Source organism: Nymphaea colorata, chromosome 8, assembly GCF_008831285.2.
Source record: "Nymphaea colorata isolate Beijing-Zhang1983 chromosome 8, ASM883128v2, whole genome shotgun sequence".
NCBI classification, from domain to species: domain Eukaryota; kingdom Viridiplantae; phylum Streptophyta; class Magnoliopsida; order Nymphaeales; family Nymphaeaceae; genus Nymphaea; species Nymphaea colorata.
The window spans coordinates 4123031-4194933 of record NC_045145.1 but is presented as its reverse complement, the minus strand read 5'-3'; the positions used below and the strand labels follow the sequence as shown (position 1 = coordinate 4194933).

Here is a 71903-nt window from a genome sequence, read left to right as displayed (position 1 = left end):
AAGAGAACTTCAGCAACTTCTGGTGAAGGTAAACTATAACAAACAAAAAAAAGATAGAATGAGAGACATATCCAAAACTCTCCCTCTCGTCCTATAGGAAATCAGTTGAATGTTAGAAGGAGGCCAATCGTTATGGGAATTATTTGGTCGTAAATAAAAAAACTCGAAGATTTTCTCAAAAAGAACAACATTGCCAATGACTATCTAAAAAAAACCTCACCAATAAAAACCCAAGAGCGATATTTGTCGCTATGCTCTAAACCTTGTTTGAGCTTTAAAAGATCATTTCTCATTAGCTTTAAAATGAATTTATCTAATTAGGGATATTGGGTTTTGCCAACAGCTTTCTCCATCGACAAGAGTGTTGGGTTTTGCTGATCGACGGCTTCCACTATCCGCAACTCAACCGCCGACGGCTTAGAAGCCGTCAGGAAAATTGCCGTTAGAAAAAGAAATACTGTTGCCTCATATTTTCTCTCTTGTAATTCCCAGTCTCTCCTATCTCCTGCAATTTTTTGCTTGCTTCATTTTTCATATTTTTGTAAATGGTTCGCTTTTATTTGACTACAATTTGCGTAGCATATTAAGACTGTTAGGCCCCTGTAAGCCTGCAACATTGTTACTGTTCAGCGCTTTTGGTCTAGAATTTGTGATAGATTCATGAACACTATGTTACTAAGATACATAATTTTCAACAATTTTTGAAGCAGTTTCATGGGACAGTAACAATTTGTTACTTTTGTCAAACATTTGTCAAACAGCCTCTTAGCGTGTGAAAGTGACATTTATTCATTGGTTGAAGCAAATTAAAGGCTCAATAGTTTAACTTGATTAGTCTTGATTTCCTGCCTCCCTCTTTATGGTGTGCACAAATCCATTGAGATTAGCAAAGGAAGCACCACCCTCCATCACCGCCCTCTTTCCCTTCTCTTTCATGTCACTAACTCTCTCTCTGATTCCTTCATCATTCATCAAATCCTCTATTTTCTTTCTGATTTCTTCTTTCCCAACCACACCATCGTCATCCCTCACTAACTTCAAGCCCACCTTCCACAGATCAACTATGCAAGTCTGGTTTAGAAACTGATCAGCAAAGTAAGGCCAGCCCAACATGGGGACCCCATTGAACAACCCTTCCATGGTTGAGTTCCAGCCACAGTGAGTCAGGAAACATGCGACCGACGGATGGGAGAGTACTTCCTTTTGTGGAGCCCATTCCACAACGAGTGCCCGCCTTGCAACTCGATCCATGAATCCTTCCGAATATACAGCTGCATTATTCTCCATAATGGTAGGTCTAGAGACCCAGAGGAATGGTCGTCCAGTGAGCTCGAGCCCAAGTGCAAGCTCGCCCAGTTGGTGCTTGCTGAGTATCGTGGTGCTTCCCAGTGAGACATAGATGACGGAGCAAGCCGGTTGTCGATCGAGCCAGTTGATGCAGCTAAAGTCTTCAGCCCAGAACGAAGATGGCTGGCGCCCGGAATTGCTGGTTGAGAGAAGAGGACCGATTGGGAGTGCATTGTTGATGAGCTTGAGAAATGGCGATTCAAGCTCTGGAAATGAGTTGCAGAGGATGTGATCTATTCCTTTCATGTGCTCGACGCACATCTGTAGGTATTTGAAGAAAACCTCCTGTTGGTTGGTGTCTCCAAAGGGCACCCAGAACAGATGCGCTGGGTTGAAGGCTGGTAACCCTTCAGAAAGTTGGATTAATTTGCCTTCTTGTATAAACCCTATTACCATGCCAGCCAAATTATTATTTCTTTTAGTAATAGATGAAATTCATTTCATTTCAAGATTAAAGCAAAATATAATATAATTTCTTTTCCAAAAAAACAGTAGGTAGTGTCATGGGCCAACCGTTTCTCTGTATGTGAGGCTGTCATTCAATCTAAATAAATGTGAAAATAACTTGAAAACAAAGTGTGTGTAACCACGGGTGTGGATGAGAGAACACAGTGGTGGAGTCAAAAAAGCATTAAAGTTTTTAAATTTTGACACAGGACAAAATATTATTTTTTAAATTTTTTTTTATAAGACAAATAAAATTAAAAAAAAATACATGTAATTTTTTATAAAATTGAGGTGTGGTTAGGACCCATGCCGCCTCCCCTTTGGCTCCGTCTGTGAGAGAACAGTCAATCGATGGTGCGTAACATGATTAATTTTATTTTGGACATGGAGTGGTGTGCACACAACCCAATCTCAACATGTATACGCAACCCAATCTCAAGATGTATATGCGCATAAGAGATGAGAAGGTCACAGTTTTAAGTGTTCACTATTTATTTTTAGAAATTTGCATTTAAGGATTATCTTTTGGTTCTAATATTTGTATTCGTTGTTTCCCATTTTCTTAATATGGCCTTTATTTTAATTTGTTCGGAATTGCTAAAAAGGTCGATCCTGTTTCTCAGCATTTACATGATTTTGTGAATTTTTAATTTACTGGAAACAGAAAATCACGTTCTACACAAACAATATTAATCTTTAAAGCTGTAAATTACTTATGTGAACAAAACTACAATTGTAAAACTCCCGGTTTCCCATTGCTTGATTTTGTGACACAAAAGTCACGAAAATGTGAAATCCTCGTCATCCTGGACATATTCTGACAAAAAGATACACTATGGGAAGATCTCAAATATTCACAAGGTTATTCCGAACTACGAGACTTTGGATCATCTGATTGCTAGTGGATTCAAACCTTCCAGGTCGATGTATTGAAAAGTTGATGGAGATAGGGATTGCAATAATTGGATCAGATACCCAATCAATCTATTTTGAAAAATTCGGATATGAAAAATGTTTTAATATTGGATTAAGAAAGTGGTGTGGATTTTAATTTAAAAAATTCTATCCCATAGGACACTGATATTGTCAATTCTTAAGAGTATTTCTTGAAAACTGAAGGTGAGGCCTAGATTCTTCAATAAGGAAAAGGCACCCAACACAATTGTACATTTGGAGAGCCATAGGACCACACATTAATTATCAATTTTATTTAATATATGACTTATAACTCCTTCAAGGTCATACCCTCATGCTTTTAAGTTTTTAGTTTGCTTAGGGACTTGACTATAGTATATCATTCAACTCGAGCATTGCATTTGTCGCCATATACATGCTTAAAAGAATAACAGACCAAAATGTGACAACATTCATGAATTCGAACTTCAAATCCCTTGTCAAGTTTTGGTGGATTCAGGTTAGCAGATTGATCATATGGCTCCGTTCACATCCTACTAGTGCATGGTTTGGGCTTTATATCCTATGAGACACACATTACTTATCATTTGCTTTTACCTTTTCCTCTGCTACATTCAGGAACAAAGACTTAGATTGTTCAACAACCAAGAGAGTCGATCACCAAAACTAGACCATACAAATGTGCAGATAACGTTTTTTAAGTACTGAATATTCCAAGGTATAAAGTACTAATTCCTTAAGTTGTCAAGCAAAAAATTAAGTTGGTCTTTCAAAATTCCCTTCACGAACTTGCACAAATATCTCATCGTATGCAATTAACCCGTTACCACTCAATACCAAGAGCATGCAAACATGGAGCAAAAGTGCAATAAAATACATATCTGAAACAGGAGCCCTACCATTTAGATCAATGACTCCGGCATCGATCAGCGTTGGAATCTTGAAGAGGATGAACAACATCCAGGCTGAGGCTGGCCAGAAGGCAGCTCTAGGGATGTTGAGCTTCTTGGCAACATCCAGGAGAAATCCCATAGTCCCATCAACGATGACAAACGTAATCTTGTGCTCCTCCTTCTCATTGATGTTCAGTATGAGCTCCTCTATGAAACTAGGGGTGTTGTACTGCAGGAGGGGAAACATCTTTGAAAGGATGAAGCGCTCCTCGTCGTTAACTGCGCCGTCGGGGATGGTCACCAACCGGATTCTCCCACTGTAATTGCTACGGAAGTTTTCTGGCAGCGCCGCCAAGACATACTTGTGTATAAATTCCGTGTTCACAAAGGTAACGAGAACACCTTGATCAGCTAGTTGGTGTGAGAGCTCCATCAGAGGTGCAACATGGCCTTGGGCGCACAAGCGGACGACGAGGGCATGGGGGATAACCATTCTCTCTTTTTTTTTCTCTTTCTCTTTCTCTTTCTTTCTCTCTCTCTCTCTCTTTCTCTTTCTTTCTCTCTCTCGCTAAATATAAGAATGAAGCCTAAAAGAGCATAACGCCATAGCTGGTAGGCCACTGACCGCACATTAAATCCTATGAAAGATACCTTTTGTTCCTCAGTCAATAAGGAGAGGCGAAGTACCAAGTTGAAGGTATCTGTTCACCTTCCTGTTGAAGGTATCTGTTCACCTTCCTGAATATGAAAATGCTGTTGCTATAAGAAATAAACCATGTTCACACAACACTTTAAATTTGTTAATGCTGCCTAATGGCTTCGAAGATCTCTCCTGTCATATGTTCTCTGTCATATGTTCTGAGTCTTCTAAAACTGGAGACCTTTTCATGTAAAAGGAGGGTAACATCAACATCCTTACCAAGCGAACCTGGTTATACGTGTCATACTATGCATGTTTTTTCGTGCACAGTATCGTTAATAATTAAATTACCCTTAGTTCACACTAAAAAAGAAAGGTGCTCCCGGCATTTGTAACTTTCTCTCCTTATCAATCATTCAATTTCCATTTTTCAGATGGCATTGTGTGATTATTGGTACAGTACAGTTGTTTAATCACTCCTATTCATGTCTGGTCCACATAATTATTTCCTATTGTCCGGCCCACTGTACGTAATGTTGAAGCTCTCTTTGTCTCTCTCTCAAATTATCTTTCAAAAGCCTATATTTTGAAAATAAACACATTTTTTCCAGTAGCTTCCATCTATTCACTTTTGCACATAGGCCGTAACTTCACTAATACATTAATTATCAACCAATGTTTGTCATTATTATTGTTCTTTATCTAACCATAAAAGTTCCAAAAATGGTTTTATGAAACTACACACATTTTTTGGATATAGAGGGTGGCACCCCAAAGAGGCCGAAGTCCCTCCCCTTTTTCCTAGATTTTGATAAGAAGCAGAACACCCATTAACTAAGCATCGTGCACCAACTATTTGTAGTCCAATAAAGCAGCACCTATGAAAATCGAACTAACAACTGATCTTTCACCGCACTATCTGTCCAACCAGCTACACTATCCTTGGAAAAAAAAGTTTTAACTTGAAAATAAAATAAACCAAAGAAAGTGTTTTTTTAATCTTTGAAGTTCAGATTTCAAGAGTTGCAGTAACTGTCAGCTCAATTAGAACATTATCTAAGAAAAACTTATTACTTGTGTGAGAAAGATCGGGAATATCTTTTTTTGCCTTTACACCTCACTATAGTCCCCTAAAATTACTTTAAAAAAAATTATGAACCATGAGGATCAAATTTTCATGAAATAATAGAAATACACTTAAATTTTGATTTCTTTCATATTGCATACAGAACGTTGGGAACAGAATAGTACTTCTCCCATCGTATAATCGGTTGTCATCAAATTCAAGGTTGTCACTGTTGGTTTTGCAGCAGTACCATGGCCATAATGCAAACTCTGGAGGTATGTATTTGGTGAATATTTAACATTATTTATCATATTAAAACATGAAAGCATACATTGTACCAGACCCTTAGACATTTTAACCATAAAAATAAAGAAATGGTTTGATGAAGGTCTCTTAGGAGGATTTGAGTTGGTGGAAGTGGCCTTGGAGAAAGGAGTGTCGCCCTAGGTCTAAATGGTTTGTTCAATTGGCAGCTTGGGGCAGGCTTCCCACGCTTGACAAATGGAAGGTCCATGGTACTCTTTTGGTGAACAGAAGTTTCTTGTGTTGTAAGGATGAAGAAACATTAAGTCATATTAATTTTTGATGCAGAATGGCGATTAAAATTTAGAAAGTTTTTGTGGGAAAATTTTGGAAGAAAGAATTCCTCACCACCTAGTAGAATACTGAAGCCTCCACTCAACCCCTCTTCCCCTTAGGCTACAAAGTCTGCTTTCAGTGTCTTGGGCTGCAGCCCTATGCTTCGACTTGTGCATCTGTAACCACCCCCCACCCTTTGCAACATAGAACTTTGACATCCCGGAGATTTGAAATGGAGACTGCCTATAGCCTCCACCCCATCTGTTGCGCCAATCCCTTGGGGTTTGCAGGAAAGAATTCCTCATTTTGGTGTTTCAAATAAAGAATTAGTTGTGTGGCTTGCTTGCAGGTTTAAGCAAAGTTGGCTCGCTAAGTGTTGGTGCACTTCTTTCACCTTGTGGTGTTGTTCTTGTGGACCTTCAGAAATAAGTATATGTTGGAGATGGGTTTAAGGAACCTGAAAACTAAAGTCACCAAGTACTGGAACTGGTGCTTGGGTTTGTTTGTTAGTAGATGTAAAGATCACCCTTGAGAGAAGATTGGACTGCATATTTGGGCTAACTTGGGCATTCTTGTGGATGAATGACTTAATATAAGCGATGGAGAGGCATGCTTTCAACTAGTGCCTGTCTGGATAAATAGATGTTTGTTGTTAATCCTTAGGGGCCATTTGGCAGCAAGGACACCTTGTGATTGTCCCATGGATTTGCCCAATATTAGCGAGGTTCATGGACTACTATAACTATTGTTCCATGAACATACCTCAATCTTTAGGTTAGATTCATTGGACACTCACAAATTGTTCATGCTGCCAAAATGACCTCTGACGGTTAGAGTTGAAGGAACATAGGTTCAGTCAGTCCCCAATGTCTATGAGCTGGATAGAAGCATTACTCATCCTTAACTTTGGTGTTTAGATCAGAATATGAGATCTCATGGTCATTTTGTTTCCTCAATAGACTTGGTAGTGATCAGAGCCACAAATATTGTTAGTGGGTTTAAGTAATGTTTTATCAAGTATTTTGGCAAAGTTGAAATTCCCAAAAAAAAAAGGCAATTTTTTTAGAAAAGAAAAAATCCTAAAAGTTAAGAAAGTAAAATAAATGAAAAAATAACAAAACTTAAAAAATACCTTGATTCTATGATACCAGAAAAGTTGTAATGCCCTAAAAATTAGCCCTACCTTTTTTTTTTATCTTGATGACTTTACACAAAGCTTACATGATTAACGTATAGCACACTCGATCTCTCCTAAATAGATATAGGTTCTACATGACGGATATTGAGGTCACAAGGGCTAATCAGATAGGTGCCTGCGTCATTATCAAATGGCTCGATATATCTTAAAAAGATAATGGCTATAAGAGTCTTATCTTGGAGTCTCGAAGTACATAAGGAACATCACATGCTTTTGAAATTAAAATAAACTTTTAATATTTACAGTGTAGGCCCTAAGATACACTGAACCAGTTCTTGAGCCGTAGGCATCAACTTAGTGATAGGAGGAGAGGCCAAAACAAGTCTCCTTTCTTTCCCGCCCCTGGTGTCTTTGGATGCTTCAGGACTTGCATGGGAAATAGGACAACCATCAACTAAAGTACAACACAAACCACCATTTGAAAAGGTCGTTATCTAGCTTTTCATATATTGACATCCACATGGTTCTAAGTGGACAAGAGAAAAAAGATAGATAACTAATTAAAATTTTCAATTTCTAGTGGTGGAGCAAGACATATTTGATTGAGGGGCACCCAGCCATTTATATAGGTGAGTAAATGGTAACTCTAGTTATTCGAAGTCACTCAGCCATCTAACAAAGTCATCCGTCTGATGCAGATGAATGATTGAGAGAAAAACATAAAGAAAAAAGTGAGAATGAATAGTAGATAATGAAAATTCTCTTCACCTTTTTCTTCTGCAAAAGGTGTACTGCAAGGCAGTTATACATTCATCGAACTAATGTTTGACCTACCTTTTGCCACGTATTCTTGTATTCTAACGTGCTGGAAAGGTCACACCAAGTGAGCTCAGGAAAAACGAAACCTGAACTAATAAAACAAGGTGTGCACACTTGTTTTTACCTAACTGCAGCTGATGAGTTGATCTTTGGACAAACCAAATGGCACAACAAACGTGTCATAAAAATGAACCATGACATTATTAAACCACACCTAGAAACCTACGGTGCATTGCTAGTCAACCATGCAGGTCAGTGGAACGTGTCATAAAAATGAACCATGACATTATTAAACAACACCTACAAACCTACAGAGCATAGCTAGTCAACCATGCAGGTCAGTAAAAGTCCAGTTGTCAGTTCAATTCTTGTGAGTACTACTACTACTCCATTAAATAGTAAACAGTAGACACACTGCACTCCAGTGGGCAAATATCTTGCCTCCCATCCACATCCCGAAGCAGCTATGGACCCAAGGACATGGAAAAAGGGGTGGTTTCAACATCTCCTTCTGAAGCGATGACTGCCCGGAGAGACATGCCTCTCCTCAAATTGACAAAAACCTATGAGATATGAAACTCAATACTGCTCCACAAAAGCCACAATATCAGAACTCATTACGGTGGTCGCCTGATCATCTTGCCCTGATGATCAATCAGATCAAAGATCTTATATCATAATTTGGTTTCGGTCAAATTATCAAAGTTCTTGATGCTTCAGAGGTTTTCTCATTATCCTTAATTGAAAAAAAAAAAGACTTGTGCATCTAAATCAGCCTTACACATTCCGAAGCTTTAACATCAGCTTTGCACCTTGGGTATTTGATGAGGTCAAATTTGTAGAATCATAGAATTAAAATTCTCATTTTCAATGAAATGAAAATTACATTATCAAACAAAGGATTTTGATTCCGGAATTGTAGGTTTATCTTTGAATAAAAAATCTGGAACTGTGATTCTAGCCTAGGGAATGGGATTATTGTTCTAGAATTTTAAAATTTGTTCATCTCTCTTTAGGGCACGTCATGAAGGTTTCAATTTCAGTTCTAGAATTTTAATTATTGTTTTATCAAACATGTCATTTTTAATTTTAAAATCAAAATTCCATACTACAAACACAAAAAGAAACTACAATTGAAATTTTCATTCGAGTTCTAGTTTGAGGTGAAATTTTGATTCCAAAATTTTAATGATATAATCAAAATTCAAGGCCGTCAAACTCTCCACAAAATCAAAATGGTTAATTATGGGTTCTAATTAGATCAATGTTTTCCTTATTCATTATGTGCCATAGGAGCAACACACAACCTTTAATACTGAATTAGTACAATTCACTCTTAAGGTCTTCCAATCAATCGTGAAAATTATGTAACCGCTCTCATGAATTTTATCAATTTTTTAATGTTTACTTAGTGGAAACCATATACTGCATAAAATATGTAAGACCATACCTTTGTACCTCCGAAGTTCTGACTTGCTTGAGGGCATGGGATAATTTCTAAAATTATTTAATATTCTTATATAACAAGAATATTTAACATCAGCTAACTAGCTATGTTGCAGGTGCAGAGGATTAAATCAAGTTGACATGTATTTAGCTAGTTGAATCCCATATACTACCACCACAACCTCCTTTGATGAGCATGGACATGGCGGGAGTCCTTATAGTGGTGATGATTGTGGTTCGAGCAACAGAGAAAAAGGCAATTATCAACATGAATGTGAATCATCCTTTACCAACTCTCATAATTCTAAACATGTGAGAGACGAAGTCCCCCTTCTTTCCCTTTACTTTTAAGGTCCACAGCTGCATCGATACTAGGCAGCGAAATCACTGTATGTTTCAACTTACACATAGGATCCATTTTCCTTAAGGTATAAGCCGCATAACCATGTGTCAAACTGGAGACACACCTACCACGCGCCCCCGAGCCCGCCCATTTGTACTGTATATGTCCCTTGGGGCAGTTTTCAACTATTATTCAAATTAATATTTAATGGCACCAGCAAAATTCCATGTACCTGAACAGATTTTGAATAGATTAAAAATCCCAAAAAGGTGCGTAGTTGCTTGTACAGTAATATTTATCTAGCTACTACGGCCGCCTCTATGCATGTAGGTTTTAGTCTACTGACCTTGTTCACAAATATGACCTTGATAAGTTCTGACAAGCACTCACTGCGTGTATTTAATATATTTGTCAACTAATTTCAAATGAACTTTCATTTTAAAAAGCTATTGAAGAATCCTCCATTGTGGAGGGACAATCCCATCATTTAGGTTCTACTTCAAAAAATCCATATGGACCAGTAAAAATAATTTCTTTTGATTGTAGTTGGCAACCGTTGGTTAGCTTAGTTTAATTCTAAGGTTGGAGCCTATGAACTTGACTCTGGTGCAATCGTGATCATGAAAATCCCGATTTACCTCCAAATTAATTAGCTTACCATTACAAGGGGGGAGATGCCTGGAAGGTGCCGAAGCCCCTCCCCCACCCCTGAGATCCATGGCAGCTTCAGAACCTGAGTGGTCTAGTGGTACACATATCAACTAAAGTATCCTAATGCCACTGTTTGCAGTCTAGAAGAGTAGCTATTAGCTATCATTACAAGGAAAATAGTTATCAGTTAGGTGTCACGCTCATCAATAAATATATACGAAAGTTGCCGACAAAATTTTGAGCTAGATATCCTAAAATACCTCCTAATTAGTGTAGTCAGGGGCGGAGCGAGAAATTTTTAATGAGGGGGGCGGAATTAAAATTTCTAAATTTTGACACGGGCAGGAATATTACTTTTCAAAATTTTTAAAAAAATTTACATGTAATTTTTTTTTTTAAAAAAAATTGAGGTGGGCCTAGTGCCCATGCTGGCCCCCCTTGGCTCTACCCCTGAGTATACTCTTTCACTATAATTGAAATTGTTATAATACTTCAACAAGGAGGTTTTATAAGTACATTGTAAAGCTTTCCAAAATCGTAAAGTCCTCCTCATATTGCTGTCCGTCCACCTCTTCAGCATTGATTTTGTTCTTGCATCTTTGTTGTTAACCAATTCATGGAAAAAAATTTTGGAGTTTGTATCGCTACCTGCAGTGCAACCATTCGAAGCGCCGCTATATGTTTTCCTTTAAATTAGTTTTTTCGTTGTTGAACATCGTTTCACCTTTCTTCTTTTCATTAAAAGAACACCATCAACTGCTGTTCCTTGGTGGGTCTTTATTTCAAACTACTGAAACCTAAAATATAGAAACAAACGAGAATGAATAGCAACACCGAGGAGGAAATTAATAAATAAATATAGCATTGAGCAACTAAATTTTGGCACCCCAGATGGCTTAGTCAATTGTCGTAGGACATCGGTGGGGATATCAACAGATTGGATTCAAATGGAATATACACTTAGTTGTATTTTCTTTTTCAGATATTCACATATCTTATTTAAATTTGTATTCAAATATGAGCAAAGAAAAGTCTTATTTGAATTTAATCGGAACTCCCATTTCAAAATTCGAATCTGAATATGAATTTTGAATTGAATTTGGCCGATTTTCAAAAGGCAAGAGCATTAGATATAAGATATTTATTTAAAATTAAATTTGATCCAAATCACATCACATATTTATGTACATCCGAGTCCAATTGGATGTCATTTCTTAAACCTGAATCTGAATCGGATTTGATTTCTTAATTAGACATGAATTTTTTTTGTATCCGATTTTTTCATAATGCTTCGGTCAAATATCCTATCCAGATGGACTCATTGGTGGTCAGAGACGAGTACAGTTGGGTCATGTCCAAACTTTCAAACACAAGTATGGTAAAATAAATAGAAATATATATGGGAAAAACTCACCTTTGGGTCAACTACCAACGTGGTGGCACTCTATTTGTTTGAACCGTTGGTGGCATCCTACCTCAGGAAATGGCTTGAGAAGGCCATGGAAGAGAGAAAGTTACTTGTGCCATGCCATGCGCATTAAAGGAGAATGACATTTTGGTAATTTATTAAAAAAATCCTCTATAGTTTTTTTACTTTTCTCTATTTTCAATTTTGTCTTTACAAAAAGTTTTCTTTTTTAGTATGAACTAAGGGCATTTTAGTTATTATATACTGATACATGAAAATTCATGCACTAGTATATCGCATATAACCAGGTTCGGCTATGGAAACATCAGCTTGAGAAGAAGCGAGAGAAACAGAGGGAGAGGAGAGAGAAGTCGGAGGAGAGTGTGCCTTAAAACCATTTATAAAGATATTTAAGTTCCACCCAAGGATTTTCCCTGTTTTTGGGAATACTACTAGATTAAAAAAAAAAATGTTAATGTCACCTTGTTTTTCAAGTAAATATTTATAAATGAGGTTCCTGACAATTTTGCAAAATCTAGTTCTTATGTTTCGTGAGTAAGTAGTTTGGTATGGGTTTTCGCCTAAACCACCATCTACCAAACATGTCGATATTTTTTAAAGGGGGAGTCAAAGAGTATTTTTGAAATTTGTATGGCAGCCGAATAATATTTTTTCCAAGTTTTTAAATGTGCTAAGTTAAAAAACTTTAAAAAATATAAGCATAATTTTGTTTCCAACATATAAGGAGGGAACATGGCCGCTGCCGACCACCCTTCCCTTACATCATAGGGAACATGGCATCATGCTCAAAACTCTCTTCCTGCCCATCCATAGGTCGTGTAAATTATAATAAGGGTTTAAACATTGTTTTTTGTAAATTTAGCTTCCCTTTAATCTAAAAAAATAAGTCTCTATATATATATAGAGAACGCTTATTTCGTTGAAATTTCACTGACAGGGATTATGATGGGCCTTCTCGCTTGGACTTGGAATATTAAGAACATGGCAATGCTATTCACACAGCCACTTTCAATAAATGATTGTACGTCTTGTTAGGTAAGAGTACTGCTAAAATCGTAAATGTTAACCTGTGATTAGTGTATGGTCCAAGCTATTGCGCTCTTCAAGCAATATAAGAAGTTGCATGCGAAGCTGGTGCATGGCATACATATATATATATAGTTTCTTACTGATAAATGATCTTGATATTTCACCTCAACATGGTTAAGTACTCACGAAAGTATTCTAACACATTTACAATTCACTTGACATAAATGTGATTACACATCATTTTACAGAAATTTTTAGAGCCTGTATAACAATACCAATTCCCATTATGAAACCCCTGTTCAAAAATCAGCTCCATATTGATGTGTGCCTCGATCTGTCCGATGGGAACCTGAAAGATGGGTGGTGTCACAAAGTTTTCTCCATGAGGCACTAAATATATAATGAACACCTGCGTCCAGGTTCATGAAGCAGTGACCGTGGAGTCTCACGGCGCCGCCCGTATAACTAAACCCAAGTCCACCCAAATTCAACTACCAAATTAAAGTTTCAGAGTAGGCTCCGTGAGGCCTATGCCCCATGAAAACCCAGGTATATCCACCCCTGACCTGAAAACATTGACTGAAAAAATCATAATGCTTTGAGTAAAGCCTAAATCCTTTCTTAAACAAGGGATAACATTATTCGACAGGTAGAGTCAAGGCAACCCAATATATCTTCATTTTTCCTATACACAATATATATATATATATATATATATATAGTGAGAGAGAGAGAGAGGGAGAGAGAAGAGACAACAATAAACCAAGCTGTAGGAACCACTTCTAATTATCAGTCTATAGATCTACAAATAAATCGATTGTAATGCTTACCACATGGAATCAGACAATAAAGAGAGCAAACACGTAAAACTCATGCAATATAAAGCGTAAACACACAATCGGTCACAATATGAGGAACAGTGGACGCCTGAGGAGTGATACCGCCCTGCAAGGGCGCTTCTCGATGAATACGTTGTGGGGCAACTTTGTCATGTTTCAAAACAATAGTGATGAGCTCAGTGTGACCATTCGAATAGTGGATTTCTTTAGCAGCTGTTTGGTAACGTTGTTACTATTCCATTTACTTGTCCAAGAAAATTGGGACATATTTATTAAACATTGTGTTACAGTATTCCATGATTTCACTCTAATTGTCAAGGCAAGTTCATGAGATAGTAGCACATTGTTACTATTGTCAAACAAACACTCAATGGCACAACGTATCTCGTGTTAGGTAGGGGTACTTTTCAAACTATTGCACTTTTCAAGCAATATAAGAAGTTGCATGCGAAGCTGGTGCATGACATATATATATATATATATATATATATATATATATATATATATATATATATATATATATATAATTCCTCCGGTGGCAGAGTAGGAGCCTTGTGGAGATTGAGTTGTGTGCACAATTCTGTGCAAGCAACAAGTTTGCACCAAAGGGGGTGGGGGCAGTTTTGAAATTTTTTATAAAGTAATGGCCGTTTAAGACTTTTTCACTTTTTTACAATCAAGAATTTTGGTCATTGCGCACTGTTTTGCACAAGGGTGTGCACAAATTTTTTTGTGTGCCAGTATGCTTAGTAACCAAAATGCCTTTGGTTAAGAAAAAAAAAACTTTTGTAGGGACAAAAAAAATCAAAACAAGTTTTAAAAACTTTTGGAAGGATGGTAATAACCTATGCAGTTCAAAGATGTTTGAATTGTTCGGGCGGATCTTGTTCTCAGACATTTTGTCGCAGAAGTTGTTGATCATTTTTTGTTGATCTCAAGGGATAAAGGATGGATCTGATTTGCTTAGATGGAAAATTATGAATGCCAGTGTGCAATGAAGGTCTGAAACATGGGGGAGAATATCTTATTGTTTGCGATTATCTATAACCTACAAAAATAATTGATTACTATTTTTTGCAAGGATCTTGTGGCTCATTACTTAAAATTGTCTTTTTCTGCCGGTTTTTTGTGGATTTATCATGTATCTGTTATGATATTCAATGTGTATTCTTGATCCATCTTTTCCTTATCCTTGTTGAATTTTGCTTTTATTATAGAGTGCTTTCTATGTTATGTCGCTAACAAGGGAAGACAGTTCTAACATTTTACCAGAGGATCACTTCCATTTAAACCAACATGGGTATTTTGGTTATTTCCAGCCCCGAACACATGGTCCCTTGTTAGGGGCCATAATATATTACCTGCTCCAGTGAATTAAAAAGCAAACAAGAGATCACAACATTTCTTTCTTTATTCTCCTTGATTATCGATATTTCCTTTTTATAACTTCTCTTTGCTTCATTATAAGAATTATTTCTTTTCTGAAACTAGCAGGTATGCGCCTGACTTTTAGAAATTTGCAAGGAATAAAACAATTACAAATGAACAAACTAGAGAATTACTGAATCAACAGAACTTCGGCAACTTCTGATGAAGGTAAACTATAACAAACAGAAAAAAGATCGAATGAGAGACATCCAAAACTCTCCCCCTCGTCCTATCTTGAATAGAACCATTTCAGCCACTTTCTCCTATTGGAAATCAGTTGAATGTTAAAAGGAGGCCAATTGTTATGGGAAATTGGGAATTATTGGTTGCAAAGAATCTTAGGTGATCTTCAAGCAAGAAGTTTTTAGGATACAACCATAGTCACAAACAATATCTTGGAGTTTTAAACGGTCAGGTTTTTCTCTGGTATAATGTGGCGAGCTGGAAAAAAATAAGAAAAAAAACAGAAAATATAGTAAACTTTCTAAAATTTAAAAACCTAAAAATAGAGGGAAAATAAAATAAGTGAGAAACTAATAACACAAACATCAAAAGATAAGTAGATTTGCAATAAATAAAAAATAAAAAATGAAAAAGCTGTTTGACATTAAAAAAAACTCAAAAAAGAATAAAAAGACTCAAAAAACGTGAAAAAATGCCTTAAAAACATGTTTAAAACGCTTTTTTGTCTTTTTAAAGTTTTTTTCAGAAACATGCAATTTTCAAGTTTTAAATGGCTAATTAATTTATCGCATTTTTTCCAAATGAACGTGTTTTCTGTGACTATGGATATAACATATCTAAGTTGAAACTCAAGAATATACGTCAAACACTCCCTACTGCCACAGGTTCAGGCAGATATTTCTTATTTTCATCTTTGTTTCAAACGAATAATTGCAACATAAGGACATATCATCGCTTATATAGATAAGGGAACCAACTTATGTAGTGTTTACATGCATGCTTCATAGATGTTATATCACCAATTTATTGATGAAGGCCTTAACGTATTCAATAGTATCGTGCTTCATCGACAATATTTAGCTATAGCCCATTGTTTTGATGCATTAAAAGGTAGCAGGATAATCGGCAAAAGGCCTACTTCCTATCGAGACTTAACCACAACTAGCATGAGTTTGTTTTCTCTAAAGTTCCATAGCCACGAATATCACGATATTAACTAGAAATCAAATAAAACGATAAAAACGGGAAACTATTGCGATATATTGAAAAAGGTTAAAAGTGAATTTATCACATTTTTTTCATGATTTTTCATTTATTTTTTATTTCATTTTCTGTTTTTATTTTTTGCAACTTGTGTTTCATTGTTTTATTTCCTCTTGTTTGAGGCATTTCACTTAACCTCTTAAATGCAATACAATACTTATTAGTTTTTCCGTTTTTATTTTTACCTAATAGTTTGATTTTGTTATTTTTTTAAAAAACTCTCAGAGTTTTCAAAAACAACAACTTTTGCCGATGACCGTACGAGAAAACCTCACCAATAAAAACCCGAAAACGATATTTGTAGTTATGCTCTAGACTTTGTTTGAGCTTTAAAAGATCATTTCTCATTAACTTTAAAATAAATATACCTAATTAGGTATATTGGGCTTTGCCAACAGCTTTCACCATCGACAAGCAGTAGCGGAGCTTCAAGGCATGTTTTGGCAGTTGCCCATGCCAGGATTGGATCGCGCCCCACCGTTTTCCTCTGCCTCCAGCCCTCTTTCTGTTATGCTCCAGCCTCCAAGCGAGGTTACTGCAAGCATCTCGTTCAGGGATTTACGAGAATTCTAAGCCAACACCGAAATCACTGGCGGCAGGCCGCGGGGTAAATGTCCGAGGGTCTGGCATTTAATCGCTTCCGTCTCCTCTGCTGCTCCTGACTCCTGCTTTTTTGTTTCTTTTCTTAACTATTAGTGGAAAATTAAGAAGAAGCGGTGAATCTGATAGCAGTAGCACTTAACGTATAGGATAATGAATTTCAGTTTTCAAATTTGTCTAATTTATGAAGGATTTTTGTTTGGCGATCTAATCGCACTTGAGGAATGAGGAGATCAAAGCTTCACCAAACATCCCTCAATGTTTGTTTATTTTTACATTAATATCTTTAAATATTTGCTTTGTTCTATATGTGAGTGCCCCTTAGTATGTGAAAATCTATGAATGGGTGCACCCCCGACAAAACTTTTCTGGCTCCGCCACTGTCGACAAGAGTGTTCGGTTTCGCCGATCGACGGCTTCCACTTTCCGCAACTCAACTGCCGATGGCTTCTCTTGTTGCTTCAGATTTTCTCTCTTGCAATTCTCATTCTCAACTATATCCTGCATTTTTTTGCTTGCTTCATTTTTTATATTTTTGTCAATGGTTCGCTTTTGTTTGACTACAATTTGCGTAGCATATTAAGACTGTTCGGCACTTGTAAGAGAGATTGTTACTATTCAGTGATTTTGATACGAAATTTATGATATATTCATTAAACACGATGGTACCCGGATAAATAATTTATGTAGACAATTTTTGAGGCAGTTTCACGATACAGTGACAATTTATTACAGTTGCCAAACACCCTCTAACCTTGAAAGTGACATTTATTCATTGGTTGAACCAAATTAAAGGCTCGATAGTTTAACTTGAACAGTTTTAATTTCCTGCCTCCCTCTTTATGATGTGCACAAATCCTTTGAGATTATCAAAGGAAGCACCACCCTCCATCACCGCCCTCTTTCCCTTCTCTTTCATGTCACCAACTCTCTCCCTGATTCCTTCATCATTCATCAAATCCTCTATTTTCTTTTTGATTTCTTCTTTACCAACAACACCGTCCTCATCGTTCACTAACTTCAAGCCACTTCCACAGATCAACTATGCAGGTCTGGTTAGAAACTGATCAGCAAGTAAGGCCAACCCAACCCCATTGAACAGCGCTTCCATGGTTGAGTTCCAGCCGCAGTGAGTCAGGAAACATGCGACCGACGGATGGGAGAGTACTTCCTTTTGTGGAGCCCATTCCACAACGAGTGCGCGCCTTGCGACTCGATCCATGAATCCTTCCGGATATACAGCTGCATTATTCTCCATAATGGTAGGTCTAGAGACCCAGAGGAATGGTCGTCCAGTGAGCTCGAGCCCAAGTGCAAGCTCGCCCAGTTGGTGCTTGCTGAGTATCGTGGTGCTTCCCAGTGAGACATAGATGACGGAGCAAGCCGGTTGTCGATCGAGCCAGTTGATGCAGCTAAAGTCTTCAGCCCAGAACGAAGATGGCTGGCGCCCGGAATTGCCGGTTGAGAGAAGAGGACCGATTGGGAGTGCATTGTTGATGAGCTTGAGAAATGGCGATTCAAGCTCTGAAAATGAGTTGCAGAGGATGTGATCTATCCCTTTCATGGGCTCGATGCACTTCTGTAGGTGCTTGAAGAAATTCTCCTGTTCCTTGGTGTCTCTAAAGGGCACCCAGAACAGATGCGCTGGGTTGAAGGCTGGTAACCCTTCAGAAAGTTGGAATAATTTGCTATCTTTTGGAAACCCTATTCCCATGCCAGCGAAAATATTGTTGCTTTTAGTAATAGGTGAAATTCATTTCATTTCAAGATTAAAGCAAAATATAATTTAATTTATTTCCCCAAAAAAAACAGTAGGTAGTGTCATGGGCCAACTGTTCCTCAGTGCTAAGGCTGTCATTCAATTTATTTAAATGTAACATGATTTGGTCCTAATATTCTTATTCACTGTTTCCCATTTTCTTAATATGGCCTTTATTTTCATTTGTTCAGAACCGCTAAAAAAGTGGATCCCGTTTCTCAGCATTTACATGATTTTCTGAAGTTTTAATTTACTGGAAACAGAAAATCACGTTCTACACAAACACAAACATTGTTGCATGCATATGATTCTAGATATCGTTTACAAAGTTGAATATTAATCTTTAAAACTGTAAATTACTTATGTGAACAAAACTATAGTTGTAAAACTCCCCATTTCCGATTGCTTGAGTTTTTGATACAAAAATCACGAAAATATGAAATCCTGGTCATCTTGGACATATTCTGACAAAAAGATACACTATGGGAAGATCTCAAATATTCACAAGGTTTTTCTAACTACGAGACTACAGGGATATCAATAATTGGATCAGATACCTGATCAATCTATTTTGAAAAAATCAGATATGAAAAATTTTTTAATATTCGATTAAGAATTGGTGTGGATTACATTTAAATAATTATATCTGGTAGGACACTGATATTATAAATTGTTAAGAGTGTGTTCTTGAAAACTGAAGGTGTGGCCTAGATCGTCCAATAAGGAAGGCACCATCACAATTGTACATTTGAAGAGTCATACCCAGACAGCAGATTGATCAGATGGCTCGACTCACATCATACAAGCGATTTGTGTTAGGTTTGGGCTCTATGCCCTATGAGACACACATTCTCATCATTTGTGTTGGCCTTTTCCTCTATTACATTTCAAGAACAAAGACTTAATTGTTCAACAACCAAGAGAGTCGACCTCAAAACTATACAGATGTGCAAAATGACGTTTTTTATGAACTGAATATTTGACTATCTAAAGTACTAATTCCTTAAGTTGTCTACCAAAAATTAAGTTGGTTTTTCAAAATTCACTTCACGAACTTGCACAAATATCTCATCGTACGCAATTAACCCCTTACACCTCAATGCCAAGAGTATGCAAACAAGGAGAAAAAGTGCATTAGAATACATATCTGGAACAGGGGCCTTACCATTAGATCTATGACTTCGGCATCGATCAGCGTTGGCATCTTGAAGAGCATGAACAAATTCCAAGCTGAGGCTGGCCAGAAGGCAGCTCTAGGGATGTTGAGCTTCTTGGCAACATCTAGGAGAAATCCCATCGTCCCATCAACGATTACAAACGTAATCTTGTGCTCCTCCTTCTCATTGGTGCTCAGTATGAGCTCCTGTATGAAACTAGGGGTGTTGTACAGCAGGAGGGGAAACAGCTTTGAAAAGTTTAAGCGCTCCTCGTCGTTAACTGTGCCATCGGGGATGGTCACCAACCGGATTTTCCACTGTAATTGCTACGGAAGTTTTCCGGCAGCGCCGCCATGACATACTTGTGTACAGTTTCCGTGTACACAAAGGTAACGAGAACATCTTGATCAGCTAGATGGTGTGAGAGCTCCATGAGGGGTGCAACATGGCCTTGGGCACAAAAGGGGACAACGAGGGCATGGGGGATAGCCATTCTCTCTCTCTCTCTCTCTCTCTCTCTCCTCTCTCTCTCTCTCTCTTTTGCTCGCTAAATATAAGAATGAAGCCTAAAAGAGCATATAAAGTCATAGCTGGTAGGCCACGGACTGCACATTAAACCCTAGAAAGATACCTTTTGCTCATCGGTCAATAGGGTGCAGCAAAGTACCAAGTTGAAGGTATCCTGTTCACCGTTCTGGACATGAAAATGCACAGCTGTTTGATAATAGTAACAAGCTGTTGTTTGATAATAGCAACAAGCTGTTATTGTTGCATGTGTTTCCATAAAAAATAAACCATGTTCACACAACACTTTTTAAATTTGTTAATGCTGCCTAGTGGCTCCAAGATCTCTCCTGTCATATGTTCAGTCTTCTAAAAGTGGAGACCTTTTGATGTAAAAAGAGGGTAACATCACATCCTATCAAGCTGGTTACATGCGCCATACTATGCATGTTTTTTCGTGGACTAGTATGGTTAATAATTAGAATACCCTTAATTCACTCTAAAAAAGAAAACTTTTTGTAACGACAAAATTGAAAATGAAAAAACGTAACTTAATTCACTCTAAAAAAGAAAACTTTTTGTAACGACAAAATTGAAAATGAAAAAACGTAAAAAGATTATGGAGGACATATTTTAATAAATTACCAGAATGTCCTTCCCTCCTTTACTGAGAAAGGTGTTCCCGGCATTTGTAACTTTCTCTCTGTATCAATCATTCAATTTTCATTTTTCAGATAGCATTGTGTGATTATTGGTTCAGTACAGTTGTTTAATTACTCCTATTCATATATGGTCCACATAATTATTTCCTATTCATATATTGTTGAAGCTCTCTTTCTCTCTCTCTCAAATTATCTTTTAAAGCCTATATTGAAATAAACACATTTTTTTCAAATAATGCTTCCATTTATTCACTTTTGCACATAGGCCGTAACTTCACTAACACATTAATTATCAACCAATGTTTGTCATTCTTATTGTTCTTTATCTAACCATAAAAGTTCCAAAAATGGTTTAATGAAACTACACACATTTTTTGGATATAGAGGTGGCACCCCAAAGAGGCCGAAGTTCATCCCCTTTTTCCTAGATTTAGATAGGAAGCAGAACACCCACTAAGTAAACATCGTGCACCAACTATTTGCAGTCCAATAAAGCAGCACCTATGAAAATTGAACTAACAACTGACCTTTCACCGCTCTATCTATCCAACCAGCTACACTATCCTTGGAAAAAAAAGTTTGAACTTGAAAATAAAATAAACCAAAGAAAGTGTTTTTTGAATCTTTGAAGTTCAGATTTCAAGTTTGGCAGTAACTGTCTGCTCAATTAGAACATTGTCTAAGAAAAACGTATCACTTGTGTGAGAAAGATCCGGAATATCTTTTCTTGCCTTTACACCTCACTATAGGCCCCTAAAATTACTTTAAAACAAAATTATGAACCATGAGGATCAAGTTTTCATGAAATAATAAAAATACACTTAAATTTTGATTTCTTTCATATTGCATACAAACGATGGGAACAGAATAGTTCTTATCCCACGTATAATCGGTTGTCATCAAATTCAAGGTTGTCACCGTTGGTTTTGCGGCAGTACCATGGCCATAATGCAAACTCTGGAGGTATATGTTTGGTGAATATTTAACATTATTTATCATATTAAAACATGAAAGCATACATTGTACCAGACCCATAGATGTTAGACCCGTGAAGAATCATTTTAACCATAAAAATAAAGAAATGGTTTGATGAGGGGCTCTTAGGAGGATATGAGTTGGTGGAAGTGGGCTTGGAGAAAGGAGTGTCGCCCCAGGTCTTAATGGTTTATTCAATTGGCAGCTTGGGGCAGGCTTCCCACGCTTGGCAAATGGAGGTCCATGGTACTGTTTTGGTGAACAGAAGCTTCTTGTGTTGTAAGGATGAGGAAATGTAAAGTCATATTAACTTTTGATGCAGAATGGTGATTAAAATTTAGACAGTTTTGGTGGGCAAAATTTGGAAGAAAGAATTCCTCACCACCTGGTAAATATTGAAGCCTCCACCCAACCCCTCGTCCCCTTAGGGTATAAAGTCTGCTTTCAGTGTTTGGGGTTGCCGCCCTATGCTTAAACTTCCGCTCCCCCCCCCCCCTCCCTCCCTCTTCCAACATAGAAATTTGGCATCTATAGCCCCCACCCCATTTGTTGCGCCAATCCCTTTGGAGTTTGTAGGAAAGAATTCCTCATTTTGGTGTTTCTAATGAAGAATTAGTTGTGTGGCATGCTTGCAGGTTTAAGAAAAGTTGGCTCGCTAAGTGTTGGTGCACTTCTTTCACCTTGTGGTGTTGTTCTTATGGACCTTCAGAAATAGGTGTAAGTTGAAGATGGGTTTAGGTAACCTGAAAACTAAAGTCACCAAGTTCTGGAAATGGTGCTTGAGTTTGTTTGTTACTAGATGTAAAAGATCACCCTTGAGAGAAGATTGGACTGCATATTTGGGCTAACTTGGGCATTCTTGTGGATGAATGGCTTACTATGAGACGAGAGGCATGCTTTCAACTAGTGCCTGTCTTGATAAATAGATGTTTGTTGTTATCCCTTAGCAGCCATTTGGCAGTAAGGAAACCTTGTGACTGTCAACAAATTGTTCATGCTGCCAAAACGACCTCCGAGGGTTAGAGTTGAAGGAACATACGTTCAGTCTGTCCCCAATGTCTATGACTTTGGTGTTTAGATCAGAATTTGAGATCTCATGGCCATTTAGACTTGGTAGTGATCAGAGCCACAAATATTGTTAGTGGCTTTAAGTGATGTTTTATCAAGTATTTTGGTAAAATTGAAATTCTGAAAAAAAAGGCAATTTTTTTAGAGAAGAAAAAATCCTAAAAGTTAAGAAAGTAAAATAAATGAAAAAATAACAAAACTCAAAAATAGCTTGATTCTATGATACCAGAAAAGTTGTAATGCCCTAAAAATTAGCCCTACCTTTTCTTTTTGTCTTGGTGACTTTACACAAAGCTTACATGATTAACGTATAGCACACGCAATCTCTCCTAAATAGATATAGGTTCTACATGACGGATATTGAGGTCACAATTGCGTCATTATCAAATGGCTCGATATATCTTAAAAAGGTAATGGCTATAAGAGTCTTTTCTTGGAGTCTCGAAGTACATAAGGAACATCACAAGCTTTTGAAATTAAAATAAACTTTTAATATTTATAGTGTAGGCCCTAAGAGACACTGAACCAGTTTTTGAGTTGTAGGCATCTATTTAGCGATAGGAGGAGAGGCCAAAACCGCTCTCCTTCTTTCTACCCCTGGGGTCCTTGGATACTACAGGACTTGCATGGGAAATAAGACAACCATCAAGTAAAGTTCAACACAAACCACCATTTGAAAGAGGTTGTTATCTAGCTTTTCACATATTGACATCTGCATGGTTATAAGTGGACATGACAAAACACATAGATAGCTAACTAGAAATCTCATTTTTTGGTGTTGGAGCAAACCCAACCATTTATATATGTAAGTAAGCCATTTATATAGGTAAGTAAATGGTGACTCCAGTTATGCCTTCTAACAAAGTCATCCATCTGATGCAAATAGATGATTGAGAGAAAAACATAGAGAAAAAAGTAAGAATGAACAGTAAATAATGAAAATTTTCATCACCTTTTTCTTTTCATTTTTTCTATATATATATATGTATATATATAAAAGAAAAAGAACCTTTTTCATCATTGTTCTTCATTTATGGTGTACTGCAAGCCAGTTATACATGCATCAAAATAATGTTTGACCTACCTTTTGCCACACATTCTTGTATTCTAACGCTGGAAAGGTTACACCAAGTGGGCTTCTAAAAAACCTTTTGCCACATTCTTGTATTCTAACCCTGGAAAGGTTACACCAAGTGGGCTTCTAAAAAACAAAGCTTGACTCTTACTTTATGTCCTTTTTTGTGTGTGATTTGACAAGTGCCACCATTTTAGATGTGTAGTATCAACACCGTCATCATTGCCCTTCATTGATGGTGTACTACCTTTTGCCACATTGTCTGTGAAAGATTACACCAAGTGAGCTCCGAAAAAAGGAAAGCTGAACTAATAAAACAAGGCATGCACACATGTTTTTTACCTATATATATATGTAAAAGAAAAAAAGAAGACCTCGTCCCTCTTTTTGTGTGATTTGACAAGTGGCACTATTCTAGTTATGTAGTATCAACATCGTCGTCATTGTCCTTCATTGATGGTGTACTAAAAACGAAAGCTAACTAATAAAACAATGCGTGCACACATGTTTTTACCTAATTGCAGCTGATGAGTTGATCTTTGGACAAACCAATCGGCACAACAAACGCGTCACCAGTTCAATTCTTGTGAGTACTACTACTCCATTGAACTGTAAACAGTACACACATTGCACTCCAGTGGACAAATATCTTATCTCCCACCCACATCTCGAAGCAGCAATAGAACCAGAGGCGGAGGGAGGGGGGGCCGCCTGGGCCATGGCCCGGGTGAGCTTCAAGAAAAAAAAAATTACATTAAAAAATCAGTTTCTTTTACTCTGGCCCAACCCGCGGATGGTCTTGGCCCGACCCGCTCGCTCCCTCCTGTCTTTCGCCCCTTTCTCTCTCGCTCACTCCCTCTCTACCCTACCCTATCCTTTCGCCCCTCTCTCTCCCGCTTGCTCGGATGGTCCCCTCCTCTCTGGCCCACAACCGCAGCAGATAGCAAGGCACTCTCTCTCACACCCTCTCTCTCGCTGCCCTGGCCCACAATCACACATCTCGCTGGCTCCTCTTTCCCTGCCCTGGCCCACACCACAATCACAGTTTCGCTGCCCGCTGGCTCCCTCTCTCCTTGCCCTGGCCCACAACCACAGCACAGAGACTTGGCGGAGGTAATTTGGGTGCATTCTGTACCGCAACCTTTTGATTTTTGAAGAGAGTAGATGCACGGCATAGACTTCACGTTTTACATCATTACATGCCATTTTTATACTAGTTTTCTGATATAATTTGCAGCTTTACCAATTTTGAGGAGGCTGGAGAAGAAATTCAAGGAAGGGAAGCGATAGTGTTGTAATATCTGACGAATTTCTGTCTTAATTCTGTCCAGGTAGATATTGGTCGACCCAATTCTGTGAAGCCCTAGTTCTATTAACGTTGGTGTCTGTATAAGACCACTCGATAGTTGCTTGATCATATGGGCATATTCTTTTCATATAACTGGAAGTTGTGCTTTTTCTGAAATAGTTATGTGGTTGGATGTCTTTCTCACATTTTCTACTCAATGTATCTTCTTCATCTTGCTTCCTTAGCCAATTCTCAAGAATGTGGTGTTATCACCAAAATTGTAGCTTATTATGGTAGAAAGTAGATTTCTTAGTTAACTGTTACTTCAATCTATTTGTGGGAAAAGCTGTCAACTTAATTAAGTTTGTCTAGAAGGAGTAGTCATGTTATCTTTTTTTCATCTTGCTTAGTAGAAATGATGCTTTTTTTTTCAGTGTTTTCTATTTTGCTACATCTGTTATACTGTTTTTAGTATTTAAGTGCAGACTTTTACAGTTTTATACTAGAAACTATATGCTGCTCATAACTTTGTATATTGCATAAGCCATATGCTCATATGCTTATATATATATGTGTGCCGCTTATAAGTTATGTACATATTACTTGTTTTTTTAATCAGTCTTGTATATGTTATAGACAATATATGTTGTATATTTGTACAGTTATAAACTTATAATACTAGACATATAACAGTTACTTCTTTAATGCCCACTTATGTTGTATATTTGTATAGTTATAAACTTATAATACTAGATATATAACAGTTACTTCTTTAATGCGCACTTAATTTGGCACTAGTTTTTTAAATTGTATTTATATTCTACTTAACATCCGATATTTGTATATAATTAGGACGGATGCCATACATAAATTTGTAATACTTGCATCTTAAATTCGTAATGCTTACATCATAAATTCGTAATGCTTACATCATAAATTCGTAATGCTTGCATCTTAAATGTTGTCAATAAAGTCGGAACCCCTTTGAGACCCTTGGACTTGAGGCATTTTGAGGATCTTAAATCCATACTTTTGAAATCTATACATGTTCGGTTCCCTTGGATCCTTATTGGAGATGGAGGCTTCTCAAATATGAAATACCATGTTTGAGAAGCCCCTGCTAGACTGATCCTCAAATTCTCTCTCTCTCTCTCTCTCTCTCTCACACACACACACAAACACACACTAGTTAAGTGAGTAATGTTACTGCTGGAATAATGTCTTTAGGTAACGCAGGCTTAAAAGCTTTTTGTTGTATATGATGTCAACGACATGGAATGCCAGACATTTGAACCTAATTGATTGGCTGCAATAAAGAGAAGAATAAGGATTAGGTTTGCATTAATATGTTCTTCAATTTTGTATGTTCACATTTTTTTTATTGTTTGGCATCATCAGATCTTCATATGTTGCTTGCATTGTGCTATGTTTATTGGGTTTGTATATATCTAAAATGTTTAAATCTTATTGTCTATTTTAAATTTCAGGTTTTTCATGTTAGTTTATTGAGAAGAAGATGAAAAATATTCAAGATTATTTAAAAAAAAAACAAGTTATTGATCAAGAGGAAGAAAACCAAGAGGAAAGAAACCAAAGGGGAGAAAACCAAGGTGGAGAAAACAAAGAGGGAGAAAACCAAAATGCTGGTTGTTCTAGTTTGAAAGGTCTTGATCTTGGTCTTTGTGACTCGGATTCTCCACCTTTTAAGTATTCAAAAATTGAAACTGCAGAAAGCATCGTGCATGATCTAGGGTTGCGACGTCCTATATGGGAGATATCAGTAAATGAGAGAGATGAAGTTAAGCGAGCATATATTAATTATGGGTCATATCAACACAAGCTTCATAGATATCCAGTGTCAGGTCATTCAAATCATCCTTGTAAATTTCAAGCTTCATGGTTTCAAAAATTTTCATGGTTAGAATCTTCTCCCAAGACAGATAGTGCATACTGTTTGCCGTGTTATCTTTTCAGTACTCCATATTCAAATGGCAGTCCATTTATTACTAAAGGATTTAGAGTTTGGAAAAGGGTGAGTGGTAGTGAGAAAACATGTGCATTTCGTATTCATGAAGGGACAAGTCAAAATTCACCCCATAATATGAATGTGAGTGCATTTAATGACTTAAGTCGTCAAAGCAAACACATAGATAGAATGATTGAAAAGCAATGTTCAGAGCTTGTTCACAACAATCGTTTCAGATTGAAGGCATCTGTAGGTGCAGTTCATTGGTTAGCATTTCAAGCTTGTGCTTTTAAAGGCCATGATGAAAGTTCAAGTTGAATGAATCAAGGTAATTTTATTGAGTTCATTAAAATTTTGGCTAGTTATAATGATAGAGTTGCATAAGTTGTCTTGGATAATGTTCCAAAGAATGCTAAATATACATCACCAACAGTTCATAAAGAAATTTTACATGTTTTTGCAAGTAAAGTGAGAGCTAAAATTATAGAAGAAATTGGTGATGCTAAATATTGTATTATTATTGATGAAACTCGAGATGAGTCCAAGAGAGAGCAAATGGTTTATGTTCTTAGATTTGTTAATGAGCAAGGTCAAGTTCAAGAGCGATTTTTAGATGTTGTGCATGTAAGGGATACTACAGCAATTACTTTGAAGAATGTAATTTCTACTTTGTTGTCTCAACATAATCTTAGCATTCAAGATATATGGGGTCAAGGATATGATGGTGCTAGTAATATGCGATGTGAATTGAATGGATTGCACACATTAATTTTCAATGAATGTCCTTATGCATATTATGTTCATTGTTTTGCTCATAGATTACAACTTGCACTTGTTGCAGCTTCAAAAGAAGTTAGTCATGTTCATAAATTTTTTGAACAGTTAACATATGTAAATAATGCTGTTAGTGCAAGCAGTAAACGTAACAACGAATTGCTTGAAGCTCAAGCAAATGAATTTGCATTCAGAATTACTATAGATGAACTTGAAACTGGAAGAATACTTAATCAAATTGGATCACTACAGCGGTCTGGTGAAACTAGATGGGGATCTCATTTTGTGTCTATGTGCACTTTAATAAAAATGTTCAATGCAACATGTGTAGTATTGAAAAATTTAAGAAACAATGGATCAACATCTCAAATACGGGGTGAAGGTCTTTCAGCTTACGATATGATCACATCCTTTGACTTTGTATTTATTTTACACTTGGTACAACCAATTTTGGGACAACAGTCATTGCAAAGGCAATGACAAGACATTTTAAATGCAATGGCTATGGTTTGTAATTCAAGAAAGTTCCTACAAAAACTTAGGGAGAATGGTTGGAATTCATTTATAGGTACTATGGGAGTAATTTGTGTGACACATGATATCCCTATTCTAGATATGGATGCTCAATATTTTGTCAGAGGATCACGTTCTCGTCGTGAATGCAATTTTATTACAGTGAGACATCATTATCATGTCGATATTTGTATTGCTGCCATTGATTCTCAACTGGTAGAGTTGAATAGTAGATTTAATGAAAATACTATATTTGATGTCGACATTCGACCCTAGAGATCAATATGAGTCATTTAATGCACAAGATGCATACACTATTGCAGAGAAGTTTTATCCTGAAGATTTTTTAGACTCAATTCTTATGAGTTTAACTTATCAGTTAAGGCATTATAAGAATGATATTTGTCATCATCCAAGTTTTCAAAATTTGGGTGCACTATCAGATGTATGTCAAGCAATGGTACATAGTAGAAAAAGTGAAGGATATCCTTATGTATACAGGTTGCTTAGTCTCATTCTAACGCTTCCTGTCTCCACTGCAACCACAAAAAGGGCATTCTCTGCTATGAAGCTTATTAAAACAAGGTTGCGTAACAAAATGGAGGATAAATTCTTTGTAGATTGTTTGCTTTTGTATATTGAGAAAGAAATTGCTCAAATGTTTGATTCCAATGATATTATTGATGCCTTTTACAAGATGAAAAGTTGTAGAGCACAATTGCAATAGGTAAAGTATTTTGTTGCATCATTTTTATGTTAATGTTTATTTGAGTCATTATTTAGTTTTAATAATAAATGATGTAGTTTTTGTTTATATTTTATTGTGCAAGTGAATGAATGATGATATGTAACTATTTTCAATAAAAACAGAAGAAAAAACTGATTGTGTTACATAGAAAGAATACAAACTGCATGTATTTGGTAAGTAACATATTTTGATTTTGGGGTTTATAAATGTATTTGTTTGCTATATTTTGAGCTATGATATTTGTATGTACACCTTATGCTCACTGCCTACACTTACGTCACTTTAATAAAAATAGAACACCTTATCTGCTGAGGACAGATCACGCTTTGTGCTAATGACACAAACAATTATTAAATATGTCGTAGGACAGGTCGCGCTTCACGTTCATGACATGGGCAATTATATACGACATATGCTCACTTTTACTATACTGTGATTTGCAAATATTATCTAAAGTGTATATATATATATATATATATATATATATAAAATATAATAATATTATAATTTGTTGAACCGTTTGGCCCGCCCCTGAAAAAAATCCTGGCTTCGCCCCTGTATAGACCCGAGGGCATGGAAAAAGGGGCGGCAGTTTCAACATCTACTTCTGAAGCGATGACTTCTGGGAGGCAGAGGCTTCTCCTCAAATTGCCAAAAACATAAGAGATATGAAACTCAATACTGCTCCAGAAAAGCCATAATATCACATATCATTACGGTGGTCGCCTGATCATCTTGCCCTGATGATCAATCGGATCAAAGATCTTATATCATAATTTGGTCTGGTCTGGGTCAAATTATCAAAGTTCTTGATGCTCAGGAGGTTTTCTCATTATCCTTAATTGAAAAAAAAGAAGACTTGTGCATCTCAATCAGCCTTACACGTTCCAAAGCTTTAAGATTACTTTTGCACCTTGGGTGTTTGATGAGGTCAAATTTGTAGAATTGTAGAATTAAAAGTCTCTTCTTCAATAAAATGAAAATTACATTATCAAACAAAGAATTTTGATTCCGGAATTATAAGTTTATCTTTGAATAAAAAAACTGGAACTGTGGTTCTAGCCTAGGGGATGGAATTACGGTTCTAGAATTTAAAAATTTGTTCATCTCTTTTTAGGGCACATGTCATGAAGGTCTTACTTCATCAGTTTTAGATTTTTAACTCTTGTTTTATCAAACACGTCATTTTTAATTCTAAAATCAAAATTCCATACTATCAAACACAAAGAGAAACTACAATTGAAATTTTATTCGATTTCTAGTTTGAGGTGAATTTTGATTCCAGAATTTTAATTATATAATCAAAATTCAAGGTCATCAAACTCTCCACAAAATCAAAATGGTTAATTATGGGCTCTATTTAGATTAATGTTTTCCTTATTCATTATGTGCCATAGGAGCTACACACAACCTTTAATAGTGAATTTGTACAATTCACTCTTAAGGTCTTCCAATCAATCGTGAAAATTATGTTACCACTCTAATGAATTTTATCAATTTTTTAATGTTTACTTAGTGGAAACCATATGCTGCATAAAATATGTAAGACCATACCTTTATAACTCCAAGGTTCTGACTTGCTTGAGGGCATGGGAGAATTTCTAAAATTATTTAATATTCTTATATACCAAGAATATTTAACATCAGCTAACTAGCTATGTCACAGATGCACAAAATTAAATCAAGTTGACACGTATTTAGCTAGTTCAATCCAATATACTACCACCACAACCTCCTTTGATGAGCATGGACATGGTGGGGGTCCTTATAGTGGTGATGATCGTGGTTTGAGCAACAGAGAAAGGGGCAATTATCAACATAAATGTGAATCATACTTTACCAACTCTCATAATTCTAAACATGTGGGAGGCGAAGCCCCCCTCCTTCACTTTACTTCTAAGGTCCACATCTGCATTGATACCAGACAGTGAAATCACTGTATGCTTCAACTTACTCATAGGATCCATTCCCCTTAAGGTATAAGCGGCATAACCATGTGTCAAACTGGAGACACACCTTCAACGCGCCCCTGAGCCCGCCCATGTGTACTGTATATGCCCCTTGGGGCAGTCTTCAACTATTATATAAATTATATGCGTATTTGCTTGTGTAGTGGTGATGATCGTGGTTTGAGCAACAGAGAAAGGGGCAATTATCAACATAAATGTGAATCATACTTTACCAACTCTCATAATTCTAAACATGTGAGAGGCGAAGCCCCCCTCCTTCCCTTTACTTCTAAGGTCCACATCTGCGTCGATACCAGACAGTGAAATCACTGTATGCTTCAACTTACTCATAGGATCCATTCCCCTTAAGGTATAAGCGGCATAACCATGTGTCAAACTGGAGACACACCTTCAACGCGCCCCCGAGCCCGCCCATGTGTACTGCCCCTTGGGGCAGTCTTCAACTATTATATAAATTATATGCGTATTTGCTTGTACAGTAATATTTAACTACCTACTACGGCCTCTATGCATGTAGGTTTTAGTCCACTGACCTTGTTCACAAATATGATCTTGATAAATTCTGACAAGCACTCACTGCATAACTAATTTCAAATGAACTTCCATTTTAAAGGGCTAGAGAAGAATCCTCCATTATGGAGGGACAACCCCATCATAGTGGTTCTACTTCAAAAAATCCATATGGACTTGTAAAAGTAATTCCTTTTGATTGTAGTTGGCAACCGTTGGTTAGGTTAGTTTAATATTAGGGTTTGAGGATATGAAATAGACTCCTCTATTATTTCACAGTGCAATTGTGATAATGAAAATCCCAATTTACCTCCAAATTAATTAGTTTACCATTACAAGGGGGACATGCTTGGAAGGTGCCGAAGCCCCTCCCCTCACTCCTGAGATCCAAGGCAGCTTCAGGACCTGAGTGGTCTGGTGGTACATATATCAACTAGAGTATCCTAATACCACCGTTTGCAGTTCAGAAGAGTAGCTATTAGCTACCATTATAGGGCAAAGATACATAGGGTCTCAGTGCGAGTCTCTCAAATCTTAATTCAATGGTTGGACTTAGGTGGACTTAAGTCCAGCTATATAGGACAGCCCCATGAGACCAGATCACTGCCCCATGGCAAATTGAAAATTTGTTTAACTGCATATTTATTACCCCAAGGAAAGAAACTTTTAGTTGTGCTCCTGCTATAGAGGTATTAGAGGCTTAAAATTCTTGATATGCTTTTGAAAGAACTTAAGTCAGCCTACTAAAGTTAATAACCAGATGCTTTTTTGAATTTTGCAATGCTAAAAACTGTCATTAATAATACATAGTGGGTTCCGTGACAATAGTTCATTAGCCACCGTCTTGGGCTACAGAATGCACCGTTTGTGACACAAGTTTTTAGTGTTACAAAATATTAAAAAAATTATTCGACAATGGATGTCCGCCTACTGATTTTAATTTTAGTGTGCTTCGGTAGCCATGATTCAAACCAAATCCCAAGGAAACTTCTAGAAGATGCAAACCAAATCCAAATGTGTATGTCACTAAGGTTGTGTTTGATAGCTTTCGATTTAACATTCAAGACTCCATAAAGAAGTGTATTTTGAGAAACCCTCATTTTAAATTCATGGACATGTTAAAAACAATGAATTTAAGGTCAGATTAGGGAAATAGGAAGGTTTAGGTGTGGGAGAGTTCCGATCTTAAATCCATAGATTTGAGTTAGTGGATTTGAAACCCTTGATGAAACAAACACAACCTAATGGATGCTATTGGGAGATTCTCATTTATTTTCTATTTTCTATGTGCATCTCTAATATGTAACGAATGGCAGAAGAAATATATCTTTTTTATATTGTTGCATATTTATATATTTCTTATTTCATTCGGGCAATGGGACTTTACACCAATCCGCTAGTTCTCGACGATGCTATTACTAAGGCTAAGAACTCATTAGAGCCACCACACCAATCCGTTAGTTCTCAACGATGCAGGTTGCTATGTGTTATTTTTCTCGGCCACAGCGACTCACTTTTGATGCTAAATACTTCACAAAGATGCTACTACTAAGGCTAAGGAGTTCGACTTTAGTTCCGAGCAGTTCATCCCTGGAAACTATGGATTTGCTTAAGGTGGAGAACGATCCAATTTGATGCTTCTGTTCTGTTGGAGATTCGTTGCTCCTCCAAAGATGTGACTAGAAGCAGGCCAAAAGCATGCTATGCGACATTGAGGTGGTAGATGGGCATCAAAGTCTTCTCTTTCTGGTTGCTCCTTCACCAGGATGGCCTCTCTGAGGAAGCTCCACGCACGCCTTGTAGTACTAGGATTAGAGAGAGATGGCCCTTCAATGTTGAACATGCTCTCTTCTTGTACTCCATCAACTTGTGACTTGGAATATGCGTGCCTGGTTTTTGAGCGGGTTGAGCACCAATCCTATTTCATCTGGAACACCGTGATCAGAACTTCTGCCGAGGGAAGTAAGCCTGAAGATGCTATTGGTTTCTACAAGCGAATGAAGCAACGGGGCGTCCAACCTGACAACTACACATTTCCATTTGCGCTCAAAGCTTGTTCTCGATTGGAAGAGATTGCAGAAGGACGTAAAATGCATGGAGATATAGTAAAAATGGGGCTTTCTTCCAATGTATTTGTGCAAAATGCTTTGATCCATATGTATGCTGCAAATAAGAAAATTGGGAATGCACGCCAGTTGTTTGATGAGATGCCTGAGAGGGATTTGGTGTCTTGGAACTGTTTGATATCTGGCTACAGTCAAAACGGCTGCTTGCGGGATGTTTTGGCACTGTTTCAGGAAATGCAGTCCCAAAATGTACTTGCTGACGAGATTACGATGGGAAAGGTGATCTTGGCATGCACTCATCTTGGTGAATGGGGGATAGCTCGGTTAGTGGTGGAGTACATAGAGAAGAACAGTGTGAAGTTAGACATGTTCCTCTGTAACACCCTCATTGACATGTATGGACGATGTGGTTGCGTCGATGATGCGTACAAAGTGTTTGTTGAGATGTCCAAAAGAAACAACGTGTCTTGGAATGCTATGATTACGGCTTGTGCCAAGGCGGGAGACATAGCAGCTGCAAGAAAATTGTTTGATGAGATGCCTGAAAGGGATCTCGTCTCATGGACAGCCATGATTGCTGGCTACTCGCAAGCTAGTGAGTTCTCTGAGGCACTGGCACTGTTCCGCCAAATGCTGATAGAAAATATCAAGCCTGACGAAATAACATTAGTGAGCGTCCTTTCGGCTTGTGCCCATCTAGGGGCTTTGAATATAGGAAGATGGATTCACAATTACATCCACCAAAACAGGGTAAAATCCGACGTTTTCTTAGGAAATGCCTTAGTAGACATGTATTGTAAGTGTGGAAGCATTGACATGGCCATTGATGTCTTCTACAACATGCCTCAGAAGGATGTCCTTTCGTGGAATTCAATCATCTTGGGGTTGGCTGTGAATGGTCGTGCAAGCGATGCCCTTCAGCTTTTCCCTGAAATGATAAGGGTAGGCGTTCAACCGAGTGACGTGACTTTCATTGGTATTCTACTTGCCTGCAGCCACGAGGGATTGGTGGATCAAGGTTATGGGTACTTTGAACAGATGATGAATGTCTATCATCTGTCACCACAGATGAAGCATTATGGCTGCATGGTTGACCTTCTTAGTCGGTCTGGACGGCTTGATGAAGCATACAAATTCATATTGAAGATGCCTTTTGACCCTGACCCCGTCCTCTGGCGTACACTGTTGAGTGCTTGTGCTGTTCACGGTGATGTAGAACTGGCAGAAATTACTACAAAGAGGCTCCTTGTGTTGGAGCCAAGCAACAGCGACAACTATGTACTTCTGGCAAATGTTTATGCACGTACCGGTAGATGGACTGATGCCATGAGAATTAGGGAGAAGATGAAGGGAAGCAATTTGAAGAAAACGCCAGGGTGTAGCTCCATTGAGGTCAATGGGGTTGGTTACAGGGAGCAGATTCTTGTCTGTAACAAGGAATAGCAACACTTTTTTTGTCATTATTGAAGATACTAGAGCTCTATCGAGGCAGAGTTCTCATTTCTTCGATAGATGAAGAGATAATTTTCCCTACATAGACATGCATATGCCGGGCGGAAGAGAGCCATGCATCGAGGGCCAGGATTACTGCTAGTTACTGGCAGACACTTGACCAACATGGCTGAGGGCACAAGGCTATTATGGGTAAGCAGAGCGCCTGAGCCACTAGCGAATGAGCTCAAGTTTGTTTCCACTTTATTTATTTCAATTGTGATTCTGGGGAGTTCTAAGAATGATCATCTATGATAGCAGGTGAATAAGGAAGGTTTGAGACTATGACCGGTTGGGCTAGTCATGTAGATGGTGGTGATACTGAAGACCTGAATTCCTTTGTTTGTCATTGAAGTAAGCAAAATGTTAATAATCCACTGCCCATAGAAGATTGCACTTCCATTCCTGCTGCCTCTGAGGTCACAGGCAGGGCCTAGGTAAGGTATGGTACGGTACACCCTTTAACTTGAGTATGGTGATCCCACCTTTTATAGCCTAAGAGTATAATGCCCATAGGAATTGAATAGGCAACATACCTTCTACACGCCTGCCTGCCCAACCAGCTTTGTTTGTCGTTCTTGAAAACTGCAAATAAGTCTCTCAAACACCTTTGGCAACTTAGGGATGTGCAGGCTCACTCTAGCAACGTTGGTGCTGAACCCAGAATTCTGATAGTTGTAAGCATTGTGTTTGTGTTTTGACACCTTTCATTTATCCCTAATCTTTATACATCATGCAGTTACAAAACATTGAGGCTACATCAAATTGCCAACACAAAGAGGTATACCTTCAACAAATTGATGCCAACATCGTTGCTGTTAACAACATTCTCTAAAGAATAGAAGGAACATTCAAACCCGCCCTACCATCAGCAAGGAGGTAGATCATGAAGCTCAGCAATCGTCTGTAATGAGTTTGACACAGTGTTGTCATAAGAAAAATGACTCGATGGACAACGTAACTGTTGAAATCCCTAGTTAAGAGAAAATAATTGTTTTGTGTCTAATGTTCATCAGATAAGTTTAACTTCATTTTTAGGATTTATATTAAACAATAATTGCATATATTACGAAGGTACTTAGTCAATAGCAACAAACATTCCTAAATTTTCATTGGAAGGCACATAGACCGAATAATACTTTTCAGAATTTTTAGATAGGCTAAATTAAAAAGATTTAAAAACATCAATATTTTTCCAAAAAAAATGTGAGGGGGGTCATGGCCCCTGCCGCCCCTGCTTAATACTATATTTTGACCTTTTGTTTTGGACAAAACAAACATCACTTCAAGAATTCTTTTGTGGAGAGCTCAATATGCCACTCATGAATCATGATCAGATGGAGCTTTTTTGTATTCTTGAAGTTCTGCATTTGTTTGGGGACAAAATATTTTTTTTTTAAATTTTTATACAGAACAAGTTAATTTTTTAAAATTTACATGTAAATTAAAAAAAAAATTGAGGAGGTGCCAAGGCCCATGGAAACCCTAGCTCTCGAGAATGGGGTACCAAGACAAAAGTATAGTCTTGTCAGTCCTCACTAGACAATTAGACATAAGTGGAAAAGGGATGGATGGGTTTAAGTTTTTTCAAACAGTGCGTCGTAATTTTCTTACTCACTCGGAGGTTCTTGGTTTTCTTTATCAGTGGGTCTTACTCACTCGGATGTTCTTGGTTTTCTTTATGTTGTTCAAAATGTTAAAAACAATGCTAAAAGGATGTTCAATGGTGTTATTCAATGGTGTTATCAACTCTTGGTAGTCGAGCCGCATTAAGAGGCCTGGTGATCTTAGGATGAGGTCTAATACTTCATTGGGTTGACAAGTCTGCTATAAGATTTACTCAAATGGTATCCATGTCTTCATCTACCTTAACATTTTGGGCACTCGATTAACTGTGGTCAGCGTGAGCAGATTACTCAAAGGTGAATAGCTGACACAAAAGTGAGTGTTTGAACATGTGAGTAGACGATTGAAGATGGGTCAGATGACTCCATGTGACAATTAGGTATTTCCCTGTTGAATCTGCCATTTTTGTTGGTGTATGAACAGTTAAACGTGGTAAGGCTATCATATGTTTGTATTTTTTATTTTTAGTTTCTTCACTAAGCTTGAGGCATCATGATAGTTCTTCAGCTATGAGCCAAGATCTTTGTCTCTTTGTAAAGGAATTTTATGTCATGAAATATATCACATGCCTGAACCAAATTCTTATTTTGAGGATTGGATCATAAAAACACATCCTTTATGACACATTCCACACACATGGTCTACTTCTAGGAGCGGCTTCGTTTTTTATTGTGAGGGACAATAGAAGGGTAAATATGCAGCTAAACACCTCTGATTAATCATATGCTTTCAGAGATGGTTCAATAGGGTGATCAGACATTCACCACGCATTATGTTCAGTATTGTACCCAAATATTCTTAAGGGATAAAGTAATCATAATCATCATAGGCGCTTCACAAGAGGCGAAGTCACCTCCTTTTTAGGGCTGCATACGAGTCGAGCTCGAGTTCGGCCAGCTCGAGCTTGGCTCGACTCATATTTAGTTAGCTCGAGCTTGGCTCGACTCATATTTAGTTAGCTCGAGCTCGACACGAGCTTCAAAACATCAGCTCGAACTCGACTCTAGCTTTTGCTTTTGAACTCGAGCTCGGCTCGACCGCTCGATTATCCAGCGTGCTCGGCACGCTACCTTCGTTCTTCCTTTGGTTTTGTGCAGGTCATTATGCAATCAGTGTTGTGAGAAAAGAGAAAATGAATGAAAAATGAAGTAAAAAAAATGTTGGGAAAATGAAGTAAAAAGAAACGTGGCATGTGGCGCGTTGAAGAGAGGGAAAATAAAAAAATATAAAACAAAAAATGAGATTAAGCGGGTTAAACGAAAAAAAATAAAATAGAGCCGAGCCAAGTTCGACGGACTCAACTCAACTCATTAACATATTGAGCTTATATTTAAACTCGAGCTTGATTTGTTTAAAAAACAAGTCGAGTTGACTGGACTCGTTCCTTGCTCCTTTCCCAATTCACACTGCTGCTGTGCATGCCATTGTTTATAGTCCAAAAAAAAATTAAAACTCATGAAAATGGAAGTAAGGACTCATCATTCACAGACATTCAGTCCGACTAACTAGATTTGAGATTATTGAAGATGGATCAGTGAATTTATGATAACTATGTTTAATATATACCGGCGATGATCAGTCACCGGTAATATATGACATGTATGTGATTTAACCAATTTACCTTACCGTTATATGACCGCGCTACATATCCCGCCCTCCCGCCAAAACCTAGTTCTCAAACCCTGATTTATTCTCGCGGAATATTCCAGCATTCGTTCGCCGAACCCACCTCCCCAGAGTCGTATTTCGCCGGAGCCGCCACCGCCGAAGCCGTCAGCCGCTCTTTCGTCTCCGTTGCCGTCGGGTCTGTTTGGCATTGCAGACTTTTGCAGTTACTTCATCCGCCGGAGCCATCGACTTCCAGATTTCTTCATCTAGGGCTCATTGTTTGCTGGTTTCGTCTCGCGCTCTTTCCGGCGGCCGACTGCTGGAGCCGTCGTCGCAGAGACATCAACCTCTCTGTCGCAGGTACTTCCTTTCATGTTTTATGTATATCTCCAGAGAATATCAATCATCCCTAAATCATTTCTGTTTTATGGGAATCATCTCCAGAGCTTCTGTTTTAGTGACTGGATTCATCATTTGCAAAATCCCAATACTCTGATCTTCCCCTTTATTTTTCTACGAGTGTTAGATTTTGCTTCACCCAGAGCAGAAAGTCTTTTTTTCCTTGTTTATGAGCTCGAAGGATTGTTACTATATTCTGTCTTGTATGTGGACCTCTCAATCGTTTGATAGTAAACACAACATGATTATCGCCATATCAAAACTCGCGTTAATCATGCTATTGATATTACAAACCACGCTGATGCTGTTATATATCATATCAATGGTATTGAAAATCGGATCCATGCTGCCAACCATAATGAATGAAAGCTGCTGCCAACATATCTAAGAAAAAAAAAATTCCAACAATGTCATTCTTGACAATATTTATTTACCTTGTGATGTGTATCCATCTAGAGAATAACGATTTCCTTCTTTCTATGGACGGAGGTATTAAACAGCGAAACATGTATATTCTGTCATTGTTTTTTTTATCATATCAGTTGATCAGAAAGCTGAAATGCTTTTATCTTGGTTATACCATTTGCAGGAACTGTGACTTGAACTCTGTGGTGAAGATCGGATCAGGTTGCTCTTTGACAGAATACCAATTTTTAGGGGAACAGAATTTTGTTTCAAGGTCAGTGCTCATGGTTCACAGGCAACTAATGTGCTTATTGGAACTAGTTATGCTTGTTGGAACTTAGATGGTCCATGTATATTCATAATGTGGCGAGATAATTCTTTCTTTGCTTTTTTTGAAAAGTTTGGGGGATTTTCTTATGAATTGATGATTTTCATTCAGTCAAAAAATGTTTCTAACTTAGCTGGATACTGGGTTTCTTCTCAATTCAGAATTCTTAGGTGGAAGTATGGACAGAGGAGAAACTGGATTGAGCTCCATGCCTATTACAGAAGTATCCAGCACTAAAAACCTTAAATGGATAATTTATTAGCACAATTATTAGGTTAGGACTCCAAATTGAATCTTAAATGCTTATGGGAAAATTCAAAATTGTGAGGAAAGACCTTTATGTCTGGTGTTGTAACAGGTATAACAATTGCCTCAAGGGGAGTAGTGCAACCGGGCAGTAAAGCAACTCACAGTCAAGTGGTCTGAGGTTCAAATCCCATAGCCTCTGTCACGCTCCAGTGCACTACTCCTTTGGGCTGCAAACAATGACAAGCACGACACCTGAGTTAGAAGATGTACTTTAGGTCCACCCATGCCCTTATGGAAGACAGAGAGCCTTGGATGCATAGGAGCATGGCCTTGGGGCAGTTTCCCTTCCCTAAATAAAAGAAGCAGGCATGAAATCACTGCATGATAGTTTAACTTTGAGCAGCCAATGCGACATCTTCGGCCTGGTTCCAGCAGATGAGCAGATGACTCCTCTGCCTAATTGTTCTTTTGAGAGAGTAGCCATCATATTATGAGCTCCATGCAACTTAAATATGAAGATCAACAAATTCTCATCATTAGTTAGTACATATGCGACTTGTCAAAGGATGGAATTAATCAAATACTGATAAAAACTTAAGGATAGAGCTTCACTGTAACACAATGCATGTTACTTGCCCCATTTAATCTATTAAACTTTTGGTCCATGTTTTCTTCATACTTCGTCTGGTCCATTTGTGACAAATGACATTAGAAGATTAGGTACCGGTAGTTACAAAATAGAACATAATCATTTGATGATAAACTGATGGTTGAGTAGCAATCACAAAGACAGAACTGACATTATTAAATCAACAAGAGGTATACAGCATTTCTAGATGTTGTTCAGCTGGACTTTTAGTGGGTTGTCATACAATTTTCTTTAAATAAACTAAAACTTCTTTGCCTATAGCTTTAAAGGACTAGCAATAGTAAATTAGTAATTGTTCCAATGCTGCTGCCATTTGAAATGGAAACCCCTCAATGATTTTGGGGGTTTTTGTTTTAGAAACCCTCAGCATCATCGAGGGTGAGGTGTGAGAGATAGAGAGGGGGGTAGGGGGATGGGGAACATGCCTGAGAAGACAATGGATGCACACATGCAATTGGTTAGATGTAGGTGGAACATGAGAGCAGAGGATACCTGGACAAGAGAGAGAGAGTGAGCGAGGTAGGAGAGTGGAAAAAAAAAAAGGAAGGCGGGGAGGAGAGGGTGTGAACTGGGTAGGTTAGACCCATGGGACTTGACCCAAAAGCTGTTGCACGGCTCGAAAATGGGTCGGGTTGGCCCAAGGGGTGGGCGAGGGACACAAACACTGCCTTGGCCTGACCCATTATGAGCTGGGTACCTGGCAGCGTGTTGAGTACCTAGGCCGTTGCCTACGCTTACCTGGGGGGGCCTTGACAATGGGTCCTCTGGCCTGCATGTCTATCGGGGCAGGCAGGTGTGGGCTTACTCGCCCCTCTTATGCTGAAGCTGAAAATATAACTTTCCCTGGAAACCAAGTACGGGGAGAAGCGGTTAAGTCTCACGGTGATCTAATGAAAGTTTGGCAAGACGGTGATAGAAAACCATTTAGTTTGGCAAGGGGTTTTTATATTTTTTATTTCTAGAGAATTGCTGCAATATAATTTTGTTTACTTCTCCAAAAGAATATGAAAGTTTGACTAGTTAGTTTCTTTGTTCTTGTTTGATACTTATTATATTCTCATAACTTGAATTGAAGACACCCCATGAACTGAGCAGTTGGATGAAAATCTGGACACAATCATCTTGTTTACCTTTAAAGTTTTAACTTCAGTTTTTTAACCAATGTTTATCAGTGAACATGTTTTTTCACTTACATATATGGATGTTTACGATTTGTTAATTTGTCATTTCAGATGCCTCACAGGGTACCTGCATACTTGCAGTACAATCACTCCTGTCAAACTGATGGTGCTGAAAGCTCTGGTATCAGTTGCTGTGCATATTACTTTAATTTATGACTTGATTTATTGTCTGATGTATATCGATCTGTAAATGTAATAAATTGTCATATTTCAGATGCACAGCAGAAGAAGTCAAGAGGTCTGAATCGAGGTATGGCTGTTGTGAAGTTACTTCCTGGTGAGAAGTTTCCTCTTCGTATTAATAGGTTAGGGCAGCCACATGGATCACATGCCAAAGACTTATCACACTATTTGGGAGTTTTAGCTCGAGATTTAGATAAGGCACCAGTTATTTACCATACATGGACCGAATTACCTAATAGTTATAAAGATGATGTGTGGATACAAGTCAAGGTATTTATTTCAATTTGATCCTTTTCACTTTCAAATAGATGTCTTACATTGAATCTTAATTAAATATTTGATTACATTTTTTATGATGTAGAACAAATTTGAGCTTCCAGGTAAGAGAGATCTTCCAGGGGCTTTTCGATGTTATGTGATGGACTCGTTCAGGAAAAAGTGGACTGATTGGAGAAACGTACTTTGGAACATTTACTACATCCATGATTCTGAAAATGCACGGTTGCAAGCCTGCCCCAAGGAGATTTCTCAAGACCAGTGGAAGTCTCTCATGGAATACTTCGATTGTGAGAAGTCAAAGGTGAGTATGATATGTAAATGAAATTAACGTTTATTTAACTTATTATTAACATTTCATAGTTTGTTATTATTTGTAGGCAGAAAGCTTTACAAATGCAAACAATCATGCACAACAGATGATGCTTCAAACTTTGGGGACAAAGAGCTTGGCATATTTTCGCACAGAACAGGTTCTTGTTATACAAAAGTTGTTTGTATTTTTATGTTTGTAAACTTCGTTATGTGATCATCAATACTATATTAACAATCTACTTATAATGTAGTCAATGAATGGCAATGAAGACATTGATGTGGCTCGACTTGACATGTGGATTAAAACACACAGAATTGTGCGATGTTCTAGCAGAAAAGAAGACGTTGTCCCTATAATTGTAAGTTGAGTTGTTTTACATCTATTGATTTTTATAAACGACCGTATGCTATTGAATTTTTTTTGTACTTAGACTAAACTTAGTGACCAAGCCTTAAAAAAGCCAGCTGATGCACATGAAGCACCAAACCATATGCAGAAGCTCCCGAAGGATGCTGGATGTGCTCCTATATACGGGCTTGGTGCCCGTGTTGGAAATATTGTTGGATCTAAGCTGAGCAAAAAATTACTTGTGCTGCAAAATGAAGCACTTGATCAGAGAGTAAGGCGACTAGAGCAGTTCATGGAGGCACAAGGATGGTGCAACGATGACGCATAGCAGCATAGACCAAGGAATTGCATTTTCTTGTACAATAATTTTTGTATTCCTTTTTGTTGATGTATATGAACACTTTCTTTTGGCACTTGGATGTAATCTGTATAGGCATCACTTTTTCTAGTTTCAACTTTAATGCAATATACTTCATCATCGGGTCTCTGTCTCTCTCTTTCTCTCTCTCTCTCTCTCATTTTCTCTTTCAATGGTCCTACTTGCGGATTCTGTATTTTAAGTTTGTTATTCAAATGGAAAACATGATACATACCCAGGTGAACATTCATTATTTGTATAAGGTATGTATCTGTGGCGGTTTCTGAAAAATATTCACTTCCATTTGCATGTTTAATCTCCATTATTCACTTTTGTTTGCCATTGTTTCCTGCAGAGATGGAATAGCAGGTTGCAGTGAAAAAACATATGATTAATCTTTTACCTTCTGGTTTTAGAGAAATTGAACCCTTTAGAAAAATCTGTATCTCTTGGTCTAATATATGGTTTTGAACATGTCTTCTTTTCCTTCTTGCTTGCAGAATCACATGATTTACAGATGTTGCCGGCTTTGATTGATTCAATTCAGTCTAATGACTACTAATATGAGGTCCTATTCTTGAACACTTTTAGCAATTCATGAGTTGCTGTGGAACTTCGGTGCTCTCAACCCTGTGGATGCAAAGAGGAGATAAGGCAAATTGAAGGCCTGAATAAGAACTAGTATGGAGGCAGTCCAGTAAAACAGTTTGTTCTTTTTGATGGATAGAAATGTCTGGAACATTTAAGTGAGTGATCCTTTAGTTTTGCTTGGAGTTGGACATCAACATCTTTTAATGCATTTCTTGGTCAAAAGTGCCTTCAATCAAATGTTTGTCTATAAAGTTCTTCTAGCTTTAAGTGATATGCTTTAAAGTTTCATGAAATTATGGGCCTTTTTCCCATTCCTGCATATGTTTTTTTGGACAGACAAGTCCTTTAACCTGTTCCCATCTCCTATGAGCTGATTTACCATTTTTGCAGCTTTGAAGCTCTTTTAGATGGTATCTTTAGATGGTATCTTTAGATGGTATTCTTTTGCAAGCAGTTGTAGTTGTAACTTGTAATATTAAACCATATTTTTTTAGATGTTTCTTTTCCATTTGCAGAGAGATTCAGCAGAAGAGTCTCAACTGGTTGTTTTTTCAAAGAAAGTATGAGGACAGCTCCAGTGCTACACAATTTTCACCAAAAATAATGCAATGAAAATCTCCAGAGGAAATGAGTGCAGATAATTTCTGCAAATTAAGTTGGCTTTTCTCTGATGACTGATGAGGTGGGCTGTGTGATAAACTTATACAAAAGTAATTATTAGTTGCTCATCTTGAAAACATGGGCAAATAGACTTTGAGAGGACAAGGCAGCTTGTTTCTATTGATTTAGGCTACCCTTATTGAAACTACTCCCTGTAATTTGTCACTTTCTTTTATATATATTTTTTAGTATATGCATCTTGTCTCTGTATTCATGCTCACATTATTTTTTCTGTGTGGTATTTTTGAATGTATCTTGCAATGGAAAGCTTCTGTTTACTCAAAATGAAAGCAGTGAAATCTACGTTTGTTATGCAGAACTATGTCAAGTAATTCTCGAAAATTTGCAGGATGGGGCATTAGAATCTAAACCCATAATGCTTATTTGATGTACTCGTAAAAGTACTATTAAGCAGATGAAGCATAGGAATGTTATCCCTGAACTTGTCGAATGTGGGTGTATTTTTGGCATTTGCATAGACAAAAGACTTGGAATTGAGCTGGCATTTCCTTTAAGAAGCACTACTCCTCAAGTTTCATGAAACCCAATTGTATATGGAGTATTTGGAAAAGGAGACTGTCATTCACTTTTTGAAATATTGACGGAGTCTAGGCAGAAAAAGGAATGGACGCACTCAAAACTAATTGGTGTTATCAGAGAAAAATGTATAGAGGCAACCATATTTTTGGAATTACTGAACAGTGAACACTGAAGAGCCATCGTACCCATCCTTTCTTCTTCTCCTTTTTTTTTTTATCTTCTTCTTGTGGTCCATTGTGGAGTTACTTTGCATGATGGAACTACATGTGTTTTGATTGATTTGATGGATCAAATTCAACAATATGTGCTTCACAGTGCAGGTTATCCATGGCAAAATGCCAAAATGTCTAAGCAGGGGAAAGACATTAATGCAAGCTTTTATTCCTTTAATCACACTTACCTTTATCCATGGTGAAAGGAAACACACCCTAATTAGCATGGTTAAGTGACTACTGAAGGGCATGAAGAGCCAGAGTTCCTATGGTATGTCTCTTCTTATTTATAGTTTCCTTGGGCCTATAATAACTTCTTTTTTTCTTCTGTTTTGCAGATTATTTGGAGTTATGGTGCATCATATATGTGGCTTAAATTGTACCATTCTTGGAAAAGGGCTAGCACAAAGAACTGTGCCAGATGATTTTTTGGATCAGATAGACAGGGTTTCACCATCTTCTCAATAAGCATCTTAGTCCACATGCAACCAAGGTGGTTGCTATAAATGTGACTATAATAGTCACTAAAGAAGAATATGATAGAAAAAACACTAAGACCACTTGAAAAGATATTAATCTTATTGAATGAATATTCAATGGCTGTGTAAAACAGCAATACAAGAGATTGCTAAAATATATATACAAGAGACAAGAAAGAAGAAGAGGCTAAAAGAAAGAGTGGTTCTAGCCGTTGGGAGTTCCAACGGCTCTTTTGTGAGCCGTTGGAACCTCCAACGGCTCTTTTGTGAGCCGTTGGAACCTCCAACGGCTAGATTGAGGGCAAAAAGAAAAGAAAATAAAATAAAAAGAAAAGAAAAAGAAAATAGAAATGTAAAAGAAAAGAAAAAGAAAATAGAAATGTAAAAGAAATGTAAAAGGAAAAGAAAAAGAAAATAGAAAAGAAAAAGAAAAGAAAAAGAAAATAGAAATGTAAAATACCTAAGCTAAAAACCTAGTTACAATGTCACTATGAGATCTTATTTCTTAACACCCCTCCTTAAACTTACGGTGCTATCACCGAAAGTTTATCTAAAAGAAAGTTGAATCTGGGAGAACATAAAAGCTTGGTGAAGAAGTCAGCTAGTTGAAACTCGGAGGACCGAGACATATGAGAGCTTGATAGTCTTCTTCAAAAATTCTTCACGAACATAGTGACAATCCATCTCTATATGCTTTGTTCGTTCATGTTATGTTTGATTCTTGGCAATGTAGATAGAACTCTTGTTGTCGGAGCACAAATCAGTGGGTTCTTCAATTCTTGTTCCCATATCAAGAAGTATTTGACGAAGCCAGACAATTTCCATAGTTCTAGTAGTCATGGCTTGATATTCAGCTTCAATAGAGGATATGAAGACTTTCTGTTGCTTCTTGCACTTCCATGAGATGAGTGATTCTCCTAAAAAAAACACAAAAACCAGTAGTTGAGTGTCTATCATTTGGATCTCTTCCCCAATCAACATCAGTATAACCAATCAAGTTTAAGGAGGAAGAAGAAGCTCTCTTATTTATTGTTTGCTTAATGTATTTAGTGATACGAAGAACAACTCTCATATGAACAGTTGATGGAGCATGTTGAAATTGACTCACACTATGAACTGCATGAGCAATATCAGGCCGAGTGATACTAAGATACATTAAGAAGCCCACAAGCTATCGGTAAGGAGTGAGATTGGTAAGTGAAATTCCATCATCAATATTCATTTTGTTTCCTACTGCTTCAGGAGTTTCTGTGACCTTATCATCTGTTATGCTTGATTTAACAATGATATGCTTGATTTAGCAATGATCCCTACAATAAACTTAGTTTGTGACAAAAAATATCCTTTAGTAGAATATGCAACCTCAATACCCAAGAAATATGTTAGAAAACCTAAATCTTTCATTTTTTCTATAGTAATCTCTTACATTCCGTAATACCTTCCTTATCACTACCTGTAATGATCATGTCGTCAACATACAGTAGGAGGATTATGATACCTGTAGTAGTATTGTTAACAAACACTCAGTTAAATATGAATGAAATCCGTAATAAGAAATAACAGAGTTAAAACGATCAAACCAAGCTTTAGGATCTTGTTTGAGGCCATAAAGAACCTTCTTAAGTCTAAGAACTTTTCCTTGTAAAATAGACAAACCAGGTGATACTTCCATATAAACTTCTTTCAAAAGATCTCCATTTAAAAAAACATTTTTAACATCCATTTGATAGATGTTCTAGTTTTTAATGGATGCTAAAGCAATAAGAGTCCTAATCTAACTACATACGCAAAAGTTTCCTCATAGTCAATACCATATTCTTGTGTATAACCTTTTGCAAGAAGCATCGCCTTATATCTTTCTAGAGATCCATCACTTATAGTATTCATCTTGTAAACCCACTTGCATCCAATAGTCTTTTTTTCTATAGGTAAGTCTTGTATTTCTCAAGTTTGGGCTTTTCTGAAGGCATCTAATTCTTCTAACATGGCATTCTTCCACTCAATATATTTGGATGTTTCATTAAAAGTAAGGTTCAAAGTGAGAGTAAATGACATTAATTCTAGCTGTATGAGTTGGGGTAAAAGTCTCATATGACACAAATCTATTGGGTTGTCTTACATTTCTAATGGATCTTCTAAGGTTTTCTTCACTTTGTGGAGTTGGTTGGAGATCAATAGTCTCATGATGTTCTCTTTCACCAGCATCATGTTGCCGGTTTCTTCTATGATATGTGATTATATCCTTAGCTACTTCACTATTATTATCATCAGTGTTACTATCATCAACATCATGCATTTCATCATCACACTGAGAGAGATACTTAAATAAAAAGGAATAGTCATTGTTGTGTTGTGACTCTCCACAAGTTTTGAATTCATTTTTGTCTTCACAAAACTTTACATTTCTTGAAACTATGATATTGTCTTTGATTGGATCATAACATTTATAGTCTTTTTGTGTTTCAGAATAACAAATAAAAACACACTCAATAACTTTTGAACTTAGTTTATCAATCTTGTCATTAAGAACACAACATTTGCAACAAAAAACACGAAACCTTTTGAAATCAGGTTCATATTTGAATAATTTTTCAAAAGGGGTTGTATTATTTAAAGTTTTTGAAGACATTCTATTTATGAGATATACAGAGGCTAGGGTTGTTTCGGCCCAAAAGTTTTTAGGCACATTTTTTGCAATAAGAAGAGTTCTAGTTGTTTCAATTATGTGCCTATGTTTTCTTTCAGAAAGTCCATTTTGTTGAAGTGTTTTTCAACAAGTTTTTGATGGACTATTCCATAGTTTTTTAAATATCTTTTGAACTCATTTGAAATGTATTCTCCTCTAAAATCAGTCCTTAGAATTTTTAATTTAGCATTAAACTGTGTTTGAACTAAGTTGTGAAAATTTTGAACATGTCAAAAACCTTAGATTTGTATCTTAAAAAAAACAACAATATCTAGTGAAATCGTCCACAAATATCACATAATATGATAGCCCTCCTTTTGACATGATAAGAGAGGGTCCCCACACATTGGAATGAACAAGTTTAAAAGGAAAAGAGGAAAACAAGCTTCTTTGTCCAAAAGATAAGATTTCATTTTTCATATATACAATCATTACATTTGAAATTTTCAATACAAACGTCCTTGGTAGGACTCATGACAATTTTCTAATGTTTGGATGACCTAATCTTTGATGTCAAACATTGATATCCACATTTTTCACATAGTGCCAAAACTTTTCCTTAGGGATACATAAATTGTCCTTGTAGTAAAGATCTCATTTTCTAGAACCTTCCCCAATCAATCTCCCGGTTTGGTGATCCTGTACCACACATTTATTTGATAAGAAAACAATGTCAAAACCAAGATCTGAAATTTGAGATACAGAAAGTAAGTTAAGATTAAGTTTAGGAACATAACTAACTTTTGGAACAAAGAACTTTTGTTTTCCACATTCCTGTTCAAAATCCCCAATCCCCTTAACATTCAAAGATGTTCCATCGGTGGTAACTACATTGGATTCTTTTCTTTCTTGTTCAAAATTGGTCAAAGTTGATATATTTGGTGTCATGAAAAGATGCACCGGAATCTAAAAGCCAATGAAACATACCGAGAGTGTTGGAGGTGGATGCCGTTGTTGCTAGTACTCCGGGATTCGACTCCTTGATCATAGGTTGAAGCACCGACATGATTTGATTCAATGTTGTGGAGATTGATGAAAGATCACATCCTTCATTTGCAACCTTCCTTTGGTCAAATTGTCTATTGTTGTATTGCCCACCTTGTGAATATGAAATTCCACTTCCACGGTTGTGTTGCCCTCCTTGAGGATATGAAGCTACTCCTTTGAAAAGATTTCCTCCATAGTTTCGTGGTTGTCATTCATTGTTGTTCAACTTTGGACAACTAGGTCCAATGTGACCCAGTTCATGACAAAAGTGGCAAACAACCTTAAATTCTCCTCTATTTTGGTTTTTAAAGTGAGGAGGTCGGATTTGATGTTGTTCCCGAGTCTAGAAGCGGCTAAAACTTTTTTTTTTTCTTGTTTGGAAATAAGAACACTATCCAATTCTTTGGATAATTTCATTCTAGTTTTTTTACCGCTTAACTTCGTAAGAAGTTCATGAATGGGTGGAGGAGAGGCTAAAGAAAGTAGGGCTGACCTAATTTGTTGAAATTTGGGTCGTAGACCTTGAAGAAATTGAAAAAACCTAAATTCGTCGATTTCTTCTCTTCTAATCTTACGACACTTACAATTCAATCCTAGTTTGGGAGTAAGTTGATCAAACTCATTGCATACATTAGAGATTTCCATAAAATAATCTCTAACATTATTCTCACATTGCTTGATACTTTGGGCTTTTCGAATCAAAAGATATTTCCTGGTCATATCTTTTTGGGTAAACATTCCCTTGAGATATTCTCAAACTTCACTTGCTCTTTCATAATACATGAGATTTTGGGCAATTCTAGGTTCTATATTTCCTTAAATCCATTCTTTAATTCTAGAGTTTTTGGCTTCCCAATCATTTAATTTTTTATAGTATTCATCCATGACATTTTGTCTATCTTCTTCATTCAAGTCTTTCTAACTCTATTTTTAATTTTGGTCAACTTGAAAGAATGAGGGGTAGACGTGAAGCCCCATAAATATTTTCCTTTGATATGCATCTCCAAGCATTTTGCCCATAGAGTGTAGTTGGTTTCATCAAGCTTGTACGGAGCATGATAACTTCCTCATTCGATCGAGACTTTGGAGTCCTCCATAAGAACAAAATTTTAAGTAACAATCTCCAAGAGAAACAAAGAAGAAGTCCTTCTAGAAATTTCACCAGACAGTTGGTGAGCAGCAACAAAAAGATCTTCAAGAAATGATGATCAGCAGCAATGGCCTTGTCTGGAATTTTTCTTCAACAGTCCAGTAGCATAAACAACAAAAAAATAGCTTCTAAAACTCTTCAACCAATGGCTCTGATATCATATAAATGTGACTATAATGGTCACTAAAAAAGAACATGATAGAAAAAGGCACTAAGGTCACTTGAAAAGATATTAATCTTATTGAATGAATACTCAATGGCTGTGTAAAACAATGTACCTAATAGAAGAGATTGCTAAAATATATATACAAGAGACAAGAAAGAAGAAAAGGCTAAAAGAAAGAGTGGTTCTAGCCATTGGGAGTTCCAAAACCTCCAACGGCTAGATTGAGGAGGGCAAAAAGAAAAGAAAATAAAATAAAAAGAAAATAAAATGTAAAATAAAAGAAAAAAATAAAATGTAAAAGAAAATAAAATGTAAAATACCTAAGCTAAAAACCTAGTTACAATGTCACTATGAGATCTTATTTCTTAACAGTTGCCTCCTTTTCATTAAGGCAAAAATGCATTATGAAAAGTAATTCTTTAATGGATAAAATATGATTGGTAAAATATTCAATTTTGAAGTGTGTTTGCCAAATTATATAGTGTTATACTGTGTTGAATGTTGGTACCCGCACTGTGGAAACCATATAAGCATAAATGGTTTCCGATGTTCTGAATCCAAAACAAACTATTATAGCACGTGATTCATAAGGTAACAGATCTGATAAAATTTGTAAAGACAATACAAGGTTTGGCTGGAGTTCCTGTTTCTTGGCATCATAGCTGACAAGGATAAACCCATGGTGAATTGGTGACTCTTCTTGATAAGTATCTGTCACAGGTCAATTTCTCAAGGCTTGATGTGTTCTGTAATTGCATACCTGAAAAAATTAACCAGGAACAAATGTGTCAAAGTGATGATGGTGCTTACTGCTTTCAGAAAATCTTATTGTGAGCATCAAACACATGAGATCTTGAATAATCACAGATTGACATGCTTTTTTCTTTTTTATGAACTACCTCCTTTTTATTATTCTGTGAGTTTATTTTTCACTTCAGATTTTCAAGGATGCAACGTTGAGCATGTTTTGTTAATTCCCAAGGAAATTGTCAATCTTTCGTTGAGAGTTTTACTTGACCATGGAAACTTGGCACCAGTATAAACCTCGTCTCTTGTAGTCTCACAAACAAAATGTATGCATGCACTTTATCGACCTTTTTTTGATACAGTTCAAATTAAGGTGAGATCTATATAGTTGGTCGTGCTAAACTGGAGCTAAGTGCAACCCTGAACCAATGCACATGAGGATTGCTTTCTTCATGTCTTCTTCTATCTTCTCTATGGCGGAGAAGCTACTCTTGAGGTTTGATCGCCTGTTTTACCTACCATGACCTCCCGGACAGTGTAAAACTCCAAACCAAACATTGCTTTCGTAGTTAATTGCATACAATCTGATACCAAGTTAATTTCTTGGTTAAATTCTCTTATGTGTATTCTTGTATTGAGCCTACAAACTCCTAGACCGATGTTCATTCTGTGATTTGAAACAGCATTGTCCTTAGTCATCTTCTTGTGAAGCTTGCAAGCTCTTAAAGTTAGCTTCATTCTTTTAATAAAGAACCTGTCTTCATTCATTTCCAAAGTCCAGAAAGACCTCTCGCTTCCACTGTCGTACCTTAGTTGCTAAGTGATACAAATTAGCGTTTGTTTTCAGGTCCCTTAGAAACTGCATTACGTTGGGTTGGCTAACGTAGTCAGCAGACATGCCTAGCGACATAAGATCCCGGTACAACAGATGGTCACTAGCCATGGTTTAGACCATGGCTAGTAGACTCAAAGTTGTGACTGAAAGTATTTTTCAGCGACTTTTCATTCCTGTGGTAATTTAATTCGGCAGCCTTGGCAATAGCTTTCGTGGCTATTGATTTTCAGCTAAGGCGACGACCTTCCAACCCATCAGCCACAGTTCTTTTGAACGAGAAGCACTAGCAACAGTAATAGCCACGGCTCACTACAACAATCGTCTTCCACTGAACTCGTTTTTAGCTATGTTACTGTTTGATGCAGGGAAGGAATTTTCCCTCCCATCCCTTTTCTCTCTCATCTCCTCTCTCTTGTATCTGATGTCTTGTGTCCTCTCCCTCTTTCTCGTCTCGTTTCCTCTTTTTCTTTCATCTCTCGTCTTGTGTGTTGCAGTCGCGGAAGAAGGTCATCTGATTTTGTAGCAATATCAAGAGGGAGGAAATCTCCGTAGAATAGTCATTCAATTTTTTTCTGGTGAATCAATTTATGGTCGTACAACCATGTCTTTTTTGTGTGCTCTATGATGATCTACTATGAAAAATTGTTCGTCCATTTTTTTTTCCCTGTGATATTTTTATTTTGTTTTTCTGTTCATACATAGTGCCTTACAATTTTTTGCCAAACTGCTGACAGTTTGACTAATTTGGTTTTCTTGGTAATTTACATTCTATCATTTTTTCTGAAATTGAGTTGTGTTTATGTTTTTTAAAATATAAACCAAGAAAAAAGAGACAAGCTTACAAGAATTGACTATGGGATATAAAGGCAAGTTTAGAACCAAAGAAACAATTGCAGCAACTCTCCTGCTTGCCTTTTCCACAATGTGAATTTTCTTGGGTAATGGTGCATTTCACATGAGTCCCCATGTTCTAAAGGGTTCTACTCGAGCTTGAATTGCATAAACTTGACTCAAGCTCACCTGGTTTAGCAAACAAGTCGAGTTCAAGTTAATTAAAAGTGAACTTGCTCAAGTAAACGAGTAGAGCATGAAGTAGGCAGGTTCTGCTCGGTTAAAATTGATCGAATCTGTGACAAAGAGTATGAATATGTAGAAGATGTTTCACAATTTTATGTCAAAAACAAAGTTTCTACGTTATGGCTGGCAAGGGTCAGTTCATGGCTCGACTAAGCTCAAGCCAAATCTTACTCGACTTAAGTGAGCCTAGTTTGACCCGAGCTTTGGTTAATCAGCTCGAGTTTGACTCGCCTTGACTTGTGCCTAATGAAACTCATGCCGAATTTGAGACGGCTCAGCTTAGCTTAGCTCAGCTTAACGGGCCGGGCCGGGCTTTTTCGGGTTAAAGGAGTTGAAGAACATGGGGAGAGAGACAAGTGAGCTTGGCACCGGCGACCCATAGAAACGGAGGCTTACGTTGTAGTGGTTTTCAGATGACAGGGGTGGAGAGATATAGGGGAATGGTCATGTTCTGGCAGACCTCGGGCAATGCACGTCGCTCGGCTACCTCAACATTCAGTTTTTTGAAAAAAAAAATAATGATGTTGGGCTTTTCGGGCAGCCGACGATCACAACGGCAGGCCCGAGCCCGACTCGTTAATTACCGGGCCGGGCTGAGCCCGTTAACCTCAACCTAGAAATCATTATTTCAAGGCCTGGGCCCAGGCCCGTAACGGGCCGGGTAACGGGTACCCGGCGGTGTCCCGGCCCGTTGCCCAGGCTTATGCAATTCCCTTGAATACGAATGCATGGACTTCGACTCTTAGAGTCTAGATGAATTAGAACCGGTGGATTCAAATCGAATCAATAGAAAATTTATTAGATTAACCACCAGCTGATACATGGGTGTGCCCTTGCCCACGATGCTCATTATTTCAATTTTTAAAAATTTGAAATGATTTTGTTTTTAATTATTCCTTGCATACTTTTACGAATTTATCCAGTTTTTTCCCGTAAAAAATAGTAATATTTCTTGTTGGCTGACAACCAATTCAGCTGAACCACTGAGTCAGCCGAAGATAGTATCACCGATTTGATTCAGGTTTTTCTTTTTCCTACATCTGCAAACCAATTAACATTTATTGTTGTTATTTCGAGGTTTCACTTGCTTTCTTTTAACACTTCTTGCTTTATAGATGCCATTCCTTTTCACTTTGAAACCACTTCTGGAGTTTCACCGGCAACTTGTTAATATATATATATGTGTGTGTTATTTTTTTTTTGTTTTCCTGAAAATAAAATTTGAATCACATTCTCGAGAAACAGGCCAGATCAAAAAAGGGTTTTGCAAATTTTGTCTATTTTGGATCCACTTTGAATTGTTTTTGTTTGGAGCATCTAGGAATGTTCAATGAGTTGAGTCGGGCTTGAACTCATGCAGTTAAGCTCAACTCGTAAGTTAAACCAGCCGAGTTCAAACTTAACTGATAATTCGAGTTTGTAAAAGACTAAAAGAGCCGAGTTTTGGGTTGGATGAACTTGACTCGATTAAGCTCGATTTAGGCTTGTTTAACTCTAATACTTATTTTTGTAATTTTAAAAACTTAAAATGGCAGCATAAAATATATATTAAAGGACATGTGCTTAAGCTATTCGAACTTGAACTCACCTCATAAACCTCGAGTTAAGATACAACTGACTTCGAGCCGCGCTATATGTGATTAGAGTCGACCTTGAGCTCGGTTGGCTTGCCCATCCATAAGGGCATCTGCCGGTTGGCATAACTGAAGGGAATTCGAAGTCCATTTTTTATATATTCTACTATTGAGACAGTTGGATTTCTCAAGTATCGGGGAAGGAATATTCGGATTCGGACCTCAGATCGATCCCAGCAAACACGGCCTTACTGTCTGCTGGTATTCATTATACAATGAGATAGTTTTTTGTTTTTTTTGTTTTTCAAATATTAAAGGGAAGCCTAATGAGTCTTCAATTTTTAATTTTTTTTTTTCCTTTTTAACGCCAAGTTGAAAGTAACTTAAATTTAAAATGAAATAAAACAAAAAGTTGATTTTTAAAAAAACTGAAAAATTTAATATTATATTTTCCGAATGTAGAAATTGCGCCGCAACACAACTCCTTGGGCTTGGTCAAGCAATTTCTATAAGTTAGAATTTTGCTTGGCAACGGAAAATACGAAATACCACCATAAATTAAGCAAATATGTTACTTGAGAAAAAACCTGGCAGTTAAAATTGTAAAAAAATGGTAAATTGAGTTAGTAACTGAATTTAGGAATCCCATGACAAGCAGGGCAAAATCAGACGCCAGAACTTCAGCACGAGATGATGGCGACATTCAAAACTGCAAAATCGAATGTAATACGATTTGAATAAAGCAGCTTGCAACATTTAAATTTTCTGAAATATTTATATTTATTTCATCTCCATCAAAATGGAGCAGTGCATGTTCGGGGAAGAAGGGAGAGCATTATCCCCTGCCTCCATGGCCACCTGCCCATTGTGATGGTCTGTTCGGAATATATATATATATATATATATATATATATATATATATATATATATATATATATAATTTATATATAATTTAAAAAAATAATATTTGAACTTTTGTAAAATTTACAAACTTTAAGCCGGTTTTTCCCATAAAAAATTTTTTAGCTCTGCAACTGCTATGGGGTACTTGGCCCATCGCCCACTCTTACTTGTAACACATAAAACACTCGCTCTTAAGACACTCGTGAAGATGCTTGAAATATTAATGGGGTGTCTTAGATTACACAAGTTTTACTCACCAAATACACTTGGGTGGAGTTTTGTATAGCATTTCAAATCCAAGTTGTGGAGGCAAAACCTGTTTTCTGTTTTTTGTTTTCAAAACTAAGTTTAATTTGGATCACGTGAAAACTCGGTTAGGGCAAAACCCAATTTTTGCAAAGCCTGATTTTTAGGGGAATGAATAACTTGGTTCCTCACAAGTTATTCTTAAGAAACTATGTTTTCTTTAAACATGAAAAGTAATTTCTAAAAACACATTAAAAGCTTAGTTTTTATAAAACCAAGTTTTTACAATGTCATCCCCATACCCTCTTAATGTTCACAGTTTCATTCAAACATCGTCTTAGTATTGTAATTGAATCAGCGAAAAAAAATATTTGTACACGTTTTTCAATATATATATATATATATTATCGATATATGAAATTAGCAATTGACTTCCTTAAAAACTTTTGGTGTATTTTTGATAACTTTTTTTGGATACTCTTCATGTTGATGGCACCTTTAAAAGTTTATATGTTGTTGATGACACTGTTAAAAACTCTTAGTAAGTCGTCGCTAAGGTTTCCTGACACATTAAAATATAAAATATTAAAACATTCAATTACACGGTTCTGTTCCCGCTCCCTTTTTCTCCAAAATTTCACGCCACGACGAGGCGAAGTTGAGCCGAAATGGTTAGGTGGTCAATTAGGTAAGGCCACCACATCGTGCCGTTGGCCTGTTTAATGTTTATATCTGCTTCATTCACCTACCCATTTCCATTATCGAGGGAAAAACTTTGTCCCTGGATATCTTCGTCTTCTCCTTTGGCTTCTCTCTTCCTTCCGATCCAGATTCCTGTCATCAGCGGAGCCGCAGGTTCGTTGGTACCTTCTTTTATGATGTTGCGAGCTTCCATGTGCTTCTGCTGATTCATCTCTTCTATCTGTGTGGTAGTATTCCGCAGATTATCCATTTTTTGAAAAATGGGATCTGTGATGTTGGTTTTGCATGATGGTTCAGTTCCATAACATGGTTATGCTCTTTGACCACAAGATCTCAAATTTGGTTTCCTTGGTTCTTACATATTTTGAGATCTTGTCTTGTATATTGCAGCGTAAGGAAAAATCTTTTGGATTGTGCGAAAAAGTCTTTAAATCACAATGCTGGGTTCGTTTATAATTTTTAAACTAAAGACGTTCATCTCTTCGTTTGAGCAACTGAAGTCATAAAATCTTTGATCCTGATTTTTTTTGCTCAGGATCTGATTTCTGCATCTGTTTCTAGGTCGCGGACTTGGTTTTCTATTTGCTGAACTTTTCTTGTTGCTATTGATTCAAGATCTCAACTTGTCATATCTCAACTGTCCAATAATCTGCTGTTATTTCTATTTCCTGTCCTTTTTTAGCCGTCATACTTTGGAGAAAAGAGGAAGATCAGAAGAGGGTTATTGGACATGGCTACTGACTCCCTTTCAAGAATTGGCCTTGCAGGCCTTGCTGTTATGGGACAGAACCTTGCCCTCAACATTGCCGAGAAAGGATTTCCCATCTCTGTATACAACAGAACTACCTCCAAGGTTGACGAGACTGTTGAGAGGGCCAAACAGGAAGGAAACCTTCCTCTAAGAGGCTTCCATGACCCCAAATCCTTTGTCCTCTCCATCCAGAAACCCAGAGTCATTATCATGCTTGTTAAGGCTGGCGCTCCGGTCGATCAGACCATCCAAACCCTCTCTGTTCACATGGAGAAAGGCGATTGCATTATTGATGGTGGCAATGAGTGGTATGAGAACACTGAGAGAAGGGAGAAAGCCATGAACGACTTGGGTCTCCTGTATCTTGGTATGGGTGTCTCAGGTGGAGAAGAGGGCGCACGCCACGGCCCATCTCTCATGCCTGGAGGTTCCTTTGAGGCCTACAAGAACATTGAAGATATCCTCCTAAAGGTTGCTGCTCAGGTCCCTGACAGTGGACCGTGTGTCACCTATATTGGCAAAGGTGGATCAGGAAACTTCGTTAAGATGGTACACAATGGCATTGAGTATGGTGACATGCAGCTGATTGCTGAAGCATATGATGTTCTAAAAACCGTTGGCAAGCTCTCTAACGAAGAATTGCACGAGGTCTTTGCCGAGTGGAACAAGGGGGAGCTTCTTAGTTTCTTGATTGAGATAACTGCTGATATTTTCAGCATCAAGGATGATAAGGGGGAAGGTTATTTGGTAGATAAGGTGTTAGATAAGACTGGAATGAAGGGCACTGGAAAATGGACAGTACAGCAGGCTGCTGAATTGTCTGTTGCAGCACCCACCATTGCTTCTTCTTTAGATTCTAGGTTTCTTAGTGGGTTGAAGGATGAAAGAGTAAATGCAGCAAAGGTTTTCAAGGATGGTGGCCTTGGTGATGGTCTATGTGATCAGGTTGTGGACAAGAAACAACTGATTGACGATGTGAGACAGGCTCTTTATGCTTCAAAGATTTGCAGTTATGCCCAAGGAATGAATCTGATTCGTGCAAAGAGCATTGAGAAGGGTTGGGATCTCAAATTAGGTGAGCTTGCTAGAATTTGGAAGGGTGGTTGCATTATTCGTGCAGTATTTTTGGACCGCATCAAGAAGGCCTATGACAGGAACCCAGAACTTGCTAGTCTTCTTATTGATCCTGAGTTTGCAAAGGAAATTGTAGACCGACAATCTGCTTGGCGACGTGTTGTCTCTCTTGCAATCAACTCGGGTATTACCACCCCGGGCATGTGTGCAAGTTTGGCTTATTTTGATTCTTACAGGAGGGAAAGGCTATCTGCAAACCTTGTTCAGGCCCAGCGTGACTATTTTGGTGCTCATACATACGAGAGGATCGATGTTGAAGGTTCATTCCATACAGAGTGGTTCAAATTGGCGAAACTTAAGATCTGATGATTTAATTGTGTTGCATATGTAACCTTTCGACTTGAGCATTTCAATAACAGCGGATGAGGATATCAATCATTTCATTTGGATTGAGAATTGGAAATTTCATTCAGCTGTCTAGAGCATCATGCTATGTCGTACTTTACAAGGTTTGCTTCCTTGTTGGTGCTTATTCACTATTGTAGCTGTATCCATTTGAGGCTAGTTATTTTTCTAGTTCTTAATGATAAAGGACAGTTTTCCAGTAAATCTGTCAGGTGATTGGAGTTACTCTGTTTCACAATCTTTTCTCCATATTCCTTGTAACTCAACTTTTCGGACCAAATTGATTTTGCTTTGTGTGATTTATTCATCTATTGCATTGTCGTTTGTTGGATTCTGGCAATGTACTGCAATGACCAAACCTGCTGGAACAGGAAAACACATGAACACCTGCAAAAATATGTACCTAGGGGGCTGTTTGGCAGCAGTAACATATTGTTTCTGTCCCATAAATCTGCCACAAAGAATGAGACAGATTTATGGAATTCTGTACCAGTATTCCCTGAACCTGCCTTGTTTTTTGATGTAGATTCATGGGACAGTAACATTGTGCAACTGTTGCCAAACAGCCCCCAAATGGCTCACATTAAGGATCCAAATTGCATCCATTTGATATTAGAGTTTACAAGTAATGCTGACAAATCTCCAAAATGCTTATCAGTTATCACCTACAGGGTCTTTTGAAACCTCAATGTGCACGTGCAGACCATGTCATGTTCAGCTCTTTTGTGGATGAGTGCTGTTATGAGATTAAGCTCATTTTTGAAAGTGCCGTGTATTTTTTTTTTGCTTTTTGATATCTCCAATCTGAATGTTTGCATTAACAGAAACCATGTCCTGCTTTTCATATAGGCATTCTGCAGTTCATTTTCCAAAGTTTCTGATCCTATTTGGGTAGTACTTGCCAATATCAAGCAATTGCATTTGTTTAAACTGGGAAGGATATGCAGAGCTCTATGGCCTCCATTGGAGAAGCAGTTTTTTAACTATTGCAAGCAAAGGCTTTTCTGGCTACCGACATTTCTTAAAGATAAGAAAGAGGCGTTTCCTAGGAGACTTTGACAGGAGCATACCATAAGCATAATATTGACACATAGCTCTTGGTCGATTAAGATTCCTATGAGCCACCTGCCATTGCCACAAAATCCACTCTCGATATGCTTGGAAGAGCCTGACAAATGCCGTGCACAATGAACAGGCTTTTATCGTGGTCTGGAACAAGTATGAGTGGAACAGGAATGAGAAAATTCATATATCCAGGTTAGGATTGGGCTGACTTGAGTGGCCATATTGAGTTGTCAGGTTGAACTTTGAACAGGACTAGGCATAACCAGGTTGGATGCAATTAGATATCATATACACGAATCTGTTGTATTGAGCTTTCAGATGCTCGTATGTGATGTAACAAGATCTTAAGCATGAGCATACTTTCCAAAACGAAATCTTATAGATATGTTAGTTCCGAGTTTTACTTGGACTACAAATGCTTTTGCTTTTACAGGTTTGGACACAACTTCAGATGCCACACTGCGCCCAAAGCCTGAACTGTAATTATCAATCGATCTTGTTCTCTTTATGAAACCAAAGCAATCAAACTCAGATTCAAATTGGATAAATCTAACCCACTGATGCACATGCAACTAGACGATAGGCAAAACTTTCTCCATAGCCCGCTGCAGGTGAAAAGTATGCCCTTCAATCTTATTCCGGTGTTGCAGACGGTCCTTAATCCTTATGTAAATAATCCAAGAAGCGTTTACATTTCAACGGTGGTTTCTTCTTGATCATTTGGTTGGTTTGTAATTTTCATTCTGGTTTCTTACTGCAGATTCATAACTTGCCAATGTCATAGCTACTATGACCGCTGAGGTAGTGTTTGGCAAGAGGAATGCTATGTGAGTGTTTTTATGAATCTGCCTCATATTCATAAAACACTGGAATGCAGTGTTCTACGAACCTACCTCAGTGTGTGTTTTAACTTAGATTTATATTACTCCTTGTTTTTTTGTAGTCTTTAAGCATTCATTTATTATCAATTTATCAGTCTTTTACATTGTGTTGTGATTAGCCTGGTTTCTTGATCTGAATGCAAAATATTGATCTAATGGGTTTATCAGAAGTTTTTATTTAAACCATTGTCTTGCATAACTTTACTCACTTCTACTTTTTGCGCCGTTGGAAAATTTTCAAACAAGTGCTTGCAGTTTACATTTTCATATGTTAGCACTGATGATAAGTTTCTAAATGTTCTTGTTAATTCTGAGTTTTTGTTTGTTTTCCAAGTTGTTTCTAGTGTTTATGTGCTTTTCTTGGTTGCCACACTGCTTGTTTTTTTTTTCCAGACATGGACTCGGTGAGTTGTTTATGTCATCCAGGAACATTAACTAAAATTCAAAAAAAAAAAAGTCTAAGAGAGAGAGAGAGAGAGAGAGAGAGATAGGAGAGGGGGGAAGAGGGAGGAGGACAAGACCCGGTCCACTTAGTCTCCATAATGTATCGTTAATTCGGGAGAGGAAAACAGCTTGTCTATGCATGCAGAGAAGCTATAATGTCAAAAAAATTGAAGAAAAAACAAAGATAGATATTGGAAATTAAATGTTCTAGAAATGTACATCCTATTTCTTTGAAAAATATTTTTCATAATCTTTTGATACTAATCTTACATATTAAACAGAAAAAATACTCGTGGTATGTTATTTGTACAGAAATTTCTTTACAAACGAACATTACATTACAAGATATAAACTCAACTGCAAGTTTTCTAGACGGGTCGGAGTTGCCAAACCATAATGTACAATGGAGGTATGGGCTATTAATGGAGGTAAAATAATGTATTTGGATTAGCTAAAGTAATTGGATTAGCTAAAGTAATTAGGGATGTCGACAAATCTGATATAGGCTTGAAATCTGACCGGATTGCTGCAAAAATTCGGATATGGAAAAGGCTTAACGTCTGATTAAGAAATTAGACTATACTAGAATTTAAGGAATGACATTAAATGAAATTCGGACTCAGATTTGGTTTTAAACAAATACCAAATTGAGTTTGGATTTAGTTTCAGTAAATATTCTGCATCTAATATCAATATATTTCAAAGTCAATTTTAATGTATAATACTGTGGTCTGGATTTGATTATGTTTCCCAAAGTTGAATTTGGATTCGCTTGTGAACTTAAAAGTCTGTCTCTGATTGGATTTAGATTTCAAATTAAAGTTTAGATTCAGATATGATATAGGCTTTTCGTCATACATATTAAAATCTAAATATGTGAACATCCAATGAACCGGATATGATAAATGGTGTATCTTTTAGAATCTGATCCTTGGACATTCTTAAACTAAACACAGGGAGTCGATGGAGGTTATTGGAAACTTTTCCTTGGTTTAAGCCTAAGTTGGCACATTTTACGACTTATGAGTCCCAAATCAGCCTCAATAGCCTACTTCAGATAGAATTGGCGATTCTTCATCTAATTAGAGCTGCCACGTGTCACGTTTCGACCATTTTCTAACTTATTTTGTTTCTTATCTTATATATTTTCCATTTATTTTTAAAATAATTATTAATATTTTTGTTGCCTGAAACGGCCAATCGGCTGATTCAGCAAATCATCCTCACCGATTCAGTTAAACGTCTGACTTAAATAAAAAAAATGATAAAAAGCGAACTATATATATATATATATATATATATATATAACCTCTAGATTTCATATATATATAACCTCTAGATTTCTCGCTCTGACCCAGCCTCTTACAGAACAGTGTACAGAACAGTGTGTAATGCATTGTATCAAGATGTTATATATATATATATATATATATATATATATATATATATATATTGTGTTCGCCCTATTCTTTGACCACTATAAATAAAGATCACGTGGACAAAACCATGGAATATAGGTGGTTAAGCTTTGGCTTGGTCTAAGCATAAGCAAAGTCAGATGTAGTTATTGGACATGACGTGAAAAGATGTCAAGCACTCGGACCAAGTCCGGATGGATACTTTGCAAAGCCAAATCTGGGCATAGAAACAGATTAGGTCTGAGTTCTACATGCTGCCAAGTTCGGGTTATAGTGGCATTTGCTGTTTCGGGTTTATAGAATGAAATTCAGATGCAATACAGCAACCAAAGACCAAAATCAGACCAGTAAATGAGGAGTTGGAGTTGGGTGGAGGCTTCAACCTTTAGGCAGTGGTGGGTCTTTCCCACTCACCTGAAAATATAGCAAGCAAAGCCTGAATTATAGTTACCAACCGATCTTGACCTGTTTATCAAATTCAACATCATATTTTAGGTTCAAATGGGATAAATGTAAGCCACTGACTTACATCCAGATAGAACAAAGGCAAAAAATTCTCCAGTTGTCCAATTGCCATTGAAAAACTGTGGCCATGATGACTTATTCTGGTGTTAAATATGGGTCCTAAAGTATAGCCTAAGAAACGTGTGCGTTTTAAGCGGTGGCTTCTTCATCATGCAAAAAACGCAGCAAAATCAAGACGTGACCTGGTCTAATTGCAGACAATTGAAATCACAATTAACCATTGAACCGTTCATAGCCTTATATTCTACAACAGTGAAATGCGTGAAAAGCACGGGAAATTGGGGAGTCCTTTGGATATTTGAACTACTTAATTTCGTTTTGGTTGGTTTGTAGCTTCTACATGTATTCTGCATGTTGGTTTCTTTGGTTGGTTTGTAGCTTCTACATGTATTCTGCATGTTGGTTTCTTACCTCATGGTTTTCATATGTTATCATCAAAGTTACCAGAACCACATTGAGTACAGGGGGTTGGATCCACTCGAAATCCAGTTTCTCAATTGAAAACATTATTTCATGTGAGGTCATGCGTATATTGGCTAGTGCTTTTTGCTGCAGCCTTTGTTCCTTGATATGAATCCAAGAAACTGACATAATGGGGTTTCTTGGAAGTTTCTATTCAATTCAAACTATTCTTGATGCAAAACTTCGCTCGCTTCCCCACTTTTGAATCGTAGAGAACTTTCTCAAACACTTGCTTGCGGTTTACTGTTCCCTGTGTCGGCTGCCATGATTAAGTGTTTATGTTTACTTCTTATGTCTGACTTCGTCCTTGTTTTCTTAGGGGTTGCCAGTGTTGATGAAGTCCGTACTTCTTTCTTTTTAGGTACACTAACTCAGCCGGGTTCTTTATGTTATCTAGGCGGATTAAAATTGGTCCCTTGTTTTCTGTTCTAGCTGGGCACCCTGCACACAGAATAATCTCTAACTTGCTGACTAGCTCCACAGGCTTTTGCCTATAAATGTCACCTAAGACACTAGTGGGTCTCATCATCTGTTCACCCCAGTATTGCTTCCTCACTAGAAATTCCCCTGCTCTCCGCCAACTTATTGTGGTACTTTTCGTATACCCTGATGGCCCACTTCCTTCCGTCGGTGGCTCTGCTGCTGACTGCGGCCATGGCTCTTGTGGCTCCTGCTGCCTCTTCTGACTGGGATCATAACCCTGCTTGTTGGCCACACGCAAAATACAAAAAGCTTGGTGAATTTGCTGTACACTGGTACAATAAACAGAATGATGGCAACCTCCATTTTGTGAAAGTGGAAGATTGCCATGTACTGGATCGCGGATCCGGCCATTACACCTACCACTTTTTCACCATTGTTGGTGGTGGACAGAAGTATAGAACTGAAGTCCTGGAACATAGGCCTGCAGCCGGCTACCATCCGGTTTTCAACCTTGGTTACTTCATATTGGTGGCGCCGCCTTCACCTCCAATTTGGAAACATAACCCGAATTGCCATCCACATCGAAAATATAGAGAGCTTGGTGAATTTGCTGTGGATATGTACAATCAACAGAATCATGGTAACCTCCAGTTTGTGGCTGTGAAGGATTGTTGGGTACTGGATCGCGGAACCAGCCATTACACATACCGGTTTATCACTATAGTGCGTGGTGGAAAGAAGTACAGAACTGAAGTTTTGGAAGATCTGAATGCACCTGGCTACCCTCCGGTCCACAACTTTGGTTACTTCTATCCAATAATGCCATAGAAGGTCTGCAGCTTCATATAGATGAAGCTAGTGCATCAATAATACGATATAGTGAAGCAGAAGCTGCCCTACGTAATAAATAATGCAGCCCAATGTACTAAGAATAAAAACAAGTGTCTAATGTTTGAATGTTCAAGTCTTTATGTAGCTTATATGTTGGTGGTACATCATTTGTGTACATTGTTTTTTTCTTGTGTTTGTGATCCGCATGTTATGGATCTTATACCCAACTTCTGTCTCGATAGTCTTTCTAAGATATGGTTGGTGGGGTATTGCCATATTAATCATAATATGTTAGTAGTAATAAAATTCTGTTTTTAACGCACTGTGTTATGCTTTCATTATTAATTAGCCGCAGCTGAAACTACAAGTTCTGATTGTCATGTTGCTGCCTTATGCAAAACTACTAAAACCTATGTATTTTGATAGTTTCGTAACTTCCTTCTTTTTTTAATTCAAGAAAAATGAATATAAAAGATTTTTGGCAAAAGGAAGCTTATTAAAGGTTCTTGCTGGAGCATGATATCTAACTTTGCCCCAAGTTTCAATCATAACCACAAATAACGTTTCGGAGTTTTAAACGGTGAGGTTTTTTATGGTGAACTTGGAAAAAACAGAACAAATGAGAAAAATAACATAAATTTTTAAAAATTAAAAAAACTAAAAATGAGGTTAAAATAAAATAAGTGAGAAACTAATAACACAAACATCAAAAGACAAGTAGATTTGCAATTGACATTAAAAAAAATGAAAAAAAGTGAAAAACTTGTTATTTCTAATGTTTTTTTTTCAAAGTAGCACATTTTTTAAGTTTTAAAAAGCAATTTAATTTATCACGTTCTTTTTGCATTTTTATCACGTTCTTTCCGCACTTTTTGTGACTTTCAATGACAAGAAACACTCATATTAGTTATATGATCATAACGAATTCCGTATAGAATGATATAGTGGAAGCAATTTGCGGACATTAACTTCCGCACAAGTGGTCTTGCAAAGTTGTTCCCTAGTAGAATAAAAGCTTCTGTTTGTTTAAAAGAAAAGGTTCACATAGAGTTTGAAGTATTGATTAGGTTTTGTTATTGGTCCCTGTCTCACTGTTTTGATCATAGTTTATGTAACCAAATAAAATTTCTCAATCAAATTTACTGGGCACCGGCCACAGCTAGAACCGTGGCAATGGGTTGAGAAACTGAACATTTTCACCAAGGCAAGTGGGACCAGGACCAAAAACATTATCCACCTCATTTTCATAAAGGCATGGTTTTTCACCAATTGGTCATGATTTTACCCATGACCTAAGATATTTCGGTGACTATTAAAATTTATAAACTTTAACTTGGCCTCCTTCATGAAAAATTTCTAGCTCCGCCTCCGGTTAAATGCACACACAACCAAACACCAAAGAAGAGGCCAGTGCTTACCTCGCCGAGAATGGAGGGAGGCAGATGCCTCACCCTACCTAGTGACTCGCCCCATCATTGCATCGCTATTCCTCTCACCAGCGTGCCTCCATTTCGCAACAAACCAAATTGTCAGTAAGTTATGAGTAAGATTGAAATTATAAAAATGGAGGAATAGATATTGGTGGTGGATGAAGATGCTCTTCCCATTGTTTAGTGGATTGCTCTTGCGAACTTGATTCAAGTTTCTCGTTTTATAAGACCATCCAAAGCTATCTTAAACTGCTGCTTTGAGTCCAAAACAAAAGCAACATGTTGGTAGCAATGATGCATTGAGATCACGCATTACAATTGGCCTTGGCTTTGAACTCCAAGTACACTAACGCAAGTTCGAAAATCCTTCGAGCACGATATATAGGCAAAATATATGTAGTGGCATTTTTTTGGGAATATTCACTCGGCGTCATTTTTTTTTATTTTCTTCATTCTTGCAGAATGATTTTGATTAACAGACATTTTTGTTAGGCTGATTGAGAATTAATGAAAGCATCTATTTGTTAATTGCATTTGTTTTGTAATTTTTTAAGTTGCACTCCAAGTATGCTATATTCAAGGCGGTTATATCATGTCTCACATTTATAAAGCTCAGCAGATTGTTGCAGCAGGTGTTTACCTTCCCCTAGATCTAAGAGGTCATTCTACTGCCCTAGAAAATCTCTCCAGAATTACTCAAGGCTACCAAGAAGGAGCTTAGACAAAATTGGTTGCACCTCAAAGAGAGCGTCCTTCAGCAGATTTGTATGTTTCCTAAGAGATGGCTGATGGAAAGTCTTGGAGAATGTGCACAAAACTTATACATCATCTAATAATCGCTAGGAGGCTGAAGCGATATTATGAAGGATCGATTGGTGTCTTCCCAATCAATGGTGGGATGAACAATGGAGACGCTACAACTCTCTCAAGTAGGATTATTTCTGATAACAACTCGTTAATTTTTGAATCCTCTTTAGGCATGAAAAAGAATATCTTTATATCTATGTTTAGGTTATACACCTGCTAGCATGACGGAAGTGCTAGCGTGACAGAAGAGTACTTATGACTAGTGCAAGAATCAGGGAGTAAATATATGCATGGATGCCTGATGTTAAAAATAATCAGAAGACTTGAAAATGTGAGACATTGCGTTGCCTGATGGAATAAACTGTGCTATGGTGATACTAAAGCATCAAAGAAGAATTAAATAAAGTCCAGAGCCTCGCTGACTTTGGCCAAATGTGAGTTTTGGAGTTAGAATGGGTTCTTAGATAGGAGTTGAATGCAGCCGTAAGTGAGGAAGAATCCAGTTGGTGACAGAAATCTTGTGCTCAATTAATTTGCAAGGAAGACAGAAATACTGCATATTTTCACACCATTGCTAGAGCATGAAGAACAAAAACATGATTTTTAGATTGTAAAGCGATGGCCAGCTGATGGAGTTTCCAAAAGAAGTAAGAAATATATGTGAAAACTTCTTCGCCTTAAGAAAGGTTTGATAGTGACTGAAGAAGAAAATAGCAAGCTACTGTTTCCAGTGACTTTGGTGGAAGTGAGGCATGCAGGCTGCTTTCTCATCAAATGCTGAAAGTGCGACAGGAATTGATAAGAGCTACAGAAATGAATAGAAGTCAACTAGCGAGAGTTAACTTTCAAAGTTGTGAAGTTGAGCACTTTGGGCATTGATTGTTAGGCAGAAATATATGAAGTGATATAGTCTTTGAACTAGAAAATCCTTTAATAGAGGTTCTTGATTTTTCAAAGGCGTGAAATGGGGATAAGCAGCTACGGAGAAAGATCTAGTGTGGCAAATATGAAGAGGAGACCCCAAATTCTGGCAGGATAGGCGCTCCCCTACTTGCTTACATTCCAAGTTGAATGGTACTGATTTTATTCTTTTTGGAAAAAGACTCACATTTTCCACTAATGCAATGTCTAATTGTGAAATCATTTCAAAAATCAAGATTCAAAGAGATTTTGAATGAATGGAACGTTGAGAGGCCTTTTCTCCATAAATGGTTGGATCTTCTTACCTTAGCAGTTAACAGGGAAAAAGGCAGCATCATGGCCTTTCAATGAACTTTGGCTGATAATTAAGGACAGTCATATAAAAAAGCATTGGAGAAACTTAATATGGCACTCTGGCTGTCATCCAAGTTCGAGATGGTTTGTGTTTGTGGCATCCCATAGTAAGCTCCCTACTCTTGATCGATGGAAAGAAGGGGCCTTTACCTGGCAAATAGATGTTTCATTTGTAAGAGGCAGGAAGAATCAAATCATCACATTATTTTTTCCTGCAAATTGGTTGTACTATATGAAAATTCTTTGTTTCAAAATTTAAGAAAATAAGAATCCTCATCAGGATATAGCTAAAGAAATTCAAATATCGTTTAGCTGTAGTTTTAGAAGGGGGTGGATTGGAAAGTCCTAAACAATCACTTTTCATCTAATCATATGGAATCTATGGAGTTGCAGGAATAGGTATATGATGGAAATAATGCTTCAATGCATTTGGAAAAAAGGAGTGGAGAGTTACATTTCCCTGCTACAAGACAAACCAGAGGATCTGAATGAATATCCTAGAGATTTGACAAATAATTAGCCAAAAGTTGTATCTAATGACATCTGCATTGCTATAGTTGTTACCAAACAGAAAGGAAGAAGTACTGCTGTTGTGGTTACCAGACAAGTTTTTTCTGAATGAACACTGATAGATGGTCTGAGATCTCTCTATTGAATCAGTCGTTGCGTTAGATTGGGCCAAAGCAAGATGCATTTGTGAAAGTTTATGTTAACCAAGTGAATTGGGTCTTCTGGATGCATAACTTCCTGATAAGATTTGCACTAAATGGCACACAATTTTAACTGCGTATTTAGCAATATTTTGACTGGAAATTAGAGATCCTCCCCTGGATATATCTGCCGTGTTGGCTGATTAAAGAAGTGATTTACTTAGCTTGTTTCCACTCGCTTGATTTTCTGTGTCATTCCTTCATTTTCTGTAATCTTTTTTTGCAAATTAATAAAGGGAGGAAACTCAAACTCCAGCGATGTGTTTTTAGATATCAAAACATGTAGACACCATATATGTAACTTGTATAACTTCCATCATTTAATAGATATATTTTGCCGTAAATTCTCGTATACAGGCTGATTTCTCACAAATACCTTCTAATGCATCATGTCACACAAGACATGATATTCTCATCATAAAACTATATAATCATCATTCTGCATGTACATTTATATTTATACATTTTTTATTCTATATCTTGGCAGCGCCGAGCCAGATTGGCCTCCTCGATCCATCTGTATTGGTTGAATTTGTTAAACCCTAACCATTATCCGTTTTGTTTTTCTTAATTAGGCAAAGAATCGCAGAGAAGTTGAAGAGATGACAACAATATTTTTCTTTTCTCAAACGAGCGAATCACCACTTATCTACTTTAAAGACCTATAAAATGCACACCCAAGTAGGGTTGGGTATCGAGCCAGGCTGAGCTGCCCCGGACCTAGCAGACCCTACTAGATAATCGCGTGGCCCTTAAGAATCGGGTCGGTCTGGGCCGGGCCGGGCCACAAGCTTATCAAGTACTGGGCCAATCTCATTAGTACCTGACTTGATAATAATTTTTTATTATTTTATGTACGTACAAACCAAACCGGGCCAAGTTTATCTTCAACTCAACCCATGCCCCTTTTATAATATATAGTTCTCGAAGAGGGGCCTTCCTCAACACCATCGATAGGATTAAAATTTTAGTCTAAAGTCGCCTGCACGTTTTAAGAATTACTTTTACAACGTGGGGGAAGTGTTCAATTTTTTTCCAAAACTGTGTAAAGAAAGACACAAGGATCAAGTGTAAGAAGCACACCTTTTAAACCTATACTGAAAATGTAAGAGAATGGGCAACAAAAAGAAGTGTTATAAAAAGGGCCTAGCAGTTTAACAATTGATCATTGAAAAATGAAAATAAAAAAAGAAGAAAACTCTTATTGGGCCTGACAGGCCCATCAGGCCGAATGGCGCTTGGGCCCAACCCATTAACCTGTCAACCCAGTAAATCTTGGCCGGTTAGGCTGACTTCTATGCCTGGACATAGCTTGTTGGGGTCGAGTACTCAACTGGTGTGTAAGGTACTCTGGCTCGCTACCTGGACTTATCCATGTTATATATATATCAAATCTAATTGCAGTTAAAGTATGTTACTCTTATATACATACAAACATACATAAATACAAACATATATATATATATATGTAAATATATATATATAAACATATATATATATGTATATATATGTATATACATATATATATATTAGATTTGATATATGCATACAACATGATTCATTTGATAAAATACGTTACTTGAAGACGTGAAAACTAAATTTCAAGTCTTCAAGATTGGCGCCTTGTCAACTATTGAATTTGAAGTCATTAATACATTCACATGATAAAATTAATACGCTTTTAATGGTTTCATCTATAAAAAGGCTGGTGTGTTTCTCCAAAAGTTATCAATGAGGATGTATGTGATAACATTGAACCACATAAAACTTATTGTGCCCATCTCTTGCATCTTCTGATTGCATAGGCGTAACTTCGACATATCATAGTTAGATTATACAAGTAACATAAAGCTCATTGGACAGATGAATTCAGCACTCCCAGCAGATGCCCATGATTATCATGCCTCTCGCTTGATGAATTGACACAAATAAGCTAATATATACAATTTGGGAATCTGGGTTAGGTAAGAAACCATGATTATAAAAGCATAAAAAAATTAGCATAAAAATTATACCTTTTCGTATTTAATAGTTTGAATATGAAGATCAAATTTGTATGGTAGATGTTGCATAAAACGAAAATGATAAGAATATTGGTTGTGATTTGTCATTTATAAATGTATAATGTGTGCGCGCGCATGTCTGAATCAGTTTCCTTCATTTTTGTCACTTATTTTGTCATGAACAATTGATAAATTAGAAAAATAACCCATTTCTGTTACTCCTTAATTACTTGCAATATAATAAGTGAAATTGCTATATGGAGAAACCAAACTGTATTATATTATATTATATGTTGTCAACAACTACAAATAACATTAATAGGGGAATTATGGATTCACCTGATATTTATTGCTCAGAAAAAAAATAGTCTACTGCTTGTCAAATAATAAATTTATTTGTATGAAAAGTTCATTTTCCATGTTAAAGTGTAATAGGCACATGCAGGTGTATGTAATAAGAATCAAGGACAGGTAGCCATTACCTGCTGTTTCATTCGGAGAGCAGCAAAATCACAATTATCTCAAGGAAAACTAAATACAGTAAAATTGATTGATT

The 71903-nt window shown here is 37.2% G+C and overlaps 5 protein-coding genes across 10 annotated transcripts; 3 read left to right on the top strand and 2 right to left on the bottom strand.

Moving 5' to 3' along the window:
• Positions 1-781: 781 nt before the first annotated feature.
• LOC116258406 (UDP-glycosyltransferase 83A1-like) lies at positions 782-4158 on the bottom strand. Its single transcript, XM_031635542.2, has 2 exons — positions 3609-4158; positions 782-1733 (listed from the first exon to the last, which is right to left on the bottom strand). The coding sequence occupies exons 1-2, from the start codon at positions 4093-4095 to the stop codon at positions 832-834; spliced, it is 1389 nt and encodes a 462-aa protein (XP_031491402.1). The 5' UTR covers positions 4096-4158; the 3' UTR covers positions 782-831.
• A 13720-nt stretch (positions 4159-17878) lies between these two features.
• On the bottom strand, positions 17879-18550 carry LOC116258838 (UDP-glycosyltransferase 83A1-like). Its single transcript, XM_031636251.1, has one exon. The coding sequence runs from the start codon at positions 18548-18550 to the stop codon at positions 17879-17881; it is 672 nt and encodes a 223-aa protein (XP_031492111.1).
• Positions 18551-33230: 14680 nt separating this feature from the next.
• On the top strand, positions 33231-37372 carry LOC116258404 (pentatricopeptide repeat-containing protein At2g22410, mitochondrial-like). Of its 3 annotated transcripts, none has more exons than XM_031635540.2 (2): positions 33231-35515; positions 36102-37372. In XM_031635540.2, the coding sequence occupies exon 1, from the start codon at positions 33572-33574 to the stop codon at positions 35312-35314; it is 1743 nt and encodes a 580-aa protein (XP_031491400.1). In that variant the 5' UTR covers positions 33231-33571; the 3' UTR covers positions 35315-35515; positions 36102-37372. The 3 variants fall into 3 exon arrangements, with proteins under 3 accessions (XP_031491400.1, XP_049934941.1, XP_049934942.1); XM_050078984.1 differs by lacking the exon at positions 36102-37372 and adding an exon at positions 35624-35670; XM_050078985.1 differs by lacking the exon at positions 36102-37372 and adding an exon at positions 35621-35670.
• A 1201-nt stretch (positions 37373-38573) lies between these two features.
• LOC116258409 (uncharacterized) lies at positions 38574-43977 on the top strand. 3 transcript variants are annotated; one of them, XM_050078987.1, is made up of 8 exons: positions 38574-38956; positions 39585-39674; positions 41859-41928; positions 42022-42260; positions 42352-42570; positions 42647-42739; positions 42833-42940; positions 43880-43977. In XM_050078987.1, exons 3-8 carry the CDS (start codon positions 41859-41861, stop codon positions 43949-43951), a joined length of 801 nt encoding a protein of 266 aa, XP_049934944.1. In that variant the 5' UTR covers positions 38574-38956; positions 39585-39674; the 3' UTR covers positions 43952-43977. The 3 variants fall into 3 exon arrangements, with proteins under 3 accessions (XP_049934944.1, XP_031491405.1, XP_031491404.1); XM_031635545.2 differs by lacking the exon at positions 43880-43977 and adding an exon at positions 43079-43408 and having other exon boundaries at positions 38584-38956; XM_031635544.2 differs by lacking the exon at positions 43880-43977 and adding an exon at positions 43013-43408 and having other exon boundaries at positions 38588-38956.
• Positions 43978-56816: 12839 nt separating this feature from the next.
• LOC116258405 (6-phosphogluconate dehydrogenase, decarboxylating 1) lies at positions 56817-60440 on the top strand. Of its 2 annotated transcripts, XR_004173712.2 has the most exons (3): positions 56817-56996; positions 57526-59177; positions 59923-60440. XR_004173712.2 is itself a non-coding variant. In XM_031635541.2 (2 exons), the coding sequence occupies exon 2, from the start codon at positions 57574-57576 to the stop codon at positions 59032-59034; it is 1461 nt and encodes a 486-aa protein (XP_031491401.1). In that variant the 5' UTR covers positions 56817-56996; positions 57526-57573; the 3' UTR covers positions 59035-59382. The 2 variants fall into 2 exon arrangements, 1 of the variants encoding a protein (XP_031491401.1); XM_031635541.2 differs by lacking the exon at positions 59923-60440 and having other exon boundaries at positions 57526-59382.
• Positions 60441-71903: the final 11463 nt, after the last annotated feature.

Bases quoted from the DNA above. Each gene is read 5' to 3' on its own strand.
- LOC116258406 (XM_031635542.2), bottom strand. From the start codon at position 4,095: ATGGTTATCCCCCATGCCCTCGTCGTCCGCTTGTGCGCCCAAGGCCAT. The intron at 1,734-3,608 runs GTAGGGCTCCTG...GCATGGTAATAG, and splicing joins CGGAGTCATTGATCTAAATG to GGTTTATACAAGAAGGCAAA.
- LOC116258838 (XM_031636251.1), bottom strand. From the start codon at position 18,550: ATGGGAATAGGGTTTCCAAAAGATAGCAAATTATTCCAACTTTCTGAA.
- LOC116258404 (XM_031635540.2), top strand. From the start codon at position 33,572: ATGGCCTCTCTGAGGAAGCTCCACGCACGCCTTGTAGTACTAGGATTA.
- LOC116258409 (XM_031635544.2), top strand. From the start codon at position 41,859: ATGCCTCACAGGGTACCTGCATACTTGCAGTACAATCACTCCTGTCAA. The intron at 42,571-42,646 runs GTGAGTATGATA...TATTATTTGTAG, and splicing joins TCGATTGTGAGAAGTCAAAG to GCAGAAAGCTTTACAAATGC. The intron at 42,740-42,832 runs GTTCTTGTTATA...CTTATAATGTAG, and splicing joins CATATTTTCGCACAGAACAG to TCAATGAATGGCAATGAAGA.
- LOC116258405 (XM_031635541.2), top strand. From the start codon at position 57,574: ATGGCTACTGACTCCCTTTCAAGAATTGGCCTTGCAGGCCTTGCTGTT.